Genomic DNA, 71,779 nt, shown 5'->3' with positions numbered 1-71,779 from the left:
AGAAGTTTTTAGTTTCTGTCTGTAGGCAGGGACCAGATGAACTAGACAGTGGTCCGAGAGATTGTTATGTTGATTAAGCAAAGCATGAAGTTATCGGAAAGAATGTTAGAAGCAAGGCTTGGAAATCTACTGGCCAAAATAATGGAGAGTGTGGCAGAGACAAAGATAGGACATGCAGATGGTTGGTGGTACAGAAAGATATGGAAACGATCGCTCTGCAGTCGCGGCCCCTAACAGGAGCAGCCGAAAGAAGTGGAAGATGAGAAAGAAAATGTGCAAGAGAAATACATAAACAAATAACGAAATACATACATACATACATATATAGTACATACATATAGACAGACAGACATCAAACGATTGCCCATTCGGTCACTCAGCCCTTCAGTCAGTCACTCAATGAATCACTCAATCAATCAATAAACCAACCAATCAATCAACCACTCACACACACACAGGTGTTAACTAATTTGTAATTGTATTGCAAGCAATTTAAACTCTAATGGAATATGATGATGTCCATATCTGTTTTATCAAATTCTAATCCTACTTTACCTTTGTATAAGGCACAGGTGTCAAACTCAAGGCCTGGGGGCCAGATGCAGCCCGACACATGATTTTATGCGGCCCGCGCAGACAAATTGTGCTTTTTATTCACGTGTCATTACTCGAATTGCAAATTGTCTTCACTTTTAATAATATTTGATTTTTAAATATTAGACCAGTTTTTATTTGTCTGATTTGAAAGCAAGTTACTTGCCAGTTTGTTTAGTAGCTTTTACTCTATATAATATGAGGTGCTCACACATTTATTTGGGTATGACAGTCATACCGGTCCTCCGAAAGAAGCTATGACTACACTGCGGCCCGTGAACAAATGAGTTTGACCCCCCTGGTACAAGGGATAGCCTTCTCATTGATCAATCACATATCTTAAATCATGCTTTTCCTCCTTTGAAGCGACTATGTACTTCAAACCCAAACGGCACCATTTTATAGGGAAAAAACTTGTCGAATCTATTTGTTTCCGACATAATACTTCCGCAATCATCTTAAATTTGTTCAGTTTATCAATCCCTTCCATTGTTTATCCTGCAAATGAATCACGTGAATGATGTGTTATTCAAACTTTAACGTTCATAATCCACCTGTTCCCAATTTGTTTGGAGTCTGTATGTTATTGTTGTAATTTTTTACATTTAATACTCTCCCACCTATTTGATCCTATCTTGTGAAGGTCTACAGTTTATTATAAACTATTTTGAAACTCTTCACACTTGTTACCAGGCTTTGGCTCCATCTCATGATGTTGTCTCCCATTCACTTCATTTCTGCCGAGCTGCTTCTTCTCCTCTGTCCAGCATGTTGAAGACTTAAAAACCATCAAATCTGAAAACACTTAAAATCTCACAATTCCCCCCTTTGTTTTATTTATTTTTTTTTTTTCTACCTCCCCCTTTTGACACATTCTAAAAAATGTGTCACAATGGTTATAAAGTAAAAATAACAATGTCCATGGTGACATACCCATCGCCAGCTGGACTTCGGTGTACCTCCAGATGCCATCCTAGCCTGGAATCACCAATTCTCAGTCCCTGAAACTCGACTGGCAGCATCTCACATGGCTGTATGAACAAAAGCCACCACCCACCTGTAGCTGTGCATGCAGCTCTCCGTACAATAAACATCCATAATACCAAAAAATAAAATTCATAATGATAAAAATAATAATCCACACACGGGCGCATGTCAAACGCATGAAATAGAAAATTGGAGCCTGCCGAGCCTGTCATGAAACCGATCACATTTACAGACTCATTATGAAAAGTAAGGGGTTAGTTGTTAATGCATGTTCACAGACATGACACAAAATTCTCCAAGACTGCAGTTGACAACCTGCAAAGTAAACGCAAGTTTAACAAATAAAACACAATCTGCTCCCTGGGTTGCTGTTAGAGGCTGCAATACAATTAGGTAAAACATCAAAACAAAGCAAGTCATCACAAATTCCGTCACATACATTTCGTCACATTGTCAGGTAAGTCCAGAGTTGTTGTCATACACTGTCTTGGCTCAGAGTCTTGACTGTCAATGCTGGTATAGTCACGTCTGGTCATAATCTTGAAATGGGCCTTCTCCATTGAAGTCTTTTGTTGTCAATGGTGCCCCAGAGTAATCCTAAACCCATATTTAGTCCAAAATTAGCCCTGATCAATCTTGCTTTTTCAAATCTCTAGTATCTTTATATTTTTCAGGTGAGAGGAATGTTATCCTCTGCTGTGATCACATCACCCCAACCTTGAATCATGTTAACCATTCACAATACACAAACCCAATCCCAAGTACAGACTTGACATTCATACAGCATTACAGACAAACTGTCATCCCACAACACACACATAAAACATACAATATCAAATTGTAAAAAAAAAAACCCTCCCTACGCAAAATTTTCTCCTCAATTAAAATTTCCCTTTTTTATTTTAAATCCAAAATTAATATCTAATTGTCTGGTCTCCTGTCCTCACATCGTTTGCCAATATGCATAATACTGGAACATGATTTAACTCCCCATTTAGTTTGCTCACATCTCACACTTAGACTATTTGACACTTTGTGTTGAGCTGTATCTTCAATATTTCCACCTTCCCATATTTCTTCCACTAAACAGTTCCATTTTGCTTTCAGTTTAAATTCATCCCTCCAAATAACTACCTCTGGCAAAGAACCAAACATTTTTAGAGCACTCCCTTTTACTGTTACCTTGTTCCTTCATTCATCTTCTCACAAGCATTACTGACCCTCCTAAGAAATAATGATACTGAAAATAATGTTTAAAAAAATATACACAGCTTCCTCCTGCCACTTACACTATAACCTTGGATTATCGTTCTCATTTTTTGTTGATGCCAATTCTTAGAATTAAAAAGAAATACTTACTCTTGATAATTGAGTCACGCTATATCACAAATTTTGAAAACCTTCCATGTTCCCCCTTTGTACCTATCAAAACCAATTAGAAATATTTTTGCTGTCATGATCATCATTGTGGCCCTCACACTTGTTCTTGTATTTTAAATTGGCAATTTTTGTACATTTGGAGCCCTTTGAGACTTGCTTGTGGGCTATATAAATAAATTTGAATTGCCTTGACTTTATTATTATTCAACTTCTTCTGCATTCTTCTTCCTTTTATTTTATTTTTATCTTAACTACTTCCACATAATTCATCTGATTTATTCCATTACACTTTTAACCTCCTAGATTCAAATTCAAATTTCACATCCTCACTTCCAACATTGCGGTAAAATTTTGCAAAATTTCTTTTTTTCCCTTAGTTTTCCTTTTTTCTTTTCTTTTTTTTTTTTTTCACTGACTCAACCCATTTCAATTTTTCAACGGTTCATCCTATTCCAAAACTTCTCACTTGTGGAACATTTCAAATTTTCAACTTTAAAATTCACGCCCAATTTTACAAAATTCTTTTTATATTTTTATCAATTTTCTAGCCAATTCAACACCTTCGAAATTTAAACAATCTTGTAGCTTTCCCCGAATTTTTATTCAGCCTCTTCGCTTTCACACCCAATTTTCTACAGAAATGAATAATTCTAGTTATTATTGTTAATCATCCGTGGCCCTCGTAAGGACAAGCTGCACCAGTAATGGATGGATGGATGGATTGTTAATCCTAACCCCAAGTGCCTATCATAAATTGCCATTTAAATCAATTGTCACAAGGGTCATGTCATTGTATTGGTTATTTAAAGCCCTACTGTATTACTATTTTGCTGACTATCCAGAATTCCAACTTTCTTATGGCCCCTCACCCCTTCAAGCTGAAATATGCATCCTATAAATCAGTCGCAGTGGATGTGTAATTAAATTCTGTTGTTTTGATAAAGGTCAATTAAGTTTAGCAATTCAGCCTTCTGTTGCCCGAATCCAAATTTTCACTGGTCCAATTATAAAATTTCATTATTTCAGTTAGATTAATTATGTCTTCGAAATGCTAAGTTACATATAAAAATTTATGATTCAAATGATTTAATTTCTATTGATCAATGTCCACTTTACAAAGTTTCTGATCACGCTGTCGTATAATTTGTCAGTGCATCTTCACTTTCCATATCTATGTATTTTGTTTTTTATCCCCGTTTCAGTGTCAATAAGCAGCCTTATTATTCCCTCTTTTATCAAAACTCCTCAGTTATGTCTGCCCCAGCACCCAAACACACTTCCATCCCTTTTGTCCCACACTCCACCAACTTTGTAATGCTTCAGCAGTCTTTAGCAATGTGTCCAGTTTGACTTCATGTGACTCGTGCAAGTCTTTAGCAGCCTCTCCTCTTAGATTCTCATGATGATGATTCAGGGCTGGACCGTCCGCCATTCTCAAATGCGTCCATCTTGTCTTTGTTCTTTCAGTCCATTTTCTTTTTGATCTGCAACTGTGTGTATTCCACCAACTATATGGTTCTTGTCCTGTGAAGAGCTGTGCTTGCCCCCTTCAAGCATGATAATAGTTCCTGTTGTTCTCCCAAAGGTCAAAGGTGTCTCATGACCAGGGACAGTCCTCTGTTGATTTTGAGGCAGCCAGTAGAGTACAAGGACTCAGTTCAGGACTTGTGCCATGCGCTAGGGCAGAACACACTGGGACACAAATTTCACAAAACTATCTTCATGTTATCAGTCTTCATGTGTAGTATTTGTTCCTTACACCCCAAATCTTCCTATTAACATTTTGTATCCTATCAGTTGTGCACACTCATCATCTTACTATCAAGCCGCCCTTATCAAATGCTTTTTTTTTTTTTTTTTCCGAGTAATCCATCCACCCTACCCATTAACACGGCTAAAATTCTTGTTCCAGTGTTTATCATCAAATAAAGTTCCGAAATCCTTTGTAATAAACTGTAATGTAATTTAACAATCTACCAACATGGTTGTATATGCGGTGAATGTTATTGTTCAATCTATAGGTCATACAGCGCCGGTGTTCCAAATATGACACTCCTCCTTGATTTAACATCTCATAAGTTATTATTGTCAGCAGCGCTAAAGGATAGTGCTTGGAAGTGAATGTCTTATCGCCCAATTTAAAACACATGCCACATTTGAGCTAGTATTCATTCCTTTATTTATTTCCCATCCTCATGTTAGCTGGCATGTGTCAGAATTAAAATGGAATTTTGCTTTTAATTTTAAGTCTTTCAAAATTGCTATATCCTTACTGCACCGAGATAAACTGTTAAATATATCTTTAAAAACAAACAAAAACAATCTATGCTCCTGCACAGACTCTTAAAAGTGTTACAAATCCAACCTCCTCCTTCACTCTCACATTTTTGATAAAACAGTCTACTTATCTAGACACTGTCATCACATACGAAATAATGGCCTGCAAATTAAATACAATGTTGTTGCTGTGGTCCCTCAAAACATGTGACTAGAATTTGGACAATTATTAACCCCCATCAATTGATCAATTATCTCCTCACTAAATTCCTAGCCTGTTAACCTATCTGCATAAAGAAGACATTTACAATGCAGGGGATAAGAGAATAACAAGGAACACCTTAACAATAAACAAAATAAACTCAAACCACAATCAAAACCAAATCAACTAAAACCATGACATATGTGAATCCACACAGTACTCCAAATATTTCCTCATTAAAATGTTAGCCTTTTTGTGTAGAGCACCATTGAATTCTAATCATTAACCTAATTTTATCCTTAATTTAATCCCAATCACAAATGCCCACTACTTAATACTTTACTTGGTATTCTTTTGATAAAAAGTGCCCCCCTTGCAATGTCGTTTTTATTTGTTGTTTTTAACTCTAAGTGATTCAAATCTTTGACTTATCCTTACATGTGTCCTTGTATAGTCTTATGTCATAACCAATCAATAATTCCTCCTAAATTTAAAATCTGCAATCATAATTTAATTTTATCCAATTCTACAATGTATGTTCTCTCTTACTCTCACATTTTTATGAGGGCTGGGCACTCTCCTCGTTGGACGAGTTTCTGACCACAACCCTCAGATTATTCTATCATTTCTAATTTTTACATTTAACAATGCAAATCTGATAAACCATTGTCTAGCACACCGTTTCCGTGCACCAATTTAACGCAATTCCATCCTTTACAACGAACTGATACACAAAGACAAACATACACATAAACAAACACACGGGCCCACAACATAGACATGACAATCTTCCCAGCTGATAACAAGGGTGGGGGGGGGAGGCAACTGAAGTGCGGAGAGCCTCGCCACCAATGTAACCCCCCACTTCTGTCCAAAATATGCATTTGTGCCCACCTGACCGTTTGGCCCAAACTTTAGAGCCGCACCCTTTTGAAAACAAAAATGGTTACAGTTTAACCCCACACAATGGGATATAACCTTCATGCTAATTAAATATACATTCTTTATCAAATTCTTGTTAAGCCATTTTTCTGACTCCAACTCTCATGCAAAATCAAAATAAAATCAACAATTTTATACAAATAAACTTATTGTTCTTCATGAACCACAAATCATCACTTCCATCCCATGAACAGCACCACAACTAATCACTCACTTCTTCAGCTGCGCCGCTGTCCCATCTGACAGCCAAGCCTGCTTTCCACACAATATCATCATAGACACACTTCAACAATTATGTAGCGACCTGGTTAACCCAGTTACCCTTCACCCTAGACAACAATATAAGTCTCTAAGGTCGCACTATTGAGGTCGCCAGGCATCCGTCCTGCTATATCAGCGATGCCTTCACCATTTTTATTTTTATTTTTTATTTTTCACGAGTCCCCGACTCGTATTGGTGGCCTGGCCGTTCCAATCGACCCCGACCTTAGGCAACAGTATAAGTTCCTAAGTGTCTACTACTGAGGCCACTCAGGTGCCCATATGCTAGTCACTGGCATCCCACAAGTTCCAGCGGTGTGAGCGCCCTTTGCTGATCAGACAAAGTCCTCACCACCTTTCTCTTAATTCACCACAACTCGGACATCCCAGATGTCCCTCGCCTTAGACAGCCCTATAATGTTCTAAGGTCACACTATTGGAGTCGCTCGGCATCCGTACTGCTATATCAGCGACGCCTTCACCTGTTTTTGTATTTTTAATTTTTTCCACAAATCACTTTTACCAAGTTCCACACAAACACACACTTCTATACAACCACCATTCCTGAACACAGAGCTGAAATTATTAATTTTTGTATTCCGCTTTCACTCCACAATATTGCTGAACTGGGAGAGAGAAAAAAAGTTTCCCCCTTACCTTTTGTGCCGATCGGACTGCAATACTGTTGAGCAAGAGCGGAGAACGAAGAATCCTTTGTGGAGCATGCACTTTCCCTTCTGAAGAAATCACGTCGGATGGTCACCATTTGTTGGATTCTGTCCACAATTTAGGGAGCGCGTTATCTGTGCCTCACGGCAAAAGCCTTTGCCAATCACCTGTTATCCAATTTACTCACTGCGTGCTCGTTTGATTTCTTCAGATTTAGGAAAATGCAAAGACACTGAAGCAGAAATTAGACTTAGACAGATTGGTTGAGTTCAATCACAATTCTTGTTCAAAAAGCTCTGTTTTCAGGAAAGTACAATACAGCGCTGGGCCCTTCAAGAGCGGAAAGTCTCCATTCAGAAAAGGCAAAGTCCAAGGTTGTTAGATCAGTTTTATATTCAGTAGCACATTGTGGGCTGGGATTGATGGGCGATGAGTCTTCGGGGTGGGGCAAGTTCGAAGGAGAGTCTGCTTCCATGGGAGTGGTGCTGGTTATGGGCGATTCGGTGTGTTGGTGGGGGGCTGTTGGTGTGTGTGTGTGTGTGTGTGTGTGTGTGTGTGTGTGTGTGTGTGTGTGTGTGTGTGTGTGTGTGTGTGTGTGTGTGTGTGTGTGTGTGTGTGTGTGTGTGTGTGTGTGTGTGTGTGTGTGTGTGTGTGTGTGTGTGTGTGTGTGTGTGTGTGTGTGTGTGTGTGTGTGTGTGTGTGTGTGGAGGGGGCTGTTGTCTTCCATCCCGTCTCTCGGCCTTGGCGATCATCTTTGGCCGAGTTCTCGGGTGGCTCCTTCTGGCACCCACTGGTTTTATCTCCACGTGACCTTCCTGTGAACATTCTTCTCCAATCTTGGACATACACTGTCGTACCGCATTCAACCGTATCTTTTCTTTGTTAGGCAAACTATTTCCCTCTGTGCAGAGCGTTCAGTAGTAATCAAAAACTGGCGTCTAACATTAGTCAAAACATAAGATACAATCAAGTACTGAACGGTCAAGACGACTCTGGCCGTGTCCATGATTCAAAGAAAAAACATCAGGCATGCATTCCACAGTTCCTTAAGGGTCATTAAGCTATTTAGGCAATATATCAAAAGTCATTTGTTATTTCAAAGTCCTCAGAAATATATATATCAGATCATAAAGTTATAAAAACCTTTCTCATCACTACTTATCAAAAATGTCTAGTTATGTCTTCTTTATTGATTTGGTGTGTAGGTATAATTATATGCTTCAAATGTTTCTTTTATTTATTTAATATGTGAATATACTTGTCTGCTTATGTACTTTATTCAATGAGGTTTGAGCATATCTGTTTTTGTAGCGAGGCAGGACTTTTTGTATTTCGACCTCATTCCTTCAATATATATATATATATATATATATATATATATATATATATATATACACACACACACACACACACACACACACACACACACACACACTATGTACCGTAATTGCCGGACTATAAGCCGCACCGCATTATAAACCGCACGTGCACACGCGTTTTTTACAAAGAAAGACAGTACATAGAAACCTTTTTAACGTTTTAATAACATACTTGAACATGTCTTTCTAAACATTGCCTGTGATGCAGCAGTAGTACCGCAGCAACACGGAAGTGTGCACGCGAGTTATTAGCAAAGAAAGACTGGACGCAGAAAGTTTTTCTAAAGCTTTAATAACATACCGTAACATTTCTTTCCAAACACTGCCTGTGACGCGGCAGTAATACCGCAGCAACACGGAAGTAACACAGCACTAATAGGGTTTGATTAAATAAAACATACCGGTAAAAGTTACTGAGACGCGGTGGTAACAGAGCAGCAACACGGTAACACAGCACTGACAGGGCTGGTTAAAAAAAAACATACCGTAAAAGTAAAAAAAGAGCCGTCTTCATCTTCCTCCCGTGCACTGAAACCATCGAAGTCTTCCTCCTTAGTGTCCGATTAGAATAGCATTAGATATCCTTCGCCTCACACTTTCTCAGTCTCTCTTTCGTCGTCGCTTTTATGCATTTCTTCGAGTGTGATGAGGGTCTGTTCATGCTAATCTTATTCATGCACGAAGCGCTAAATTACATTAAACTAGTGAGCGACACGTATAGCTTAAAAGTGGCATCATATGCATTTCTTTTGTCCCCCATAATGACGGTTTGTATATAAAAGCTTCCTTTCAGTAATGTCCGTCTTGATCTCGTTCTGTCTCTTTGTGTGAGTGCGGGCGTGTACGTGATGCGCGAGACGATCAAAACACAAACTAGCACGTCTTCTTCGGCGCATTATCTCTTCTTCGTCTGTCTCGCTCTTGCTTCCTGCTAGAGCGCCCCCTGGAGACCGGAGGCCGTTAAAATCCATAAGTACGCTCCAGAGTAGACATAACATAATGTCATCAACATCGACTGCCTTTGGCTTAAAAGCGGCATCATATGCATTTCTTTTGTCCCCCATGATGACGGTTTGTGTATAAAGGCTTCCTTTCAGTAATGTCCGTTCCGTCTTGATCGCGTTCTGCGTGATGCGCGAAATGTAAACAAACTAGCACGTCTTCTTCGGCGCATTATTTCTTCTTCGCCTGTCTCGCTCTTGCTTCCTGCTAGAGCGCCCCCTGGAGGCCGGAGGCCGTAAAAATCCATAAGTACGCCGCGCCGCCGTTTAAGGTTCAAAGTAACCTTCTGAATAAAATGCATTAAAAGTTCACATTCATTGCAACTTGTTTTTGGTGAGCAAAATGTCAGAAGAATTGAATTTAAATGCTGATTGATTGTGTTTTAATACAATGCAGATGGTCCAAACAGCGCCACTGCTTTGTGTAATCTCTGAGTCACATGGCAGAGTAAGAGAAAGGGTTTAGAGCACAGGTGTCAAACTCGAGGCCCGGAGGCCAGATACGGCCCGCCACATCATTCTATGTGGCCCACGAAGACAAATTGTGCATCAAATTCGTGTGTCATTACTAGAATTGCAAATTGTCTTCACTTTTAATAATATCTTTTTTTTAAATATTTGACCAGTTTTTACTCGTCTGATTTGAAAACGAGTTATTTGTCAGTTTGTTTTGTAGCTTTTACTGTATATAAGTGTGTTAAGAGTAAAAGTGATCAAGTCATCACAAAAATCACGAAAAAAATATTATATAAGCCCCACCTGACTGTAAGCCGCAGGGTCCAAAATTTTGGAAAAAAGTCACGGTTTATAGTCCGGAAATTACGGTATATATATATATATATATATATATATATATATATATACACTATGTGTATATGTGTATATATATATATATATACACTATGTGTATATGTGTGTATATATATATATATATATATATATATATATATATATATATATATATATATATATATACATACATACACACCGGAATTGCTGGACTATAAAATTCACGGGATTATAAACCGCACCAGCTAAAATTCAGGGATATTTCAGTTTGTTTCTTACATGAGCCACACCAAACTATAAGCCGCACGTGCACACGAGTTTTTTACAAAGAAAGACAGTACATAGAAAGCCTTTTTAACGTTTTAATAACATATTTGAACATGTCTTTCTAAACATTGCCTGTGACGCAGCAGTAGTACCGCAGCAACGCGGAAGTGTGCACGCGAGTTATTAGCAAAGAAAGACTGGACACAGAAAGTTTTTCTACAGCTTTAATATTATACCTTAACATTTCTTTCCAAACACTGCCTGTGACGCGGCAGTAATACCGCAGCAACACGGAAGTAACACAGCAAAGTCACTGAGACGCGGCGGTAACACAGCAGCAACACGGTAGCACAGCACTAACAGGGCTGGTTTAAAAAAAAACATACCAGTAAAAGTAAAAATAGAGCCGTCTTCATCTTCCACCTGTGCACTGAAACCATCGAAGTCTTCCTCGTTAGTGTCCGATTAAAATAGCGTTAGATATCCTTCGCCTCACACTTTCTCAGTCTCTCTTTCGTCGTCGGTTTTATGCATTTCTTCGAGTGTGAAGAGGGTCTGTTCATGCTAATCTTATTCATGCACGAAGCGCTAAATTACATTAAACTAGCGAGCGACACGTACAGCTTAAAAGCGGCATCGTATGCATTTCTTTTGTCCCCCATAATGACTGTCTGTGTATAAAAGCTTCCTGTCTTTGTGTGAATGCGGGTGTGTGCGTGATGCGCGAGACAATCACGTCTTCTTCGGCGCATTATCTCTTCTTCGTCTGTCTCGCTCTTGCTTTCTGCTAGAGTGCCCCCTGGAGACCGGAGGCCGTAAAAATCCATAAGTACGCTCCAGACTAGACACAAGATAATGTCATCAACATCGACTGCCTTTGGCTTAAAAGCGGCATCATATGCATTTCTTTTGTCCCCCATGATGACGGTTTGTGTATAAAGGCTTCCTTTCAGTAATGTCCGTCTTGATCGTGTTCTGCGTGATGCGCGAAATGTAGACACAAACTAGCACGTCTTCTTCAGCGCATTATCTCGTCTTCGCCTGTCTCGCTCTTGCTTCCTCCTAGAGCGGCCCCTGGAGGCCGGAGGCCGTAAAAATCCATAAGTACGCCGCGCCGCCGTTTAAGGTTCAAAGTAACCTTCTGAATAAAATGCATTAAAAGTTCACATTCATTACAACTTGTTTTTGGTGAGCAAAATGTCAGAAGAATTAAATTTAAATGCTGATTGATTGGGTTTTAATACAATGCAGATGGTCCACTGCTTTGTGTAATCTCTGAGTGATATGGCAGAGTAAGAGAAAGGGTTTAGAGCACAGGTGTCAAACTCAAGGCCCGGGGGCCAGATACGGCCCGCCACATCATTCTATGTGGCCTGCGAAGACAAATTGTGCATCAAATTCGTGTGTCATTAGTAGAATTGCAAATTGTCTTCACTTTTAATGTTTTTTTTTAATATTTGACCAGTTTTTACTCGTCTGATTTGAAAACGAGTTATTTGTCAGTTTGTTTTGTAGCTTTTACTGTATTTAATAGTGTTAAGAGTAAAAGTGATCAAGTCATCACAAAAATCACGAAAAAAAATCTTATATAACCCGCACCTGACTATAAACCGCAGGGTCCAAAATTATGGAAAAAAGTCACGGCTTATAGTCCGAAAATTACGGTGTGTGTGTGTGTGTGTGTGTGTGTGTGTGTGTGTGTGTGTGTGTGTGTGTGTGTGTGTGTGTGTGTGTGTGTGTGTGTGTGTGTGTGTGAGTGTAAGTCGCACCAGCCATAAAATGCACAATACAGTGAAAAAAAACATATAAGTCGCACCGGAGTATAAGTCGCACTTTTGGGGCGAATTTATTTGTCAAAATCCAACACCAAGAACAGACATGAACCAGCAACAACAGGCTAAACGATACGGTATGCTAATGTGACATATACACAAACAAGGAGCTGAGAACGAGCCTGAGTAACATTCAGAGTTATTCAAATAAGTATTACATAAATAACACGTTCATCAAACCATCTGTTTCACTCCAAATTAGTAAATCCATCGATCGTCCTTTATGTAAACAATGCCGCGTATGCGCCGCTGACGTCGGACTCTTAAGTTGCATTTCTAATTATTCCACAGACCCGTATAACGATATATAAAGTATATTTCAAATAACTATCATATAACAACTATATCATCAAACCATCTGTGTCACTCCTAATCATTAAATCCATCGATCAAATTCCTCGTCCTTTATGTCAACGACGCGGCGCGCCGCACAGATCTAGTATAAAACTATATTGTAGCGTTAACAAAGTACCAGGAAAGACGTGGGTTTGGTAAACAGCTCTTTATTTAACAAAACAAGAGTTCAACGAGCCAACAACTACTGAACTGTAACGATAAAAACATAGACAAGTTGCTACATCAAATAAAATATATCAAATAACTATAACATAAATGCGTTTTTCAAACCTTGTGTCACTCCAAATCATTAAATCCTTCAAACGTGGGACCCTTTGTCATCCCGTGATAGAATCCTTTGTCTTTATGTAAACAACCGCCGCGCTGCTGACGTCACTTGCAGGTCAAATGACAGTACCGTAATTTCCGGACTATAAGCCGCGACTTTTTTCCAAAATTTTGGACCCTGTCAGGTGCGGCTTATATAAGATTTTTTTTCGTGATTTTTGTGATGACTTGATCACTTTTACTCTTAACACTATTATATACAGTAAAAGCTACAAAACAAACTGACAAATAACTCGTTTTCAAATCAGACGAGTAAAAACTGGTCAAATATTTAAAAAAAAAGATATTATTAAAAGTGAAGACAATTTGCAATTCTAGTAATGACACACGAATTTGATGCACAATTTGTCTTCGTGGGCCACATAGAATGATGTGGCGGGCCGTATCTGGCCTCCGGGCCTTGAGTTTGACACCTGTGCTCTAAACCCTTTCTCTTACTCTGCCATGTCACTCAGAGATTACACAAAGCAGTGGCGCTGTTTGGACCATCTGCATTGTATTAAAACACAATCAATCAGCATTTAAATTCAATTCTTCTGACATTTTGCTCACCAAAAACAAGTTGCAATGAATGTGAACTTTTAATGCATTTTATTCAGAAGGTTACTTTGAACCTTAAACGGCGGCGCGGCGTACTTATGGATTTTTACGGCCTCCGGCCTCCAGGGGGCGCTCTAGCAGGAAGCAAGAGCGAGACAGGCGAAGAAGAGATAATGCGCCGAAGAAGACGTGCTAGTTTGTGTCTACATTTCGCGCATCACGCAGAACGCGATCAACACGGACATTACTGAAAGGAAGCCTTTATACACAAACCGTCATCATGGCCGGACAAAAGAAATGCATATGATGCCGCTTTTAAGCCAAAGGCAGTCGATGTTGATGACATTATCTTGTGTCTAGTCTGGAGCGTACTTATGGATTTTTACGGCCTCCGGTCTCCAGGGGGCGCTCTAGCAGGAAGCAAGAGTGAGACAGACGAAGAAAAGATAATGCGCCGAAGAAGACGTGCTAGTTTGTGTTTACATTTCGCGCATCACGCACACACCCGCATTCACACAAAGACAGGAAGCTTTTATACACAGTCATTATGGGGGACAAAAGAATTGCATATGATGCCGCTTTTAAGCTGTACGTGTCGCTCGCTAGTTTAATGTAATTTAGCGCTTCGTGCATGAATAAGATTAACATGAACAGACCCTTTTCACACTCGAAGAAATGCATAAAACCGACGACGAAAGAGAGACTGAGAAAGTGTGAGGCGAAGGATATCTAACGCTATTCCAATCGGACACTAAGGAGGAAGACTTCGATGGTTTCAGTGCACAGGAGGAAGATGAAGACGGCTCTTTTTTTTACTGGTATGTTTTTTTTAACCAGCCCTGTTAGTGCTGTGCTACCGTATTGCTGCTGTGTTACCGCCGCATCTCAGTGACTTTGCTGTGTTATTTCCGTGTTGCTGCGGTATTACTGCCGCGTCACAGGCAGTGTTTGGAAAGAAATGTTAAGGTATGTTATTAAAGCTGTGTCCAGTCTTTCTTTGCTAATAACTCGCGTGCACACTTCCGCGTTGCTGCGGTACTACTGCTGCGTCACAGGCAATGTTTAGAAAGACATGTTCAAGTATGTTATTAAAACGTTAAAAAGGCTTTCTATGTACTGTCTTTCTTTGTAAAAAAAAACTCGTGTGCACGTGCGGCTTATAGACTGGTGCGGCTTATGTAAGAAAAAAACTGAAATATCCCTGAATTTTAGCTGGTGCGGTTTATAATCCAGTGCGGTTTATAGTCCGGCAATTACGGTAATCCCTTGCTACATCGCGGTTCGTTTATCGCGGTTTCACTACATCGCGGATTTTTGAATTTTGAAAATTTGCGAAAAAATTCACATATAAGTCGCTCCTGAGTATAAGTCGCCCCCACCCAAACTATGGGGGAAAAAACGCGACTTATAGTCCGAAAATTACGGTATACATACTATATACACAAGTACAGTATCTCACAGAAGTGACATACATATACAGACACGCACACACGCACAGGAGAGGAAATACTGAAGAGATGACAATTCTATCCACCACACAATGAAAATGTCGGGGCTCGAAGGCGAGCGTCTGGTGGCCGGGCCTTCGCCCATGGGGCCCGGCCGGGCATAGCCCGAAATGGAAACGTGGGTCCCCCTTCCCATGGGCTCACCACCTGTGGGAGGGGCCGAAGGGGTCGGGTGCAATGTGAGCTGGGCGGCAGCCAAAGGCGGGGACCTTGGCGGTCTGATCCCCGGCTGCAGAAGCTGGCTCTTGGGACATGGAATGTCACCTCTCTGGCTGGAAAGGAGCCCGAGCTGGTGTGCGAGGCAGAAAGATTCCGACTAGATATAGTCGGACTAGCCTCCACACACAGTTTGGGCTCCGGTACAAGCCCTCTCGAGAGGGGCTGGACTCTCTTCCACTCTGGAGTTGCCCACGGTGAGAGGCGTCGAGCAGGTGTGGGTATACTTATTGCCCCCCGGCTGGGCGCCTGCACATTGGGGTTCACCCCGGTGAACGAGAGGGTAGCCTCCCTCCGCCTTCGGGTGGGGGGACGGGTCCTGACTGTTGTTTGTGTCTATGCACCAAACAGCAGCTCAGAGTACCCACCCTTCTTGGGGTCCCTGGAGGAAGTGCTGGAGAGCGCTCCTTCTGGGGACTCTATCGTTCTACTGGGTGACTTCAATGCTCACGTGGGCAATGACAGTGATACCTGGAAGGGCGTGATTGGGAGGAACGGCCCCCCTGATCTGACCCCGAGCGGTGTTCTATTGTTGGACTTCTGTGCTCGACACGGATTTTCAATAATGAACACCATGTTCAAACATAAGGGTGTCCATGTGTGCACTTGGCACCAGGACACCCTAGGCCGCAGTTCGATGATCGACTTTGTAGTCGTGTCATCGGATTTGCGGCCGCATGTTTTGGACACTCGGGTGAAGAGAGGGGCGGAGCTGTCAACTGATCACCACCTGGTGGTGGGTTGGCTCCGATGGTGGGGGAAGATGCCGGTCCGACCTGGCAGACCCAAACGCTCTGTGAGGGTCTGCTGGGAACGTCTGGCAGAATCTCCTGTCAGGAAGAGCTTCAACTCCCACCTCCGGCAGAGCTTTTCCCACGTCCCGGGGGAGGCGGGGGACATTGAGTCTGAGTGGACCATGTTCCGCGCCTCCATTGTTGAGGCGGCCGACCGGAGCTGTGGCCGTAAGGTCGTTGGTGCCTGTCGTGGCGGCAACCCCCGAACCCGCTGGTGGACACCGGCGGTAAGGGATGCCGTCAAGCTGAAGAAGGAGTCCTATCGGGCCGTTTTGGCCTGCGGGACTCCGGAGGCAGCTGACAGGTACCGGATGGCCAAGCGGAACGCGGCTTCGGCGGTTGCTGAGGCAAAAACCCGGGCGTGGGAGGAGTTCGGTGAGGCCATGGAGAATGACTTTCGGACGGCTTCGAGGAAATTCTGGTCCACCATCCGGCGTCTCAGGAGGGGGAAGCAGTGCAACGTCAACACTGTTTACAGTGGGGATGGCGTGCTGCTGACCTCGACTCGGGACGTCGTGAGTCGGTGGGGAGAATACTTCGAAGACCTCCTCAATTCCACCTACACGCCTTCCATTGAGGAAGCAGGGCCTAGAGACTCTGAGGCGGATTCTCCAATCTCTGGGGTCGAAGTCACTGAGGTAGTTAAAAAACTCCTCGGTGGCAAGGCCCCGGGGGTGGATGAGATCCGCCCAGAGTTCTTAAAGGCTCTGGATGTTGTGGGGCTGTCATGGCTGACACGCCTCTACAACGTTGCGTGGACATCGGGGACAGTGCCTCTGGATTGGCAGACTGGGGTGGTGGTTCCCCTCTTTAAGAAGGGGGACCGGAGGGTGTGTTCCAATTACAGGGGAATCACACTCCTCAGCCTCCCTGGTAAGGTCTATTCAGGGGTGCTGGAGAGGAGGGTCCGTCGGGAGGTCGAACCTCGGATTCAGGAGGAGCAGTGTGGCTTTCGTCCTGGCCGTGGAACAGTGGACCAGCTCTACACCCTCGGCAGGATCCTCGAGGGTGCATGGGAGTTTGCCCAACCAGTCCACATGTGTTTTGTGGACTTGGAGAAGGCGTTCGACCGTGTCCCTCGGGAGGTTCTGTGGAGGGTGCTTCGGGAGTACGGGGTGCCGAGCCAACTGATAAGGGCGGTTCGGTCCCTGTATCACCGATGCCAGAGTCTGGTCCGCATTTCCGGCAGTAAGTCGGATTCGTTCCCAGTGAGGGTTGGACTCCGCCAAGGCTGCCCTTTGTCACCGATTCTGTTCATAATTTTTATGGACAGAATTTCTAGGCGCAGCCGAGGCGTTGAGGGGGTCCGGTTTGGGGACCTCAGCATCGCGTCTCTGCTTTTTGCAGATGACGTGGTGCTGTTGGCTTCTTCAGGCCGTGATCTCCAGCTCTCGCTGGAACGGTTCGCAGCCGAGTGTGAAGCGGTCGGGATGAGGGTCAGCACCTCCAAATCCGAGTCCATGGTCCTCGATCGGAAAAGGGTGGAATGCCCTCTCCGGATCGGGGATGAGATCCTGCCCCAAGTGGAGGAGTTCAAGTATCTTGGAGTCTTGTTCACGAGTGAGGGGAGGATGGAGCGTGAGATCGACAGGCGGATCGGTGCAGCGTCGGCAGTAATGCGGACCCTGTACCGGTCCGTTGTGGTGAGGAGAGAGCTGAGCCAAAAGGCAAAGCTCTCAATTTACCGGTCGATTTACGCTCCTACCCTCACCTATGGTCACGAGCTATGGGTCGTGACCGAAAGAACGAGATCTCGGATACAAGCGGCCGAAATGAGTTTTCTCCGCAGGATGTCCGGGCTCTCCCTTAGAGATAGGGTGAGAAGCTCGGTCATCCGGGAGAGACTCGGAGTAGAGTCGCTACTCCTCCACGTTGAGAGGAGCCAGATGAGGTGGCTCGGGCATCTTATCAGGATGCCTCCTGGACGCCTCCCTGGGGAGGTGTTCCGGGCATGTCCCACCGGTAGGAGACCCCGGGGACGACCCAGGACGCGCTGGAGAGACTATGTCTCTCAGCTGGCCTGGGAACGCCTTGGGATCCCCCGGGATGAGCTGGATGAAGTGGCTGGGGAGAGGGAAGTCTGGGAGTCCCTCCTGAAGCTGTTGCCCCCGCGACCCGACCCCGGATAAGCGGAAGAAGATGGATGGATGGATGGACACAATGAAAATGTTCAATTATCCATTTTATATTTCATATTTTTATATTTTATATATATACACATACCTGTCTGCTGTTATTGTCCTATAGTTGTTTATATTTGTAAAAGCGTTGTCACATTTTTGCCACGTTAGCACACTGCAGGTTGCTGAAATGGACCTTTCCAGCTCAATCATCACCACGCCCATCCTTGAGAGCATCATCTGTAGCTGTAATCTGATAGAGTGTCTTAGTCTGGAAGGCCTGCAGCTCTCTGACAACATTATCAGGTTAGTTCTCGCCTCACTGCACTCTTCTGTGGTTGCAGGTAACAATAGCTTAAAGTTTAAGGGATACTGTAACCATAAAATGGATGGAAGTAAAATTTGCTCAAGGTGGTTATTTCAAGTGACCTATATCATGCTGCTTATATCAGGTGAATACCAAAAACAACCCACAATGTGTACACATCCCAAACTTTTGGAATCAACAAAAGGCCTTATTATTGTGAGATCTTGCAATAATTATTGCATTGAATTGTAAAGTATTGCATTATATTGCAATCTTAAATAGTCTTGTGATGTCCCCTGGCTAGCCAGATGAATCCAGCCCTCTTCTAAATGTGGATAAAAAGCCGATATAGTTGATATCTGCCAATGTGCGTTGTTTCATGTGTTCAAGTCAATGTCTGAAGTTAAATAAAATCCTCAATAAGTTTTCTAGAGCAAAAAAAATTAATAATTCCCTGACATTAACCCACTTTTAAATTGATCCCTTATTGTCTTTCAAATTAAATAAGGGGGGGGATCAGATGCCAATGCTCATCAAAACTCGACAGCAATGATCGGTCCGACTGATAATTGAACGTTCCCTAAAAAGCATATGTGACACTTGAAATGTCTATGTAGGTCAATAGTCATTCATATGCTGGTAATATATTCACATTAACACTTGCATTCCTCTTGCAGTAGTCTGGCCCAGAATTGGCGTCTACGGCAGCTCAACCTCAGCGGCTGCTCCGACTTGTCTGCTGAGCCCCTCGGCCACATGCTACAATCCTGCACCAGGTCCACTCTTGTGACTTTTTTTTTTCACTCACACTCCTTACAATGGACCGTCTTCATTTCCATTTGTCGACTCCTTTTGACAGAATAGAACAGTTGAACATATCGTGGTGCCACTTCAATAGCAATCATGTGAAGAGCGTGGTAAATCATGTCAGCTCCAACGTTACACACCTGAACCTCAGCGGATACAGAGATGGCCTCACACTAGATGGTAAGTGGGGGAGATCTTTAAACTTTAAACTGTTATGTAATTTGGTATTTTATGCATTTTGTCACTTTTACAAGGGAGATATAATATTAAAACATATATATAAACAATTAATTGAATTTAAAACTTAGATTTACCAAGACTCAGAACTACCAACACTTTATCTTGAACATTCTGTTCTTTTTATCAAGTACAAAATGACCTTGTAAATAAAATTCAAGCCTCTTGCTTTTTATTCTGCGGCATTTACCTGAACCTTTACAGAATTTTATCTTTGTATGCGTTCAAACTGAGAATAATCATCTTTACATCCTTATTGAATTTCATTTCTTATTTTTATTTTCACAAGAGTTGGGACCTCTAAGGCCAGGATTAGGCCACTCTGGTCTTAGAGAACAACTTGCCCTGTCTGTTTTAAAGGTTTTCCTCCGCAAAAAAAATACTGTCTCTTCTTGTGCACGCTTTGGCCTGGTGGGAGCAGTGTGGTGCTGTACAAGCATTTAATGCTCACAATGAGAAATTTGCACTTGAACTCTACTAATACAGTATTACAGCAGGTAGGTGATGCTTAGCTTTTACTGAAATTACTGTTTTCTCTCTTTCTAGATGTGAAGGCCTTGGTTACAAGATGTCCTGATATTCATACACTAGATTTGAGGTATGTTTGTGTTCATGTCTTCACACCAAATATTTGCAGTATTCCTCTATGTTCACTTATCAAGAACAACAAACAGTCAAGTGTGGTCTGTTCTTAACAATAATTGCAAAATAATAATTTTCTATTTTCATTTGGGACCTTTCATATGAGACTTGAAATGCAGTCCCCTCCAAAAATACTTGGCAATAAAAGTATATGACAGGAAGTTAACATTTCAGCTTTTGTTGTCGCAACTTTCATCTTGTCCTTGGGAAAGTATATTTGGTGGCGGTGTAGCATAGCCCCTTAAATTGTAGAGGTACAGGATTTGTTCTTCATGTGTTGCCTCATGTTTCTTTCCAGTGACAGCACTCAGCTGATGGCTGACTGTTTCCCTGTGCTGTCTGAGCTCAAACATCTGCACCATCTGTCCTTGAGCCGCTGCTACCACATTCACATTGCCTCCCTCACGTGTGTTCCAGCCGCCGTACACAAAGCTCTGGTTTTAAGCAGGCAGTCCAAATAACTTGAGTTGTGTTTGCAGTGACCTCAGGAAGACGTTCCCCAAACTGCACTATCTGGAGGTTTTTGGCCTCGTAAATGACAGCCACTTGTCCTCATTGAGGAAGGAAAACCCTGCCATTTATATTAACTCACTGCCTTTCTCTGCTGTCGCCCGACCCACGCCTGCCACCGTCCTGGGTACCGTTGGAGGCTACAGCATGTGGAACAGGAAAAATCGACTCAGGTTTAAGTTATAGGGGTTTTTCTATTTGACCCCAAAACACACATGGAGGAAATGATAGTTTTTTGGTATCCATGGTCCAAGTCAATATGTTCTAAACACAAATTAAACATTTGTAGATTGTTCAAAAAAATTATGCATGTTTCTGTTGCTAGAAAACTTTTAATGGCACCAAACTGTTCAAAAGGTTAATAATCAGGAAAATATGAGGCCAAATGCAATCTTTGCAGCATGTCTTTCAATATTTATAGCAGTTTGTCTCTGACCTTTTATACTCAGCGTCATTGGTGTTAAGATTATATTTTTCTAAGTGGATTTTCAGTCTAAGTGGTGAACTACACCTAACTTTCAGAAAGTGTTTCAGATGTTCATAGTTGAGCCACGTCTCTACATTAGGTACTTTCCACAAGGCCATCAGGTTAGACCTTATTGTACTTTTCTATGTACATTTCCTGTTTGGAGTATTAAAGTTGACTTGAAGCAAACATGTCTTCTATATGTTGATTAAAAAAATAGTGTCAAAAATTTTAAATTGCTCTTCATTATAAACAAGTCTGCCGCTGGCGAGTGCTTGTTTTTCTGTATATGCACTAAGCAGAAAGATTGTCCAGCAGTTTAAGATTAAGCACCAATCTTACCTTTATTGTATCAGATATAATATAGCAGAATGCTGTTCGTTGAATGAAACAGGGCCCGTGTTACAGAAAAGGTTTTGACACTGAAGAACATGGCACATTGCATATCACAATATAATGACTTAATACTTCCATACAAGCCCTCTCATATTTAATATGCATCTTCAATATATCAACACTCAATCTTGGAATCAATTCACATTTTGTTGCGCTTTCTACTTAGCAGTTGACCTAAGACAAGGAGCAAAAGGCCCCTCTTGGTTTTAAATTCTCCCTTTCGTGCAATGTTTGCTTTTAAATCTTATTTGATACTAATACAACTACAAAAATATCTTTTCAAACAAATCTGTTTTGCCTCTCCCAATAAAAACTTGAATAGAGAAAATAGGAACATCACAGGCACAAACACAATAGGCCACTTGCAGATCTCTGGCTCTTCAGCAACCAACTTTGAATGGAGTCAATGGAAAAAGCTGATATTTTAAATAAAACATGAAAAATATGGTTCAAATACTGACAGTAAATTATTTCTGTGAGATTGATCGCATTGGGTTTCACTCCCTGTTACCTTGCTTGCCATATTGCCTGTCTCTTCCTAATCAGTTTCAAGATATTGATAAAGAAAATATGGTCAAAAGAATTGCCATTTTGGTCCATCTTTTTTATCTGTTTGCTTGATTAATTGATTGAACAGAGGTTACCAATTTTTTTGAAAAGATTCTTTTTACACCAATGCTCAAGCACGGGACAGAGTGCAGTTGTTATTTAAGGCTTTTGTTTTTTTCTTCAACACCTGCATGCTTTGTACTATCATTCAAAGCCATTTGTTTGGTAGCCTCCTTTTATACACTTGATTCTCACACATGCGTAGATGTGACCTGCAAGTGGCTGAATGTCACGTTCGCTTTTATTATTTTGGTGTTGATTCAGTCAAGTATTGCATCACCTAATTATAAATTGGATAAAGACAAAAATTAATAGGACAAGAGGTGGAAATTACCCCCCCACCCCCCTTTTTTTTTAATGCCTGTAAAAACAAAAAAAATCCCTTCACCATCTACCAGCCACATGGTTCTGTAATGCTTTACACATCTTAGGAGAAGCCAGTCTTATCTGCTTTAGACTTCCTTCAGTTATCCAGAACAACTGTGCGGAGTTGATCGTCCTCACTCATGCTGATTGTTGCAATGGCGCCGTCATTGAACTCAAATGAGCTACCACCGTCCACCACCATGCAGGCGTCCCAGCACCGAGAGCGAACGCACACCCTAAGGGAAGAGCAAAGTTCAGAGAGGGAGCACTTGGACTAAGGAAGCAGACGAGTGTCAGGGACAGACTTGCTGGCGAAGCCTCTCTGCCGGCTGCTTGAAAACACTCTGTTTACGATTGGCTCTCGGATGCTGAAAAACAAGCGTCTGTCCTCTGGACTGAACACCAATGACTCATTGTACCTGTCAGTAACTGAACACAAATATAACTGTTAAAAAAAAAAAAAAGGAAATGATGGTGTTTTATGAACTTACCTCTATCAATAAATTCAGGGTTTAGTGGAATAGCAAGGCCCGTTTGACATTTTCCTAAAAAAAAGAGATGTTACTAATCAGCTAAGATGCTGGTGGTTTACTGAAAGGGGAAGGCAACTCAAATATACTCTTGACAATAACAGGCAAAGATCACACTGCAGCAAATCAAAATCAGATCAGATTATTTTGCCCGTATGCAACGCACATCAGATTTTTTTTAAGACGGTCTGAACAACTCATTTGCAGTTTTCTCAACTCTGACCTAGGTCGCTTACTTATGTGGTCCTAGATCAGATATATATCAATATTGTACAGAAAATGTTTGAGTTCACTTCCCTTAAAGTGATAAGGTACCTATTGTTAGGATCTCATTCACCGCTTGTTCAGCAAGTTTGTTGATGTTATATGACCTGTAGACAGCAATGGGAGAAAAATAAATCTTCAAAAAGGAATAAAAACTACAATTCTGCAAGCTGAACTGTTGATTGTGAACCTTGTCAAATTATATTTTACAGAATGCCTGGACAGGTATTAGATTTCACAGCACATTCAAACTTAAGACCTGTGACCTGTGCCTACATGCAGTGTTATTTTGGTTGTCACATAACGAACACCATGTTGAAACAAATGGTGTCCATATGCGCATGCAGTTTGACGATGGATATTGTGGTTGTGTCATCAGACTTGCTGCCACAAATTCTCGGGCACAGGACAAGTTTGGCAAGGCCATGGAAAACAACTTCTGGTTTGTTTTTTTAACGCAAAAAAAACATACACACACACACGAGTGTGTGATTTACCAAGCTTTGGATCCTGTTCCTGTGCAAATGCTGAGCCCTGAACTCTTCTGCTTTTCCCATGGACCATCATCGACTGAGATCTCATAGTATGACGCCCTGAAGAACCAGCAAGTAATTCAAAGATCATGCAGGTAGCCAAGATTATCAATGCAGCAGAAGCGCAAGTGGGTCGCATTTCAATTACAGCAGTACCTGGACGACAGAGATTCTCCGATGAAGATTTCATTCAGGCTCCGGACGGGAAGAAGACTCGGCTTGGAGACGCTTTCATTCAGTACTCCGGTCTCTGTGAGCCAACCCAAATTGACAAGGGAACACATTTATTCCAAGACCAGTTAGTTAGTTTGGGGAACAGAATGCAGACAAAGACCTACTCTGCTGGTGGTCCATGGTGGTGATGCGATGGGCCTGGCTGTGTTGCTCCAGGCTCAGCTGCTGTTCATGCAGGTCTAGTGGAGTGGGATTTATTCCAGTGCCCTCAAGGTGAAGTCGAATCCTTTGTCGCCACTGCCACCTGAAAGTGGTACAGAGAAGGTGAGCACACATTTCCTCCCTTGTATAAATATCTATTCAATTTTTAATGAAGCATTTTAGGGCTCTTTCCATGGGCTCACCACCTGTGGGAGGGGCCAAAGGGGTCGGGTGCATCACCTCTGTTAGAGTGGTGCTCACAATAACTTATTTTAGCAAGAACCACACGGGAGACAGTTTGCCCTTTTTAAGCACTTGCAAGTGGAGAGTCATTCGTCGCTGTGCGTACAGCGATGATCGAATGAGGTCTGACTTTGGATTCTTGCAAGAGAGTATTTATTGAGAGAAAGCAGGGTGGGGGTGACATTGGACAGGTTTGGTGGTCACCTCAGCAACTGATTAATCAGTGCGGAGTGTCCCAGCTCATTGTTTTACAAGGTCGTGGAAACAGAAACTAGTGGAGCATTTTAGATGACTAAGCAAGAATGTTTCCACACCATTTGGAAAGTTTCAACAACTGAATGGTTAGACTTTTCAGAGTCAAGGAAAGGTAAAAGGTTTAAACAAAGTTAATAATTCTAGTCTACATTCCAACATAATCATACGCTCAAAATAATCTATAAACCCTAACAACCTCTCTGGCTGGAAAGGAGCCCGAACTGGTGTGCGAGGCAGAAAAGTTCCGACTAGATATAGTCGGACTTGCCTCCACACACAGTTTGGGTTCAGGTACTAGCCCTCTCGAGAGGGGCTGGACTCTCTTCCACTCTAGAGTTGCCCACGATGAGAGGCGTCGAGCAGGTGTGGGTATACTTATTACTCCCCAGCTGGGCGCCTGCACATTGGGGTTCACCCCGGTGAACGAGAGGGTAGCCTCCCTCCGCCTTTGGGTGGGGTGGATGGGTCCTGACTGTTGTTTGTGTCTATGCACCAAACAGCAGCTCAGAGTCTTCTTGGGGTCCCTGGAGAAGTGCTGGAGAGCGATCCTTCTGGGGACTCCATTGTTCTACTGGGTGACTTCAATGCTCACGTGGGCAATGACAGTGAGACCTGGAAGGGCGTGATTGGGAGGAACGCTCCCCCCCCCCCCCCCCTCCCTACGACTACTACTAATACTAATAGGCGGCACAGTGGCGCACTGGTTCGCACGTCGGGCTCACAGTTTAAAGGGTGGGGGTTTGATTCCACCTCCGGCCCTCCCTGTGTGGAGTTTGCATGTTATCCCCGTGCCTGCGCGAGTTTTCTCCAGGTCCTCTGGTTTCCTCCCACATCCCAAAAACATGATTGAGCACTCCAAATTGAACCTAGGTGTGAGTGCAAGTGCGGATGGTTGTTCGTCTCTGTGTGCCCTGCGATCGGCTGGCAACTGGTTCAGGGGTAGACTCCAGCATGCCCGCGCCCCCGCGTGGGGACAAGCGGTACATATAATGGATGGATGAATAAAACATAATAGAATAAAAAAGAAAAAGAAAAGGGAAAAAAAGAGAATTTTGACGAAAAGTCAGCCATTACTCTACAATAGGCTGCCGCAAACATCTTCAAAATAAAAGTGTACCAAGGGATTAATGTATACAGGGGTCCTCGGTTTACGACGTCCTCGATTTACTCTGTTTTGTGTTTACGACACAAGTCTCATATATTACTTTTTATATTATTTTTCGTATTTCATCTCATATATTTAAAGTCTTTTTTCGACCTAAGCGGTTTTGCGTCGTAAAGGCATCCCAAGATTCGCAACACTCGCAGGAACTAGTTTGTGCGCGCAGCGGAAGAATACACCGCGAGAGAGGCTGTGGACCGAGGAATGGTATACGGTAGTGATGGGAAAATTAAGCTTCATGAACCAGTTGTTGTATTCTTTGGCTCCTCTCTATGGCAATGTTGGTTTAAAGTGAGGATTTTAAGAAATGGCAAGTCGATGGGCTTTCAGCTCTTCGGTGAACAAAGAGTGCCATCTAGAGGTCTAAGTAAACACAACAACAGGTTCATGAATCAACTTGTAGCTTCATTTGCCCATCATTAGTACAGTATACTTGGACTGTTGCGTCGTCTCTCTCTCTTGTAACGCCCCTTCCAGTGTGCAAGCCAACCACGGGAATAGAGGTAAGGAACTGTTTTCTTTTTTTATTACTATACTGTTTCATTCCGACTTACACCAAAATTCGGTTTACATCGCTCCGTATGAACCGATCAACGTAGTAAACAGAGAGTTGGTATATTATTTGGTAAGGTAAAGTTCATTTTGAAGTTGGCCTTCTCCTTGTGTTGGTGGCTCTGTTATTGTCATGGATAGGATGAACAATAGTTGCTGTGGTTGGCTTGTCTTTTTCTTGAAACTGCAGACAAAATACTCAAGGCAGGAAAAAAAAAACCTTTAGCATTTTTCTTTAACTGAGGCACTCTGAACTACTGGAGAACTCGTTTCACCCCGGTGTTCGACCACCACCCCTAAACCTTTTAAAAAATAGAGCTATTGCTAGTAATTTTGTTGCCGTTTATCTTTTTTCAAATAATTGAACAGTTTTTACAATTCTCGGCTTTCAAAACTAGTTATTCATCAATTTGTTGTGTAGTCTATATTGTATAAGAAGTGTTTATGGATTATTTGGGTTCATAGTCATATTGGCCCTCCACAGGCAAACTTATGACTACAACGCGGCTGTGACAAGAAATGTAGTGTTAAAATTCAAACTGAACAACAATTTGAAATGACTAGAGCCTTTCTACACACACCGTAGAAGATAATTCAAAGGATCAACTGTAATACTAGTTGTGAAAACATTGCATCTTACAATAAATTATGCACAAAGCCTCTGAATATACGCGAGTAAATACGCACCTGAACTCACCACGGCAGAGTTTCCCCAGTGCCTCTGGGAATTTGCGAGTGTACTTTACAGGCAAGCACAGATGACCCTCTGACCTTTATTAAAGAACAAAATACAGAGAATTTATATTTTTTTTATGGAGCCAGGGGTAAAGCAACATCAGAGATGATCAAGATGAGACATTATTTTATTGAGACATTAATTGTCTCTGACTTTGTCAGTAGGTGTTGAAAAGTGAAAGTAAAACACTGCTGTGTTGTGATGAGCTGTATTGTACCTCTCAGGGTCTGTGTTTACTCCAACAACTGGTTTGTCCTTGCTCAACACCTTACTGGCAACAAGCAGCATTGTCCCATCACCTAATAAAACAAACTGCAGTTACATAACATGTATTATAGTTAATAGTCGATTGAAACCTTAGTATATTTGACTGTTTACTCGACCACAATAACATAAGGGAAAGTTTAAATTAGGGTTGAACAATTTTGAAAAATAGTCTAATTGCGATATTTCACCCTCATGTTAGGGTTTTCCAGGTTATCTTTATCGTAGGATTATGTTGGAATGTAACCTGTAATAATTACCCTCGCCTGTCCTGTCTTAACAAAAGTAGTAGAACAAAGATCTTTTGAACTGATTGACTAGCTGCAGAGGAAGCAATCAAAGTTGTTTTGTTTACACAACATCGTGAAAGACCCCCTGCTGTGCTTTGATCAGCAGGCCGGGGCCTTCGGCCCCATCCTGTCTGCTCTCACGCCCACTCTCAACCCCCACTCTGTTTCTCTCAATAAAAATGCTCCTGCAAGACCTCCATTCGATCATCGCTGCACGCACAGCGACGAATGGACTCTCCACCTGCAGGTGTCCAAAAGGACTTACTTGTCTCCCGTGTGGTTCTTGCAAAATAAGTTGGAGTGAGCAAATCTCTAACACCTCACACCCTCAATGTAATTATTTTTTTCAAGGTATTCTTGTGCATGTATATTTAACAAACACAACCAATATATGAATCTGTATTACAATAAACAACCAAAGTTGTTACACATTACATTTTTAATTCTTTAGGTTAGTCTTACACTAAAATAAAAGTAAATGAAATAAATTTCACCAATCTGAGACTACTGTATATCTACTATTCCACCCCTATACATAGTTTAAAAAAAAAAAGCTCACAACCAAACCAAATTAAGCAATTTTTTTCTCCCAAAATTGCAGCCTTTGCCAAGTGAAGATTGCTTTCTACTACATTGTGATGTCAATTTGAATTTGATAAATTGCTCAGCCTTGTTTAAGCAATATTTCTGTCGATTACCAACATCTACACCTACAACCAAACCATTCTTACCTCCAGCAGATATGATGGCATCTGCCCATTGCACTACTTCGGAATCATATCCCCCCCTTTTCACTACTTTAACTTCAATTCCTTCTTTCCTAGAAACACATGTTCAAATACATCTCACAAATTTACTGTAGCAGCACAAAGCAAAAATAACATCTAGATCAGGGGTGTCAAACTCATTTGTGTCACATAACGGTTTTCTTCAGAGGGCTGTTATGACTGTGAACCAAAATAATATTACATGTGCACAAAAAATGTTTCAAAACCAGAGGCCGGTAAAAAACTCAAATATTAATGCAATGACTTTAATGGTGGGTAACAGTTGCAATATGGCAACGTTAATCAAAGTGAAATGCAATTTTGTTATTTCCACAAGAAACAGCCATCCATCATTAAATCGATAAACATAATTCACAGGCCACTTAAAAGGATCTGGTGCGCCAGATCTGAACCCCGGGCCTTGAGTTTGACACCTGTGATTTTGGGAGACGAGTGTAGGATAGCTGTGGGTATCTCTGTGTAGCAAGCATCTTACTGTAGACTTTTCACAATATGTTCCACGTTGTTTGTGTGGATGTTGTGTCTTTCCAGCAGGCCACTGTAGCTGGAACCCTTCATAGCAAGCTGCAATACACATTTAAAGTCATGTAAAAATTCCAAATCGAAATCGTTCAGTGGCTTTTAGCCTCACGGAAGAAAGTCTCACCAGATGCTTCAGATCCTCCTCGGAGAGTCCTGCATACCGATAACGTTGCTGTTCGAACTCATATCGGGTCGTCTTGGTAACCACCGCTACTTTTTTAGGTTTGAATCCATATTTTGGTTCGGTTGAAGAGTTGCATGTTGAAGTGTGAATTTGGCGAAGTGGGCTTACGCGTAAGGCTAGACTCGCCACGTGATTTCCAAGACACATCAAGTTCTTCACAGAACGGCAAGGCATATTTCAGAAGTGCAAAAACACAAAACTACAAGTTCCGCAAGATGTGCCGAATGAAGCTCCCGTTCGGTGTTACTTCCAACAGAACATGTCATATCAAGCTATTAATCCGTTAGCAGTGGCGAGTATCCATTCAAGAAGTGAGAGTAGACAGAAAGTCTGGAAGGTCACCATCGAGTCTACAGATTTAGATCATTTGTAAAACAACAACAACAACAACAACAACTATTTTTAATAGTGCTCGAGTCTCTTTGCTAACATGTATGTAACAGTGGCATTCAGTTCAATTTAATAAACAAGGTGGTTCTCGTACCCACCTGAACGTTACTGTGTACAAGCTAACCTTAACGTGAACAAAGCTTAGCACGTTGCCTAAATATCGTAAACAAGAAGTCCCATGATTACCAACGATTCAATCCGCACCAGTCCCCCACACACACTCCAACAGGCAATTAACACACGACGGAAAAGGTTAAATTCCCAAACAAGTGGAGACCTGACCACTTGATACAATCATGGGGCTTCCTTCCAGTCCATTACAACCAAGCACGTATTTATCGTACGTAATAGCGTCAAGGCACTCCTATTGGCTACTGAGAAGGTGAGGTCAGATTGGTGGGCGTGTTCTGCCAGTAAAGTTGTTGAACTTGTGGTGCATTCATGTAAAATAGGATAATTTGAAGTCCCAAATTGCTGTCGGTCATTACTGTTCAGCTTGTCTTTTTGATTTTCAAATAATTCATGAAAACCTCTGTAGTTTACTTATAAAATCTATTTTGGATTAATTTTTTCAGCGTGTCACTTGTATTTTTACAGGTGACAATGCCCATCAAAATGAAGAGTTTGCAAAATACGAGATACATTAAAGCTATCATGACACCAGTGCATAACGTATGAAAGTCACTCATGCCATAAGTGATCTATGCGGGTCTAATTTCTTGAATCCTTAAGAGGAGACATCGCATATTATTTAATCGTCATGGTTAAAAATAACTCTATCATCACCACCATGTCATATCCCTTACAAACTATTTTGAATTCAATGTTTGTGGTTTGTGGTGATTGTATATTTATGTATCGTATATATGTATGTCTTTTAAGAAAAATATGAAACAACAGGATTGTTGTATTTTTACTTTCAATAAAAGGTGAATTTACTGGCAAGTCCATCCATCCATCCATCCATCCATCCATCCATCCATCCATCCATCCATCCATCCATCCATCCATCCATCCATCCATCCATCCATCCATCCATCTTCTTCCGCTTATCCGGGGTCGGGTCGCGGGGGCAGCAGCTTTAGGAGGGACTCCCAGACTTGCCTCTCCCCAGCCACTTCATCCAGCTCATCCCGGGGGATCCCAAGGCGTTCCCAGGCCAGCTGAGAGACATAGTCTCTCCAGCTCATCCTGGGTCGTCCCCGGGGTCTCCTACCGGTGGGACATGCCCGGAACACCTCCCCAGGGAGGCGTCCAGGAGGCATCCTGATAAGATGTCCGAGCCACCTCATCTGGCTCCTCTCAACGTGGAGGAGTAGCGACTCTACTCCAAGTCTCTCCCGGATGACCGAGCTTCTCACCCTATCTCTAAGGGAGAGCCCGGACAACCTGCGGAGAAAACTCATTTCGGCCGCTTGTATCCGGGATCTCGTTCTTTCGGTCATGACCCATAGCTCGTGACCATAGGTGAGGGTAGGAGCGTAAATCGACCGGTAAATTGAGAGCTTTGCCTTTTGGCTCAGCTCTCTCTTCACCACAACGGACCGGTACAGGGTCCGCATTACTGCCGACGCTGCACCGATCCGCCTGTCGATCTTGCGCTCCATCCTCCCCTCACTCGTGAACAAGACTCCAAGATACTTAAACTCCTCCACTTGGGGCAGGATCTCATCCCCGATCCGGAGAGGGCATTCCACCCTTTTCCGATCGAGGACCATGGACTCGGATTTGGAGGTGCTGACCCTCATCCCGACCGCTTCACACTCGGCTGCGAACCGTTCCAGAGAGAGCTGGAGATCACGGCCTGAAGAAGCCAACAGCACCACGTCATCTGCAAAAAGCAGAGACGCGATGCTGAGGTCCCCAAACCGGACTCCCTCAACACCTTGGCTGTGCCTAGAAATTCTGTCCATAAAAATTATGAACAGAATCGGTGACAAAGGGCAGCCTTGGTGGAGTCCAACCCTCACTGGGAACGAATCCAACTTACTGCCGGAAATGCGGACCAGACTCTGGCATCGAACCGCCCTTATCAGTTGGCTCGGCACCCCGTACTCCCGAAGCACCCTCCACAGAACCTCCCGAGGGACACGGTCGAACGCCTTCTCCAAATCCACAAAACACATGTGGACTGGTTGGGCGAACTCCCATGCACCCTCGAGGATCCTGCCGAGGGTGTAGAGCTGGTCCACTGTTCCACAGCCAGGACGAAAGCCACACTGCTCCTCCTGAATCCGAGGTTCGACCTCCCGACGGACCCTCCTCTCCAGCACCCCTGAATAGACCTTACCAGGGAGGCTGAGGAGTGTGATTCCCCTGTAATTGGAACACACCCTCCGGTCCCCCTTCTTAAAGAGGGGAACCACCACTCCAGTCTGCCAATCCAGAGGCACTGTCCCCGATGTCCACGCAACGTTGTAGAGGCGTGTCAGCCATGACAGCCCCACAACATCCAGAGCCTTTAAGAACTGCGGGCGGATCTCATCCACCCCCGGGGCCTTGCCACCGAGGAGTTTTTTAACTACCTCAGTGACTTCGACCTCAGAGATTGGAGAATCCGCCTCAGAGTCTCCAGGCCCTGCTTCCTCAATGGAAGGCGGGTAGGTGGAATTGAGGAGGTCTTCGAAGTATTCTCCCCACCGACTCACGACGTCTCGAGTCGAGGTCAGCAGCACGCCATCCCCACTGTAAACAGTGTTGACGTTGCACTGCTTCCCCCTCCTGAGACGCCGGATGGTGGACCAGAATTTCCTCGAAGCCGTCCGAAAGTCATTCTCCATGGCCTCACCGAACTCCTCCCACGCCCGGGTTTTTGCCTCAGCAACCGCCAAAGCCGCGTTCCGCTTGGCCATCCGGTACCTGTCAGCTGCCTCCGGAGTCCCGCAGGCCAAAACGGCCCGATAGGACTCCTTCTTCAGCTTGACGGCATCCCTTACCGCCGGTGTCCACCAGCGGGTTCGGGGATTGCCGCCACGACAGGCACCAACGACCTTACGGCCACCGCTCCGGTCGGCCGCCTCAACAATGGAGGCGCGGAACATGGTCCACTCAGACTCAATGTCCCCCGCCTCCCCCGGGACGTGGGAAAAGCTCTGCCGGAGGTGGGAGTTGAAGCTCTTCCTGACAGGAGATTCTGCCAGACGTTCCCAGCAGACCCTCACAGAGCGTTTGGGTCTGCCAGGTCGGACCGGCATCTTCCCCCACCATCGGAGCCAACCCACCACCAGGTGGTGATCAGTTGACAGCTCCGCCCCTCTCTTCACCCGAGTGACCAAAACATGCGGCCGCAAATCCGATGACACGACTACAAAGTCGATCATCGAACTGCGGCCTAGGGTGTCCTGGTGCCAAGTACACACATGGACACCCTTATGTTTGAACATGGTGTTCATTATTGAAAATCCGTGTCGAGCACAGAAGTCCAACAATAGAACATCGCTCGGGTTCAGATCGGGGGGGCCGTTCCTCCCAATCACGCCCTTCCAGGTCTCACTGTCATTGCCCACGTGAGCATTGAAGTCACCCAGTAGAACGATGGAGTCTCCAGAAGGAGCGCTCTCCAGCACTTCCTCCAGGGACCCCAAGAAGGGTGGGTACTCTGAGCTGCCGTTTGGTGCATAGACACAAACAACAGTCAGGACCCGACCCCCCACCCGAAGGCGGAGGGAGGCTACCCTCTCGTTCACCGGGGTGAACCCCAATGTGCAGGCGCCCAGCCGGGGGCCAATAAGTATACCCACACCTGCTCGACGCCTCTCACCGTGGGCAACTCCAGAGTGGAAGAGAGTCCAGCCCCTCTCGAGAGGGCTTGTACCGGAACCCAAACTGTGCGTGGAGGCTAGTCCGACTATATCTAGTCGGAATCTTTCTGCCTCGCACACCAGCTCGGGCTCCTTTCCAGCCAGACAGGTGACATTCCATGTCCCAAGAACCAGCTTCTGCAGGCGGGGATCAGACCGCCAAGGTCCCTGCCTTTGGCTGCCGCCCAGCTCACATTGCACCAGACCCCTTCGGCCCCTCCCACAGGTGGTGAGCCCATGGGAAGGGGGACCCACGTTTCCATTTCGGGCTATGCCCGGCCGGGCCCCATGGGCGAAGGCCCGGCCACCAGACGCTCGCCTTCGAGCCCCGCTTCCAGGCCTGGCTCCAGAGGGAGGCCCCGGTGACCCGCGTCCGGGCGAGGGAAAACAAAGTCCATTTGTGTTTTTCGTCATAAGGGGCTTGGGTGAGCCGTGCTTTGTCTGACCCCTCACCTAGGACCCGTTTGCCATAGGTGACCCTACCAGGGGCATGAAGCCCCCGACAACATGGCTCCTAGGATCATAGGGGCACGCAAACCCCTCCACCACGATAAGGTGACGACTCACGGAGGGGTTACTGGCAAGTCATCAAGTTTATTTATAAAGCCCTAAATCACAAGCAAGTCTTGATAATTTTTTTACATTCTCAAACATGGCCTGATCTTAAACTCCCTGGAGGGCAAGGAAAAACTAAAAAAAAAAAAAAAAACTACTGGAGAAAATGAGAAACCTTGAGAAGAGACCACAGATGGGAGGATCCCCCTTCCAGGATGACCAGGGCACATAGAACACATAATATAAAATAATCCAAAGAAAAAGTGGATGTCCAATTCAAAGTGAAGAGCTGCAACAGGTTCCCTCATTTGTCCTGGCAGTGTCTTCGAGGGTGGTAAACCGCCGCAGTTCCCTCATCCCGATTGGCTGACAAGAAATCCAGACAGCCGTTATCAGTTTGGGTGTCACCTAACCCCCTCCCCAGCCGAAGAGAGGGGGGGGGGGGGCAAAACACAAACCCCAGCCGAATTGGCCACCACAGGTTAATTAAAGGCCATGGCACAAAAATGTGTCTTTAATCGTGTTTTAAATGTTTCTTCTGAGTTAACAGTTCTGATATAAATCGGTAGGGCATCCCAAAGCTCTGGAGCCCGAATAGAAAATGTTCTTGACCCTAGACTTCTTTTTGGCCCTCGGGGTCACTAAAAGACTAGCATTTTGCAAGCGGAGGTTACGGGATGGAATGAAAGGAACAACTAGGTCGACGAGATACGAAGGCGCTAAGCCATGGAGTGATTTATAGGTTAATAGAAGAACTTTGAAGTCACATCTTAAATGGACCGGGAGCCAATGTAAGTTGGCTAATATTGGGGTAATGTGATCAAATTTTCTCGTCCGTGTAAGCAGTCTCGCCGCAGCATTTTGTATTAACTGTAGACTTTTAATACTAGACTTAGCTACAAGGACATGCAACATGCAAGCTCACAAAATTTGGAGGCGAGGCCTCATTAAGCGGCAGCAATTCATTAGGTTTTAACCCAAAATGTTTATATTATAGTCTGTGATGAGGTCATTAACGAGTAGCGCTTTTGTGTGAAGTGATCTAATCATAAAACCGAGCTTGAGTCTAATCGGTTGATCAGAGTCCGTATCTATCGGGGGAGTTTTGGACGAAATACAAGTAAGTTTGTGTTGTCTAGGCCCGGCCTTACCTTTAAAAAGTTTATTTGTGCGACGACCATAGAAATTTGATAGTTTATATTTGGCAGACACATACTGTTATTAGGAGCAGGCACCGTGCCATCAGTGAGACCGGTCAGGGCGGAGTAATTGGACTTGTCTGCTACCTCAGTAGAAAGTGTGTCAATGTATGCTGTAGCACTATTCAAACTGTGATGCTCTAGTCTACAAAAGGAGCTGTGTGAATGATGGGAGTCCAGCCTCGCGCAAGTTAATTTTATTTTAACAGACCCGCCCTGCTCTAAAGTGGCCTATCATGAACGGCTCAAACAACAATCCATGCCGCTAGAAAGAGTGATGGCGCCTTCACGGTTAGGATGAAGGCCGTCCTTCCTCAGCAGGTCGGGGCGGCCCCAGAAGGAGGACCAGTTATCTATAAACTGAAGTCCCTGATTCTTGCAGAAACCAGCCATCCACCGATTAAGCGAGAATAATCTACTAACCCTCTCACCATTACCTCTCGCAGGCAAGGGGCCAGAGACAATTACTCGATGCCGACTCATCTTTCTGGCGAGATCACAAGTCCCCGCTATGTTTTTCTTTGTGATCTCTGATTGTCTCATCCTAGAATCATTGGAGCCGACGTGTATTACTACATCCAAGTCACTAGTGGTAAGAGTAAGTGCCCCACACATCAGGGAAATTAACATGTTCATATGTTTAGTATCGGTTGAGGGAGAAGGAAAAATATTTTGTCTTGTTATAGTTTTCCAGTTCTTTCTTTAATGCTCGCTATGCTAATAGGAATCATCAGAAGGCTGCCTTCTCAGTTTAACTATTTAATGTATGCCAGAAAGATCGAGAAAGGAATTTGTGTGTGAGCTTTCAATCTCAACTGAAGGGAAAAGCCAGTGAAAGCAAGAGAAGGGTCACAGCAAGATAACAGCAAAGCTCAAGCTACCTAGCTAAACATGTGTGCCAAAGAGGCTTATTCTAACAACAATTCTATTCTAACAATCTCAGCAAATAGACAAATTTCAATGTCTGCACTAGGTTGAGACACCGATGCAAATCAGTGTAGTTTTGGCCTTTAGTATCTGTAAAATAGTTGTGTCTTCAAATAACTGAAAACAACTGGGCTTTTACCTGCATTCACTCACCCTAAAATAGGCACAGTAATCCTTTAGGGGAGGACATATTAAAAAGCAGAAAAAAAGACCAATTTCTTTCTAAAATAGCTCACATATGATAAATATACCTCCCATTATATATGGTACTTTGAAAAACTAACCTGAATTTAGGGGTATTCTTCTCTAATTATTCTTTACTTCATTAATCAGGGACTATTTTTCCATACAGTGCGGTCATGATAGCATAAGCTGTAGGCTTTTTTTTTCAGCTAATTGTGGAGTGGCATGTTCTCTGTGGAAATGGCTCAAATTAAAACAGTGAGGCAATGTGTATCTTTTAACACAGATCTATTTTCCATTTGTAGGAATGGCTACATCAAAGCAGCTTGCAGATGGTGGTAAACACAAAAGGAGGAAAAGACTGAAGTGGATGATGAGTTGACGTAACTGTGAGTTTGCCTAAAAATGTGTCACTATTATAAGCAACCAATAGAGGATCATTTTCTAATTTGTCCTCGTTGGTCACCCGCCTTCTCTTTTGCTCTCTCTCTCCTCTCAGTTATACTATTAGTAGGAAAGCACCATCTCTCCTCATATTCTGTGTTCTGCAGTTCATCACTCTGTCCTGAATCCCTAAAAGAACGCAAACTGCTTCTCTCATCACACCTGCAAGGTAACCATCAGCAGAGAAGAAACAAACAGCAAATTTTCTGAGGTATGTGACTCAAATGACGAGCTTGCATGTTATGGATTTATGAATTGCATCAGGTGCTTTAGAATCGTATTGTAGTCACTAGTTAGGTAGGTAGGTAGGTAGGTAGGTAGGTAGGTAGGTAGTCATCATGTTATTGTTGCACAGTTGGGCATATGGCCAGGAAGCTTCACAGGCATAGTTTCTGGGTAATGTACTCCAGTTTCTTTCTACATTGCAAAAATGTTAGTTAAATTCCTGAACCCAAATTGTCCATGGTTGTGAATTGGAGTGTGAGTCCAATTAGTTTTCGTGGGACTAAGCGCCTATTAGTCCATGATGTATGCCGGTTCTCGCCCATAGTCCACTCCCCAACTCACTCGTGACCCTGAACATCCAAAGAATCTTTCATACTCACATTAACCATTAACCTAACATGTACGTTTTTAGAATGTGGGTGTAAGCCAGAGGCTCCAGAGAAAAACCCACAATTGCAAAGAAGGAAAATGAAAACTGCTAAACTGTAAACAGTGCCTGTAATTGCTCACACAACTTTCCGTAAGGCAGGCATTATGCATTGTGGTGCACACAATTTCATTTTAATCAGCATGATGTCATGGCTTTGGCCAATCAAAATTATTTTAAGTTGCCACAGAAGTGAATCGGTGAATGCCAGCGCTTAGCAGTTAGTGTGTGTCCTGTTCGTTGGTACGTATATGTCAGTAGGGGTACCGCCATTGAGCTGCTGTGTTCACATCGATGCTGCAAATTTGAAATATTTTCTCAGGCTCTTTTTAGTCATTTGCCTATCGAATCTTCATCACTTCCCACCTCTCACTCACAGCAGCTATGCATGTCAGCTACCATCATCATTTTGCGAAATTATACTGTACCTTGGTAAATCTACTAGAATGTGCCAATCAAATCAAAATTATTTAAAAAATAAATAATCAATTAATACACTATCCACATTCAAATGCCAGCATAACCGACTGTTTAACTGCAGCAGGATGCAGCGTTTCAGAGAAGGCATTCACATACGCACCATGAAGGCCAAGAGGAAAGTGGAAGAGATCTCCAAAGAGGACATCCAAACTTTCCTAAAAAAGAACGCCTTTGTTCTGTTTACGGTTGGTGCAGTTATTGTAGGTATGTGTGCCTTGTACAAAGCTAGCACAATGAAGCATTTAACCAACAGGCTAACCGTCCTACATCTTCATTGTCTTTATAGGAATTATTCTGGGATTTGCTTTGCGTCCTTACAAGATGTCCTATCGAGAGGTGAAGTACTTTTCATTCCCTGGAGAACTACTGATGAGAATGCTGCAGATGCTTGTTTTACCCTTACTGGTCTCCAGTTTAATAACAGGTACAAAAATCACAGTCTTGGACATAAATCTGTTCATAAAAAACAAATAAACTGTTTACTGTGACGATAAACAACTGTGTGCCCAGGTGTGTCACCAACCACATTGTGTAGTTTACAAACAACACAATAGTGGTGGGCCTCATTGGGGATGTTTAATGACCTGAAGTACAAAGAGGAGGTGGAGCAGCTGGTGGACTCGGAAGCCCGATTCGGAATGTGGAAAAAGCTAAAGAAGATAATTGTCAATTTGAGATTGAACCAGCCCAGATAGTTTTGTAATCTTGGGGCTGCAGGAAAATTGTGAGAGTCGTAAGGACAGTGGAAAAGACGATTGGGACTTCTTCTCTTTCCATCTCGAACATGGCACAGAAACAGTTCTCACTTTACAGTTCATTATTACCTCCTTGGAAATGACACAATATTTGATCACACATTCACAGCGTCCGAAGCCGAGAATTTTAGCATTGACTCCTCACACCTTTCAGTATTGTCTGTTCTCCTTGCTGGCCTCTGGAAAGAGGTTCCACAGCGTTTGGTGGAGGACTAGCAGGCCCCAAAATAGCTTTGTCCTTCAGGCCATCACAGCTAAATTGCAAATAAGGACATTAGAACCCTCACTGAGTTGCACCACTGTTATATTTTGCACATTATGCTTTAGGCTACCTGACTACGGTTCTCCAAATTTTTTAAATATTTTTAAATAACAGCTGCATTCATCCAGGCCAGTAGAGTACAGTGCAGTGAGCAACGTTTCGGGCTTCCTGCAGTCATACCTACCTCTAATTCTTTTGCTACAGGTTTCATTTTAAAGTGGGGCCGAGGTTAGAGGTTACAACGAGCGTATTATTGTTCACCAGCAGATTCCTGAAGTTAGGTTAGGTTTACGAATAAATAGATGTACCTGGAGGGTTTAATTGAATCTGTGACAGCTTGAGCCTTTGTTTCTGTGAAACGTTTGGTGACTATATTCTCCTAGTGTTTGTAAGGATTATGTGGAGCTTTCATTCTCCATTTCTCTCAATCTTGTGTTGTTTCTCCACCCTTGTGTGCATTAGGAATGGCAGCATTGGACAGCAAAGCCTCGGGCAAGATGGGCATGAGAGCTGTGGTTTACTACATGACTACTACCTTTATTGCAGTCTTCATTGGCATCCTCATTGTCCTGATCATCCACCCAGGAAAAGGATCTAAAGATGAATTTGGAAAGCAACAGCTGATAGAGCAAGTCAGTCCTGTAGATGCCTTTTTGGATCTGATCAGGTAGCTTGCGCTTTAAGTATGTCAGCATTCTTACTCTGTGCAACCATCTCTGACTGACTGCATTTTCAGAAATATGTTTCCGCCAAATTTGGTCCAAGCCTGCACACAACAGGTGAGCCATCAAATTACTAATCTCTCCCATTTAAGGAAGCAGTCTTCATTCAGTATGCTTTGGTGTATTTAAATCGTTTATAGCTGACAATGTTTTGAATTTGACAAGAAATCAGCTTTCAAACATTCACACTCACTGTTATGTACTCACCACAAGTAGCGCCATCACATCTAACAAATTAGATTGCAAAAAAACCAAGCTATTTAGGGATGGATGAGCTATTTCTCAGAAACAAAATATTTTTTAAATATTTCTATACATTTATACAATTGAACACAAATACAAAAGCATCCATCCATCCATTTTCTATACCCCTTGTCCCCATGGCGTGCTGGAGCCTATCTCAGCAGTCATCGGGTAGTAGGCGGGGGACACCCTGAACCGGTTGCCAGCCGATCACAGGACACACAGAAACGAACAACCATCCGCACTCGCACTCACACCTAGGGTCAATTTGGAGTGCTCAATTGGCCTACCAAGCATGTTTTTGGGATGTGGGAGAAAACCCACGCGGGGAGAACATGCAAACTCCACACAGGGAGGGTCGGAGGTGGAATCGAATTGGCACCCTCCTAACTGTGAGGTGGGCGTGCTAACCAGTGCGCTGCCGAGCCGCCAACACAAAAGCAATGATGTGAAATATGTGTCAACATCATTGTCTGGAGATTATATCCGGTGTGAAGATTCCAGATTCTGAATTTTTAGATTGGCATGATGTCATTCTTAGGTTGCAGTGAAGTAATAAAATGTGACAGCAAATACTAAAGAAATTATGAATCGAGGAAATGCTAAAGTAATACAGTAAATACAGTAAGTTAAAGTATTTGCCACTTTATGTAGTATGTATGTATGTATGAATGTGTCTATGTGCGAATGTGCACGTGTGCGTATGTGATTATGTGGGTTTGTACGTATATATGTATGTATGTACGTATGTATGTATATATGTATGTATGTATGTATGTATGTATGTATGTATGTATGTACCGTATTTGCCGGTGTATTGGTCGACCTTTTTCGATCCAAAATCGACCGAAAAAAATCGACCTCGACTTATACACCGAGTCATAAAATTTAACTTCGTATTCATCGCTTCAAATGTGATGGTAACCAAGGCCGTTTCTCATGCATCTCATTGTGCGTTGCACTTAGAAAATTTGAACCGGGCGGCGTGCGCGAGTGCGCGGCCAGCTGGAAGTCAAATGAGGCGCCGCGATCTCCTCCGCGGTGCTTATAAACAGCCGATCCGCTCGGCGGGGGCTATTTTCGGCCACTTGGCGCGTGCGCACGGCCTCCCGGATGTGCCGGGCGGGTGCGCGAGCTCGCCGGCCGCTGGAAGTCCAATGAGGCGCCGCGATCTCCTCCGCGGTGCTTATAAACAGCCGATCCGCTCGGCGGGGGCTATTTTCGGCCACTTGGCGCGTGCGCACGGCCTCCCGGATGTGCCGGGCGGGTGCGCGAGCTCGTCGGCCGCTGGAAGTCCAATGAGGCGTCGCGATCTCCTCCGCGGTGCTTATAAACAGCCGATCCGCTCGGCGGGGGCTATTTTCGGCCACTTGGCGCGTGCGCACGGCCTCCCTCATGTGCCGGGCGGGTGCGCGAGCTCGCCGGCCGCTGGAAGTCCAATGAGGCGCCGCGATCTCCTCCGCGGTGCTTATAAACAGCCGATCCGCTCGGCGGGGGCTATTTTCGGCCACTTGGCGCGTGCGCACGGCCTCCCGGATGTGCGAGCTCGCCGGCCGCTGGAAGTCCAATGAAGCGCCGCGATCTCCTCCGCGGTGCTTATAAACAGCCGATCCGCTCGGCGGGGACTATTTTCGGCCACTTGGCCACGTGAGCTCGCCGGCCGCTGGAAGTCCAATGAGGCGCCGCGATCTCCTCCGCGGTGCTTATAAAGTGCCGATCCGCTCGGCTTGGAGCTATTTCCGGCCTCCCGTTGGTGCCGGGCGGCGTGCGCGAGCTCGCCGGCCGCTGGAAGTCGAATGAGGCGCCGCGATCTCCTCCGCGGTGCTTATAAAGTGCCGATCCGCTCGGCTTGGAGCTATTTCCGGCCTCCCGTTGGTGCCGGGCGGCGTGCGCGAGCTCGCCGGCCGCGATCTCCTCCGCGGTGCTTATAAACAGCCGCATGCGCACGGCCTCCCGGAATTTGAACACATTTCGTCAATAAATTTTGCATATTGAATTTTGAAGTTTAATATAATGCAACAATTGAGCTCGACTTATACAAAGGATATATCATAAAATCGTAAATTTCCGTCGAATTTTAGGGGGTCGACTTATACACCGAGTCGACCTGTACACCGGCAAATACGGTATGTTTGTATGTATGTATGTATGTATGTATGTGTTATTTATTTTGAGGCCATATAGTATATCACATATTTCACACAGTTTCAGATCACCAAGCCAATGTAACATCTCACAACCCATGTAAGTATAATGTTCCAAACCTTATCTCCCGGAACCTAATAAACGGTTGTTCCACCCTTGGCAATAATAAATGAAAACAGGCATTTACGATAACTGGTGATCAGTCTTTTGCATTGCTGTAGAGAAACTTTGGCCCACTTGCCTTTACATAATTGTTTCAACTCATACTGGATTAGCCGATTTTAATAATTAAAAAAAAGATGCCCGTTTATACCACAGTATCTCAATTGCATTTAGTTACAGACTTTGACTTGACGACCACTGCCAAACCATCCAATACAACCCACGACTAGATTCCATAATTATTAGAAACAATGAGAAAATATCTGTCTAAAGAAAAGCCTCACTCATTTAAGGCTAAGAATGCCTTTAATTTTTTAAAGAATTTCTAAACAATGAACATCTAATAACAATGTTATGTCTAAATTTGATTTTTATTTAAGCGTTTGGCCATCAAGGTGACTGTCTGGTAAAATGTTGGCCCTCTGACAAATATTGTTGGTGACCCCAGGGTTAATGGATTGATTTGATCATGACAATGTAATGTGTGCAAATGTGGGGACTGTGGGGATCTAACAAAAGCCCTTCATCATTTCTTTGTCCAGTTCAAAACCAAATATGGAAAACGAGTCATTCATGTGACCATGACTGTGAACGACACCCTCTTTAATACAACCAATGGAACCCAGGACGTTATGGAGATCACTCGAGAGGAAGTGATACCAGTGCCTGGTCAGGTGAACGGAGTCAATGCACTAGGGTTGGTGGTCTTCTCCATGTGCTTCGGGCTGATCATTGGCAATATGAAGGAGCAAGGCCAACTCCTAAGGGATTTCTTTGACAGCCTCAACGAAGCAATCATGAAGCTGGTTGCTATCATCATGTGGTAGGACTTACCTTTTGACTTCCTGTTTAATTTGCATTTCACTCACATTTGTCTTAACCTTACATCCTCCTTCTGTCAGGTATGCTCCTATTGGTATCCTGTTCCTCATTGCGGGGAAAATAGTGGAGATGGATGACCTTACACAAATGGGTGGCCAGTTGGGCATGTATACGATCACAGTGATCATTGGTCTAATGATCCATGCCATTCTTATTCTTCCCACCCTGTATTTTGTTATCACTCGGCAGAACCCTTTCATTTTTATTGCTGGGCTTTTGCAAGCTTTGATCACTGCATTGGGCACCTCTTCCAGGTGCGGCCTGAATCTAACAGTTAGCATCAGATTTATTGTAACGATCTCTAATTTTCGGGTAAACTATGGTGCAAACGTGTCTTATTTTTGTGTTGTTATCTCCCAGCTCAGCCACCCTTCCTGTCACGTTTAAATGTCTGGAGGAGAACAACAAAATAGACAAGCGAATTACTCGCTTTGTATTGCCTGTGGGTGCTACCATCAACATGGACGGCACCGCACTCTATGAGGCACTAGCGGCCATTTTTATTGCCCAAGTCAACAACATGGAGATGAACTTTGGTCAGATCATTACCATTAGGTAAGAATGAACAAATAATGACTCGCGTAAAGAATAACAAACATATACAAATTAAAGGTGTGCCCTTTAATCAAGTATTACAGCAACTGCAGCTAGTATTGGAGCTGCCGGAATCCCACAAGCAGGCCTGGTCACTATGGTAATTGTATTGACTTCTGTTGGACTTCCTACTGATGACATCACGCTGATCATTGCAGTTGATTGGTTCCTGTGAGTATCCCGTATAAGCATGTGACACAATGAAGCGCAAAGACAGGATTCACATCTTTGCCATTTTAAAGGCCAATAGTATCCCCATCTCATCACCTAGTGACACACTTTTCGATTCTCCCTGAAGTCCTGCTCTACATCTTTTCCTTTGTGTTGAATATTTTCTGGAGTGAGTTTTAACATAGAAACATAATTAGGTTTCCTAAATTAATAATTCCAATTAGAAGACCCTTCTCAGAAATTACTCGGTTAACTAGGGCAATGTGGAAAAATCCCTGTCTCCTCAACTAGGATGATCCAAATATGAAAATCTGTGCTTTTTATTGAGCATAGCAGAACAAAAATGTGTCGAATATTATTGTTATGAAACAACATGGGGCAGTTTGTTTGTAAATTACATTTAAAACTGGGTGACTGGGTAAGAATGAATAAACCACATTACTACGGTATCACCACCAAAATGAAATAGTCACATTGTTTTATTTAGATTTTTAAAATTATATAAACAAGCTGAATTAGTGATATCTACAGTGACGTCCTCTTTTTTGTGCGATAGCGACCGCCTGCGAACCACCACCAATGTTTTGGGGGATTCAATCGGAGCAGGCATCATAGAGTTCCTCTCCCGGCATGAGCTTCGTAGCAAAGATGTGGAGATGGGAAACTCTGTGCTGGAGGAGAAAGAAAGGAAGAAACCTTACAAACTCATCTCACAGGATAGTGATTTGGAAAATGACAAACGTGGTCACAATGAATCAATCATGTAGTTCTTCATGTAGTATGCGTTTCATCTTTTGAATACATGCAACTGACGCTGTTTTGTTTTGAGCTGTTGCTCTCCTCTTTGAATTCAAACTAACATTTGGGTTTTATCTCGTTTAACAAGTGATGAACTTAATACATTCCTCTTCCATCCAAAATAACAAAGACAGTTTGCTTTAATTACATAGTCTATGATTTTTTTGTACCATATATTTACTTCATGAATCAATGCTCATTAATGTAATATCACATTATCTTCATACAAGGATTGTGTATGTGTGCAAGTGCTTTATGCGCAATTAGTTAATGGAAATGGAAGTGAAGTGCAGTGTTGTATTTTTTAAAAATAAAGCCAAAAACACTCAAAAAAGCATGCTGCGGGCTAAAACAATGTCTAACCATAATGATTATCATAATTATCTTATATTCACCAATTGTTATTATTGATTAAAAATATTGTTGGATATAATGTTCCTAAAGCCTGTTTATTAGGCCGCTATTGCCTACTATGTATTACTATCGCATGTGTGGACATTTTTATCAATTGGATTCCTTTAAGTTACCATGTCACAAATAAACATTATATGGGAGGCAAAACTAAACTAAACTATTAAAGTTTATCAGGAAAATAAAGTTGTTTGCATCGTATTCATTATCTGGCATGGTCCCTGTGTTATTAAGGCTTCTCTGCCAGGACAGTGCAATTCCTTTTAACTGCTCAGATACTTCACTGATGATTTGTGTATTTTGCGACAAGTTCAGCTCAAAAGCGCCCCATCAATGCAACTACTGCTTTCAGGAAGTCAGCGATTGTGACGTTCTCAAGCTCCAAGACTATTTTACTATTCCTACTGGAGTTGTCTGATCCCTTTGCTTAGTATGTTGTTTTTGTCTTGCTGAACTACAGTGTGGTGAGTCGGGAAGTAGAGGGCACAAGGCATAAAATGATTAAGTTCTTTGGTTAAAAAAAGACATGTGCTTCTTTTAGTTCCTTCTCCACTCTTGTTTTCCTGCTATCACAAATGAAAATTGCTTGTGGAGAGCTAATCTGTCTAGAAAGTTACTGGCCAGCTAGTTCAGTAAGAATCATCGATGAATTTCAAGTCTTTGGTTAGTCATCTTTTTTTAACGTGGTATAAAATAATAGCTTCACAGCCAATTGTGTTTGGTTACTGAGCCGCATACACAATCTTCGCGCTAATTGACACAATTACTTTGGTGGCTTGAGGATCTGTCGCCCCAGAAATGGTCATTTTAATTAATGCCGTCTTTGTGCGAAACGACAAAAAATCTGCCTCTTGCGCGCGGTCCACTCAAAGTACATCCGGACGCCTGAAACTTTGACCTGGCGGCGGGCACCGAAGGCCCTCGCCTGGATAGGCTCCAGAGCATCCGTGGACCCCACCTGAGTGAGCCCTGTGGCCGTGGAGGCCGTCACCAGTCGTGCGCAACGGCCACTTCAATGCCACACATTTGCTCCTGGTTGAAATTGCACAAAGTGCAAAGGCCCATTCATTTACAAACCAGATTCGGTTGAAGTTGGGAAATTATGTAAAATGTAAATAAAAACAAAATACAACGATTTGAAAATCCTTCTCAACCCATATTCAATTAAATACACTTCAAAGACAACATATTTAATGTTAAAACTGATCAACTAAATTGTTTTTTGCCAATTAAAAATTAATTTAGAATTTCATGGCTGCAACACGTCCAGTAGAAGTTGGGAAAGGTGGCAAAAAATACTGAGAAAGCTGAGAAAAGCTTATCAAACATCTATTTGGAACATCCCATGTCATGCTGTCATGTGTCGTCCGGTGCATTTCCTGTTTTATTGTGTGATTTCCTCTCGTTCCAGTCAGTGTGTCCTTCCCCTGTGCGTCCGGTCACGTGATCCCCTGATTCCAAGTGTGTGCACCTGCGTCAATGACCAACTGTCTTCACCTGTGTTCCCCTCCTGTGTCCATATAACCCGCGTCTTTCCCCGTATCCAGTGCCAGTGCGTCTTGCCTTGTCAGAACACTAGCGATCACGAAACCCTCGAGTCCCACGTAGAAGCCTTGTTAGAGCCACCTTGATCACCGATGTTAACTTGGTTACATCGCTACCTTGTTTTTGTATTTCCCTCGGTTCGAGGCGCTTTGATTTCCCCTTTTTCTCCCTCGGTTCGAGGCGCCTTTGTTTTCCCTTTTTTCCCTCCTAGTGAGGCGTTTTTTGTTCGACTGTCTGTGGCGACAATAAAAGCCTGTTTGGACATTGAACTCTCTGCATTCGAGTCCTCTCCCTGCTCTGCGCCTGACATTAGGCCAGTGCGTAATGTATAAGAACAACATTTCTCAAAGCAAAATTGCAAGGAATTTAGGGATTTCAACATCTACAGTCCATAATACCAAAAGGTTCAGAGGATCTGGTGAAATCACTGCACGTAAGCGCCACGGCTGGAAACCAAGACTGAATGACCGTGACGTTCGATCCCACAGACGGCACTGCCTTAAAAACCGACATGAGTGTGTAAAGGATATCACCAAATGGGCTCAGGAAAATTTCAGAAAATCACTGTCAGTAAATACAGTTCGTCACTACATCAGTAAGTGCGGGTTAAAACTACCATGCAAAACAAAAGCCGTTTATGAATAACATCCAGAAACGCCGCCGGGTTCTCTGGGCCTAAGCTCATGTAAAATGGACTGATGCACAATGGAAAAGTGTTTTGTGGTCTGATGAGTCCACTTTTCAAATTGTTATTGGAAACACTGGACGTCGTGTCCTCCGGACCAAAGAGGAAGCGGACCATCCGGTCTGTTATCACCGTCCGTGGACAGCCCCCCTCGCTGCAGCCGCTGAAACCCCCCCCTTAATTGCCTCCTCATTTAAAATGCACGTAGTCCAACGGATGAAGCTGAAAAAAGCTAATGCGTGGAGGTGCACTCGGGCATCGTTGGTGAGCGTCAGGGGCACTGGAAGTCCCCCGGACCTCAATCTGTAGGTCTGGAAGTGTGTGGCGCTGCCTCGATAATGTGTCCGGCGCGCTGCGGTTCCCCGGTTGGACAAAAAGATGAAAAATCAGCCTCTCCAGCCTGGAGGTCAACTCAAATTTTTGAATATTTTCTATGTCAGCGGCCCTGTGACAATAATGTGTCGGCGCACTGTGGTTGTGCGATCGGACCTAAATGATGAAAAATCAGCCTCCTGCGCACGGAGGTCCACTCAATTTTTGGGAAGTACATCCGGGCGCCTGAAATTTTGAGCGGGCGACGGCCACCGGAGGCCATCGCCTGGATAGGCTCCAGAGCATCTGAGGACCCCCCTGAGTGAGCCCCGTGGTCGTGGATGTCTGATAAAGGTGCTTTAGACATCGAAACCTTTGTGGTTTGTGACGTTATATCGCCAGTGCCCAACCAGTAATCAATTCTTACAGCTTCCATTCGGTTGAAACCATGAAAATTCTCTCTCTCCGAGTTATTTTCTCTAGATATATCCCTGAGATTATTATTCATCATAAATTTATTAATTATCGAATTATATTGGGATTTCCCAGTTCTCTCGGGCCACCTATGTAGCCATTTGCCCGGGGTGATGTTCCAGTCTTCCCCGCATATGACTTTATCAGTTGGATAACGACTTTTAAGTTCACCTTTGATAAACTGCTCATCATTTCCTTATTTTGAGAGTGTTGGGTCTAAATACGATTAGACATTAAATCACTTGCTGGAATGAAGAGGAGAAGACAACCAGAACAGGTTTACTCGCGAGGAGAACGATAGAGAAAGCAATCTCAGTTACAACCTCCATCAGTTCTGAGTCCTTACTCCACGTGCCCCTCTTTTTAATGTTATGGTTGCCCTGGTTACAGAGGCGTTGCTACACTAAAGGGAGGGGGGATTGTGTCTGTAGCAACGCTGATAAGTTAAAGAATGTAGTGTGGTGTGAATTAGCACTTCGTTGTTGGCTCGTGACCCCCCGCAGAGGCCGTCCCCAGCTGTCCTCCCTCAGTTGGCTGACTCTTCCTCGACCGGGGTCAAATACCCTGAAGCACGTTGATTGCCGCTTTGCTGTGGAACAAATGCAACTAGACCTTTGCTAACTTTATCTCCTTGGTAATTAACACATAATAATAATAAGTAACTTGTCCTAAACATTTCAACACACATTAAACAAATGTGAGGTAACCGGTATGCAGTTCCTTAAACAAACATTGAGTAAATATGGGATAACTTTTATGCAACTACTTCTAACTGTATGTAACCCTTAGCAAAGAAGAATAGGTCTGATAAACTACAATCTATGAACCAAACTTACATCTAAATATAAAAGGAATGAAGTTCCTGTGAATCAAACAAAGAACATGTCACCTATGCAAATAAGCCCTGCTCATTGTTAGTGAAGGACTCTTACGGGAACCAAAACACACAGACAACATAAGGACAGGAAGGATACAAATGGCTGACAGGGATCAAAAGACATCCCTATCACTAAAAAGGAAGAACCTAGATAAAAGGAAAGATAAACTCGTAAAGGCGAGGCCCCCAGGTCTAGCAGGCCAAAGCTTCACTTAAAATTATTCCAACAGTGTCCGATGTGATGGTCCCCAGCCTCACACGCTGTCTCCTGTTCGTCAGGAAGCTGGTGATCCACTGACAGATGGAGGCAGGCACCACGATCTGGATGAGCTTCTGGTGGAGGATGTCAGGAGCGATGGTATTGAACGCCAAGCTGAAGTCCACAAACAAGATCCTGGCGTACGTCGCCGGGGTGTCCTGGTGGTGCAGAATGTAGTGCAGTCCCATGTTGACCGCATCGTCCACCGACCTTTCCCTGCCACTGAAGCCCTCATCCATGCCTTCATCTCATCCCGGCTTGACTACTGCAACTCCCTTCTCACTGGCATCAATGTGCACACTCTTCATAGACTTCAAATAGTCCACAACTCTACTGCCCACCTACTTACCCAAACCCAGTCCTGCAAATACATCACTCCCATTCTCCATTCTTTTCACTTGGTCCCCATCAAGCAGCATATCATCTTCAAGATACTCCTCCTCACCTTCAAAGCCCTTCACCACCTGGCTGCCCCTTACCTATCCGAGTTCCTTATCCCCTACGGCCCCACCCGGCCCCTCCGATCCTCCTCTACTACACGTCTGACAGTCCCAAAATCCAAACGCAAATCCCTTGGCGACGGAGCCTTCTCCTGCACAGCACCCCGACTCTGAAACTCTCTCCCTCAATCTGTCTGCGACTCACCCTCTCTCCCCATATTTAAGTCCATTCTAAAAACGTACCTCTTTTCTCAAGCTTACGAACTCCCCTACCTACTTCATCCTATTGTATCGAACCCCCCCCCTGTACGTCCTCACCTTGTTTCCCTGTAAGCGTCTTTGGGTCTTTGAAAAGCGCTATAAAAATTTAATGAATTATCATTATTGTTATTATTATTATATTTAATCGACCGGCTTCCCATCAAAGGGTTAAATAAGCCAGGGGTGAAGAGACTCGACGAGTTGCTAACCACCTTTATTAAATCAATTCTGAAGTAATGAATCTAACCTTTTTATGACGCCAATCCCTTTAAAGTCAAGCGTGTAAGATAACTAAGGTCGAGACACGGCGTCAGAATGACCGCGCCCTACTGGTGGCTCTATTCTGTCTGATTTTGGGCTTTTGTTATGTCTCGGATATATTTAGATGTCTTTGTTAACACCTCAGGGATTCGTTATTTACACGAGCACGCATTCGCCCTAGCTGACCTTACGATTTGACAAAGTCCAATTTGAAGCTAAAAATTTGACAAAGTCCAATTTGAAGACTCTGGAAATTCATATTAGTAGATTTTGGCCCAATCTCAAAAAGAATGAAAAATCCATCTTCTTCTAAAAGGCGTTCTTCCCTCCGGGCATTAAAACTACCTAAATAATTTGTCTGTGATAAAAGAACCAATCAACTAATTTATAAGTGAAGACAAAATGAACTTAGTACAACTATTACGAGATAGTTACGGCGAGAAATGCGTCGAGTTTCGCCTCCTGGAAAAGCTGACAAGGAAACGGGCTCGCTACAGGAACCACCTGAGATTCAACCTGCGCTGCCAGGATGAAGTTAAGAACCCGATTCCAACCAGGAATGCCGAGCGGATTGTGGATAACTCTGGTCTAAGAACGAATCTAAGACGTTCTAAGATGGCGGCGCGTGCACACGCAGCGGCCACTCTCTGTCCCGTTCGGTGTTTTGTGAGTGTTTACTGAGTGTTTGTCCGGCAGTTTTGTGTATGTTCGTCTCGTGTGATACGTCGTGCTACTAGTGCGGCGGGCATGTTCTGCTCAACATCGGCGGAAGTGGGTTTTATGGCGTTCTGGACTTTGGTGCGGAGAGATTAAGGGCGCTCGGACTGCTTCGTCATGGAGCGACGCCGGACTGGCCTGCTCTTCCTCCCCCGGTTGGACTGCGTCGTGAGCTCGGACTCCTCCGTCCTGGAGCATTGTTGGGATGGGTCGGGAGCGGGTCTGCAAGGCAGCAGAAGAGGGGCCAGCGCGGAGACGTCGGGCCAGGCTTGCGGCCACCCCACCTCGCCCAGCCGTGCCTTCCATTCTACTGGCGTATGTTCGTTCGCGGGACGACAAGATGGGTTGCGTTCGCTTGATAGGATCCACGAACCGGACAGTGCGTGCCTGCTGTGTGCTCGTGTTCACAGTGGCCTGGTTGACTGTCATCTTTCCGGACTCTGCTGTGGATCGGGAGCGGCTAGCGTGCTATCACTCTTATTGTTCATCTTCTTGTTTTATTTTTCCTGTGTTGCTTACTTGTATGTGCGTTGTGAACTCTGTCTTGTTACCCTGGGATAGTGAGAAACGTAATTTCGATCGCTTTGTGTGTCTTGACATGCGGAGGAATTGACAATAAAGGAGACTTTGACTTTTTTTTTGACTTTGAATGCGATGCACCACCAATAAACTCAACAACATCAACAGCAAACCACAGCGGCTGACGGAGCAGTTCAAACACCGGTTTCCCCTGGACAAAAATACGGTAACAACACTACACGGACGCTTGGAGAGCATACGCAAACAGGAATTCACCACCACAAAAAGCCAACACATCTGTAAATTAGACAGACTTATGTCACGTCACAAGCTCACACAGGCAGAGCGCAGCATACTGGCGAAAGGAATCAACTACGCTATCAAACCCAAAAACATACCGCACGAAGATTTAATTTTAGCCATGGAGTTGGCATGTTAAAAAAAACACAATCTAGGACAGAAAGCAGCACTAAGCAATGAAATTGCAGGTATATTTAAAACGGGCAACCCACCACCCAGCAATATTACCAAACAGGAAGCAAGAGCTATGAATATACTAGCAAAAAAATGAAGACAGCACAATCCTCCCAGGAGACAAAGGCAGAACAGTAATCATGGACACAGACACATACAAAGAGCAGATGCAGCAGTTACTGCATGACGACGCCTATGAAGTGTTAAAAAAAGACCCAATAGAAGACAAGAAAAATAAACTCAGAGCATTACTTAAACCAGGGGTGTCAAACTCATTTTTTTCGCGGGCCGCATTGTAGTCATAGCTTATTTCGGAGGGCCATTATGACTGTCAACCCAAATCACTGTATGAGCATCTCATATTATATACAGTAAAAGCTACAAAACAAACTGACAAATAACTCGTTTTCAAATCAGATGAGTAAAAACTGGTCAAATTTAAAAAAAAGAATAGATATTAATAAAAGTGAAGACAATTTGCAATTTTAGTAATGACACACGAATTTGATGCACAATTTGTCTTCGGGTGCCACACAAAATGAATTGGCAGGCCGTATCTGGCCCCTGGGCCTTGAGTTTGACACCTGTGATTTAAACCCCAACTCTAGTATAAAACCCTGCTTTGAAACCCTAACTCTAATATGAACCCTAGTTTAAAACCCTAGCCCAAGCTTTAAACCCTACTTTGAAACTCTAACCCTAGTTTTAAACCCTACTTTGAAACCGTAACCCTAGCTTTAAACCCTATTTTGAAACCCTAACCCTAGTATGAAACCCTACTTTGAAACCCTAACCCTAGATTTAAACCAGTTGTGGCAAACTCTTTTATTTCGCAGGCCGCATTGTAGTCATAGCTTCTTTCGGAGGGTTATTATGACTGTTAACCCAAATAAATGTATGAGCACCTCAAATTATATACAGTAAAAGCTCAAAACAAATTAACAAATACCTCGTTTTCAAATCAGACGAGTAAAAACTGGTCAAATATTAAAAACAAAACAAAGATATTATTAAAAGACTGACTTAAACCATTACTCACTGAAAATAAAATACAAAAACAATCATACAATCACTTAGTACCCACAGCAAATATCATTCCCAGGATCTACGGTATGCCTAAATTCCATAAACAAGGTACACCTCTCCGCCCCATTGTAGACAGCATAGGATCATACAAACTTTCAAAATCACTCACAGAAATAATAAAACCATTACTGGGACTCAGATCATCATTGCAAAAAGTCAAAACATCCCACCACAGAACTCATCCACATAAAAGTACAAAAAGATGAAATGTTCATATCAAATGAGGTTATTTCACGCTCCACAAAAACATCCACACAGGCCACCATACACATAGTGCATGACAGATTATTAGCAGACAGGACACTCAAAAAGCGCACAAATCTAACAGTACAGAACATTATTCAAACAGTACAGGGCATAATTCAGGTACTCCATTTCATTGCCACTTCCACATACTTCCAATTCAGAAACACAATTTACAGAAAGAAAGAACAGTCTGCCACCATGTGCAGTTTTTTCATGGAGGACCTGCAACAGAAAGCACTCTCAACAGACCCGGATGAATACAGACCCACATTATGGGAACGCTACGTAGACGGCAATCTGGAAACAGTGGAAACAGGACATACACAACACCTCACATACCATCTCAACAACATAGACACCACTGGCAGGATAAAATTCACTAACGAAGAGGAAACGGATCAATCCATAGCCTTTCCGGACATAAACATACACCACACATACAATGGAGATATAAATATAAAAATACACAGAAAACCCACACACACCGACCAATACCTGCCCTGGACATCTTAACACCCCACTATCCACAAACTATCAGTATTCAGAGCATTACACAAACGTACAACAATAATCACGGACCAGGATGACAGAACACAGGAAGAAAAGCACGTACAAAAGGTGTCATTATCCACAGTGGCAATAACTAAAAGTGAAGGACATGTCAAAAACAACACAACACAGGTGGGAAAGAAAAAACAAACAAGTACCCTAGAACACAGAGGAATGGTGACGTTTCCGTACGTGAGGGGTTACGGAACGCATCCAAAGAGCCATGAGAAAACACAACATAAACACCTCGGTCAAACCACACACAAAACTCTGTCAGATACTGGTTCATCCAAAGGACAAAATACACCCGGAAAATAAATCCAACTACATATACGAGATCCCATGCAAATTATCCAATAAATCATACATCGGGGAGACCGGGAGGAACTTTACTACGAGAAAAAAAAAACACAAGAAGGAGAGAAGGAGACAGAAACAAGACAAACGAGGAAAAAAAAGAACAAGCATAACAGGAACACTACAAGTCAGCCATCACCGACCATTGCAAAAAAGATAATCACATAATGGCCTGGGAGAAGGCCAGAGTCATCCGTACCGAAGAAAACAAACAGAGTTGGATCAGGGAGGCCATCGAGATCCACAAGCAGGGCCCGAGGACCAACACGGACGAGGGAGCTTTCATGCTCTCTACCACCTGGAGCAGCATTCTGGAGGGGTGAACGGACAGGAGAGGGCGTGACTCACCTGTTAAATCTGACAGGTGAGCCACGCCTTCATTCATCAGGTGATAAAGACACCTACACCAGTAACACTCCGATGAAGGCGAAAATACACGCCGAAACATGTAAGGTAAGTAAAACTACCTAAACACCGAGTTGGCACTGGCCGAGAGGACTACGCGCCATGAGGGTGCTGCGCCATGAGGGCGCCGCCCCTTTGGGGCGCCCTCGCGGTGCCCTCACGGCACCCTTTGCAGCACCCTCGTGGCGCCGTTTCGGGGCAGCACGCGCGCACGCCCTCTCGGCGCCGAGAGGACCGAGTGCCAAGAGGGCCCTGCACCGAGAGGGCGCGCGCGCTGCGCCAAAAGGGACTGCGCACTCCGCCGAAAAGGCGCCGCGCCAACTCGGCGAGAGAGGACAACGAGGCAAGACGGCGCTGCGCCATGAGGGTGCCGCTCCTTTGGGGCACCCTCGCGGCGCCCTTTGCAGCGCCCTCGTGGTGCCATTGAAGCGCCCTGTCCGCCGTCTCAGCGCCGCGCCAACTCGGTGCAGCACAGTCTCAGCGCAGCACAATCCATTCCAGAAGGCGGTTCGAGAAGTGAATCGGTCGAATTTCGAATCTATTTTTCCCATTACAAATAATGGAAAAAAATGTAATCCATTGCAAGACAAAAAAAAACAACGCCTTTTTAAGCAGTTTTTAAGTTGTGCATTATTGTCCGAACGCGCAACTGCATCGCACCACCATGAGCGCAACCGTAGGGCGCCGCCGACCGCGCAACTGCACCGCGCTGGCCGCATTTTTGTGACAGAGCCGTCGCTGAAATTTAGAAAATATTTTTAAAGTCCTGATGTACTTTTCAAAATTTAAGTGGACCTCAGGGCGCAGGGAGCTTAATTTGGTCCGATCGCGCAACCGCAGCTCGCCGGGCGCTATCTGTTGCATTGCTTTAAGAGCGTCTTTGTGTTTTAGGATGGCTTTACTGCTCCAACTTGCTTTCTTTGGAGGCATGATTAGGGGTTAATACAATCCTCAAAGTAACGAAAATACAATAACAAACGGAATCAGTCGGCATCCGGGCCGTGCAGTCCGATTTTCTCGGGTCCTTTCGACTCATCTCGCGAGGTTCGACCTCCGAATTTTGTTCGACAACCGAAGCAAAAAAATCTCGAAATTTTCATTCGAATTCCCATTTGTTAGAGAACCGGGACATTCCAAAACCGAGGTTTGACTGTAACAGTAAATATATTGGAGCGAACCGGATGTGAGCGAACGCTGGCGCGACTTGCTGCCGCTGTTCTCCGGTCATTTTCTTTAAAGATTTGCTCGTATATTGTGCATATTCTGCAGCAGACCACAAAACCTTGATGGATGTGGTTCTGTTTGGCTTCATTCTGGGTTAACTCCCTGGCGGACCTGTCTGTCTGGAGCGTGTCTTTGACCGCCTAGATCAGGGGTCGGCAACCCAAAATGTTCAAAGAGCCATATTGAAAAAAAAAAAAAACACTGTCTGGAGCATCAAAAATCTAAATGCTTTTTATAAGCATATAATACATGAACTATTTTTGGCCCAGCCATCGCGGTAAGAGCTGGTGCAGACGGATAAAGACAGAGGACAAATATAACGCAGAGACATAAATTTGGTTTGGCCTGCATGTGATCACCTTTGTGAATGAGCTGCTGCCATTTATTGATTGCACACAGGTGTGTAACCATGCCCACACTCACTGGGTCACAGGGTCAATTAGGGACATGACATATCAACACCCCCACTTGTTCCTTAATTGACACAAAAACATACAGTATACGGTGCACATTTCAATTACCCAAGTCCATAGTTCAATTATCAAATAGAAAACATACAAATTTCTCCATCCTGACCTTAGCAACAGGCTTAGTAAAAACATTGGCCACCATATCATCCATAGGGCAATAAAGTAGAAGAAGTTTGCCTTCTGAAATAACAGAGCGAACAAAATGATATCTGATGTCAATATGTTTGCATCGCTGTCGACACACAGGGTTTTTGGAGAGAGCAATAGCACCCTGATTGTCCTCAAAAACAGTCACAGGTATACAGTTCAAAGTATTGTCCATTCCTTTCAATAGGTTCACCAGATATAAGCTTTCTTGAGTTGTTGCAGACAGAGCCATGTATTCGGCCTCACATGTAGATAAGGAGACTGTGGGCTGTTTCTTAGATTTCAAGGAAACAATAGCCCCAGCCTCAGACAAACTAAAGCTGTTGGAAATAATATACTTTTTATCATTGGATTCTATGTAACTACTTTTGTGTGCAAGATTCTCCGCAGTATGTGACCATCTGGCCTCGTGAAAATGACTTGGGGGCATATGGCCGGCTAATGACTGGAGTCATTAGCCGCGCTATACAATAAGCCCCACAGTTAGCTAGACATGATCAGATCATGAGATTGTCATGGGATGGCTGAAGCAGACACACTAAAGACTATGTCTTTGTTAAGCTAATGGTCATGAGACGTCCATACTGCTCCAACCATCATGTACACTTGCCCCTTTGTGGATATGAGATAATAATTATGTCCTTCCTGTTTGGAAACCTACTCGATCATGTACACTTGCCCCTTTGTTTCTCTCTCAATAAAAGGCACGGCTAAACTCGAGAAGAGCGCGGATCTCAGCCACACTTGCTGGGTGTGTCTGGGGTGCGTCCTTCTGCGCAGAAGAAAACGCTAAGCCAAAGAAGACCTACCGTCTCTGAGATTGATTTCAGATAAATGTTGTCAACCCAAGCAGTAACCAGTAACACTGCACCGGTTATTCTGGTCAGCTGCCCAGTCTGCATCACTATAGGCAACAAGCTTCAAGTTTACATTTTGCTTTTTATAGCACAATTCCTGGTCCACAGTGCATTTCAAACATCTCAGAACATGTTTACCTGCCACCCAGTGCTATTCTTTAAGTTCAGACAAGTATTGGGATAATTTAGCAACAACAAAACTTAGATCTGGTCGAGCAGATGAATCAAACTTCCAACCACTTCACGATATTTTACAGGATCAGTAGGTAGATCATCATTGTCAAATGTAAATTTCATTTCACATGGTGTTGACCTTGGCTTGCAGTGAGTCATGTCAAACCTGCCAAGAATTTTTGTGATATACCTCTTTTGATTCATTTTGACTTCCTCTTTTGTCTGGGTAAAATCATTGCCAAGGAAATGTCTTAGTTTTCAAAGATCTTTAATTTTGAATTTGTACCCTAACATTTCCTTCACTTCACTGAGCATTTCAATATTACTCGCTGCAAGAAGATCGTCAACCCAAATAATCAATAGGATTCTGTCATTTCCAACATTTTTATAGTAAACACAATAGTCAGCAATATTTTGAACAAAACCATTTTCAATAAGGAAATTGTGTAATGTCCTATTCCAGTTTCGTCCTGACTGTTTCAAACCATACAGTGACTTATTGAGCTTACGCACTAGTTTCTCGCCTATTTTAGATTTAACCTCAAACACTTCAGGCTGCTCCATGTATATCACACAGTCTATAGAGCATGGAGATATGCTGTTTTAACATTCATCCGATGTAGCACTAAATTGTACTGTACTGCGAGCTGCATCAAAATACGAACAGAAGTCATATGTATCAGCAGTTGGTGAGAAGGTTTCATTATAGTCTAATCCTGCCACTTGACTACAACCTTTTGCTACATATCTGGTAAAGTCGTCAAAGTATCATTCTCTAATAGAAAGACCATTTCCTCTTTCATAGCTTTGGCCCACTGCTTATAGTCTAATCCTGCCACTTTACTATAACATGTTCATCAAAGTAAAAGTATCGTTCTCTATTAGAGACTCCATTTCCTCTTTCATAGCTTTGGCCCACTGCTCTGATTTAGAAGAGCTCAAAGCTTCTTTTGGGTTCTGTGGGACATCACAAGTCATACGATAACAATAATCAATACTTGTGAATGCCTCATCACATTTTACCTCATAATCACAATCTGTATAATATTGAGGGGCTCTCCTCTCTCGCTTTGGATAACGACCACTCTGGCTGCTCTCACCATCACATTTTAAGTTTGAATCACAAACCACGATTTTTACCAGGGCTGTGGACTCGGACTCGGTCATTTTTGCCGGACTCGGTGCTGATTTTCCGACAATAAAAAAAATACGTTCAATTTTCGTTCAAGTGATCTACGTTATGAACTAGCACAACTCCGGTAGGGCAGGGGAAATGTTATCGATCCGACGTCCGATTGGAACGTCGCCTCACTTTTATGTCCGCGCTCTCAGCAAGGGATCCTATATAAGCCGAACCAGCCAGTGTGAGAGCAGTTGCGTTCGTTCTGCATATATAATTAGCTATTTTGTCCCTCGGATAATCATGGCATCCAGAAAGAGTCATGTGTTAGCCTTGAATAAAGACTAAGCAGTCACATGAATTAACAGAAAAAATGGACAGCCGGACTCGGACTCGAACTCGGACTCGGTGGTCAAGAGGCCGGACTCGGACTCGGTGCAAAACTCTGACCGAGTCCACAGCCCTGATTTTTACATCAGGTGGGATTGGTTGTGTCTCATCCAGTTTTGGTTGTAGGGTCTCCACCCTCTTTCTAGACTCAAAATGTTCATACAGGTCATCTGTCTGAGTGTCACATTCAATAGAAGTTTTTGGAACAAATTTCCCCAGTCTATTTTTGGTTACTTTCCCTCTGTCTGGATAGAAAATAAGATATGCTGGACTCTTTTTGTCATAGCCAACAAATTCATATGAATATCAAAACTTGTACCATTTTTATGGATGAGCTGATTCTGTCCCTCCTTGAAGATGACTGTCGCTCCTTGTGCTGTAGCCGCTTTAACAGAAAAGATGTCCTGGAAAAATGATGGCACATAGAGCGCCTCCATCAGGAACATATCCACAACGCAGCCTTTACCGTCTCTCAAGCGCAACTTGGCAGTGCCTTTCCTCTGCGCAATCCCGGTGACACGCTCTCCATCAGCAAACTCCAGAATATGGCTCGGAGCCTTGAAAGTTGGGTCAAACTGCACAAATCTCCCGATTTCAGTGATGATGTGCTTTGTCGCTCCTGAGTCGACCAGAAGACCCTTCGCCTTGACTCCGACCGAGGCGTCGTCCAGTTGGACCTTGAATGCAAACGTATGGTCCTCCTCATCCACCGCTTGCTTCACCTTGTCCCGCTTTCTGCGTCGACAGTGCGCGTCTTTGTGCGTGGCGCTTTTGCAGAAGCTGCACCACTGCCTCGGCTCTCTGCGCTCTCCAGCAGCTGACGCACAGTCCGCGGCTTTGTGGCACTTCTGACCACAGGTGTAACAGGTAAGCTTTACGCTTCAATTGTCTCTTCCTCTGACTTTCATCAAACTGTCCTCTCCAGAGCCAGACGCACCAAACTTCTCTGTGTTCTCATAGCTCCTCAGTTTGGTCTTAAACTCAGCAAATGTCATCTTCTCATCACTCTGCGTAACGTGTACAGAGAATGGTTTATAAGTATCAGGCATGCCTTTTAAGATCATTGCCGTTAACAAGCCGTCACTTAAAGTCTCTCCTGCATTACGCAGCGCTGTAATAGCAGTCTCTGCACGGATAATGTAGTCCGTGACACTTTCATTCACACCTTTTTGGAGAGATGTGAGCTCCGTGTACAAAGTTATTACGCCCGGCTTTCCTTTCCCTGTGTAATGGTCACAGAGGATCTGCAGCGCCTTCCTGCTGTCATCGGCAGCGTCTCTCATTACAAGGGACAAACTTTTATCATCCAACACCTGAATCAGAGCTGCGTACGCCTCTTCGTTCTTATCGGCGTCTTCCTTGGCACCTTTATCATCCGCATCGGGGGGTTCACTCAGTATGGTGCTTTTGAGGTCAAGCAGACGCAAGCATGCCAAAAACTTTCCCACAGCTCATAATTCTTTTCATCTGCGTCAAAACATAAACGGTTCCATCGTCTCCCAAACTCTGTACTGGGCCCATAACCTGTTGGCACAGCCATCGCGGTAAGAGCTGGTGCAGCCGGATAAAGACAGAGGACAAATATAACGCAGAGACATGAATTTGGTTTGGCCTGCATGTGATCACCTTTGTGAATGAGCTGCTGCCATTTATTGATTGCACACAGGTGTGTAGCCACGTCCACACTCACTGGGTCACAGGGTCAATTAGGGACATGACATATCAACAGCTATATGCCGCTTATTAAAATAATGAAGTAGGCTACAAATACAAAGCAACGCAAAACGTCGCCCCTGGATAGCCAGCGGACTTTGTTGTGCAGCAGGAGATCGGCGTATTCGTTAGGCCAGTGTTTCCCAACCGCTGTGCCGCGGCACACAAGTGTGCCGTGACGAATCATCAGGAGTGCCGCCCAGTTTCGTCTAATTGGTTCAAAGTGAGAAGCATGTAGTGATAGACAGGGCAATTAAATGCTCTTCCAATAGAGGGCAGTGTATCAGAACGATATGTCTACTCTAGCAGTAGGAAGTTCATAGTTATCCTCGAGTGTGACAGTGCAGGTAATAGCAATGGATAAATATTTGAAAAGAAAAAGTACTCAATCTGACCTGGGTCCTGAAGAAAATTCTGACCCAGATGAAGGCCCTAGCACATAGGTGGCCAAACTTTTTGACTTGCGGGCCGAATTGGGTTCTAAATTTTGACCGGGGGGCCGAACCAGGACCAGATGGATGTAGTGTTTGTGTGAAGTAATATTAACGACCTGTAAAGGTCATTGCATAAAAGGTTTTGGCCTTTAGTAGGTAGTAAAGCGTGGATATTCAAAAAAAAGTTTTTTGAAAACAAATGCATTTATTAACAGCATTAAAAAAAAAAAAAAAAAAAAACATCCTTAATAAACTGCTATCAGTGATTCTCATAAAATATGACACTGTTATTATGAATAACAGTCTCCATCACTTCAGTGCCTGCAGGTCAGATTAATGAAAGATGTATGTTTATCTTATGAGATCACATCAAACGGCAAACATTCTGACCAAATATATCATCTTGAAGAATCGGTGAAAGCATACATCCAAATAAAGTAATCAAAACGGCAACACGGTGAGGGGTATCTGAAAATCAGAGCAGAGTTGAGGAAACGGGAAACACTTCCTTAAAGTAAGCCTTAAGAACTTTACAGGTTAAGATTAGTCACAAACAGGTGGTGCATCAATGTCCTTGAGCATCCTGCATTGTTTGAAAATGAGAATGGTCGCTAGTTTCAATCCCTGCTATTTGTACAGCTCATATTCAAAATGCATTTTTTTACAACAAACTTGAAAGCCTCCCCTTCATTTTCATTGGGAACAGTGTTGTTGGTCTCCCTTTTTTTGCTAGTGTGTCATAGTCTGGAGTAAAATTTGTTGTGTCAATTCTTAGGAGAGATCCGAGGTGTTGGTCCGTTTACCTAGATCTGTGACGGGTTGATGTTGATGTTCATGTGGCTGAACGTCACGTCGCGTACGTCGAGCCAAATTGGCCACTCTTTTTAAACACTCGGCACTCAGTGTCCACCTTGCTTTTCCTTGGGTGACTCATTTTAATGGAAGGATTCCAGGGGATGGTTTGTGGGTGGCTTTAGCGTAAAACTGTATCCGAAAGCTCGGCGCGCAAATTACAAGAATGCTGTCGTCACAGCCCACGCTCTAAATTCGGCACTGACACAAATAGAGCGCGAGTGCGCCATTTCCGTACTACTGAGTACGTACACGCACTTGTGAGTGTGCACCGAGCTTTCTGACACGGCTTCCGGTAGTAAATGCGCAGGCGAGTGGTTCCCCATCTACTGGGGAGACGCAGTCATTGCAGGCAAAATTACCGAGAAAAAAAAAAGTTTAATAATACAATTTATTTAGGGTTGGCGGGCCGGATTAAACGGTCCCGTGGGCCGGATGTGGCCCGCGGGCCGTAGTTTGCCCATACCTGCACTAGCATGAGCACTGGTCAGAAGAAAGCAAAAAAGGTGAGCTTAAGACAATATAATGAAGGCTATCTTGCCTTTGGATTTACTTTTACCGGAGAAAAAAGTGCGGCACCTCCGCTATGCCTGGTGTGCGGGGAAAAGTTGTCCAACAGTGCCATGGTTCCCAGTAAACTCAAACGCCATTTAGATACAAAACACCCGTCACTACAAAACAAGAGTATGGACTATTTTGTTCAACTGCGTGAACGAACTGGGAAACAGGCAGAGCTACTGAGGAAAACCACCAAGACGGGTGAGAAAGCTCTTAGAGCTAGTTACCAAGTTGCTGAACTCATCGCCAAATCAAAACAGGCACACACCGTAGGAGAGACGTTAATAATGCCCGCCTGCAAAATTATCTTGAAAGCGATGCTCGGCCCTGGCGCTGTTAAAGAAATAGCCCAAGTCCCTCTATCAAATAATACAATTTCCAGATGTATTCAAGACATGTCTGCAGACATTGAGAAGACAGTTTTGGAAAAGTTGCACATTAGTGGGAAATTCGCTTTGCAAATTGATGAATCTACGGATATCAGTGGACACGCGCAGCTTCTGGCAAATGTGCGCTTTGTAGAGGGAGACACCATCAATGAAAACTTTCTGTTTTGCAAGGAATTGCCAGAAAGAACAACAGGAGAAGAGATTTTTCGAGTTGTATCAGAGTACATTGAACAAGGAGGACTAAAGTGGCAAGACTGCGTAAGTGTTTGCACCAATGGAGCAGCTGCCATGCTCGGGCGCACCAAAGGATTTGTAAACAGAGTGAAAGAGCAAAATCCAAAAGTCATCGCGACGCATTGTTTTCTGCACCGGGAAGCACTTGTTGCCAAAACATTACCAGCAAACCTAGCTCCTGTAATGGAAGATGTTGTGCGCATGATAAACTTTGTGAAGACGAGACCAGTAAAAAGCCGCATGTTTACATCATTGTGTGAGGAAATGGGGCAGGAGCATAAAGTGTTATTGCTCCACACGCAGGTCCGGTGGCTTTCCCGTGGCAAAGTTTTAAGTTGTGTTTATGAGCTAAGGGAGGAACTCAAAGTGTTTTTGACAAATGAGAAGCATGATGACGCTAACTTGCTCTCAAATGATGAGTGGTGTGCAAGACTGGCATATCTGGCAGATATATTTAAACATCTGAATGACTTGAACATGCGAATGCAAGGTCGAAATGAAAACCTGCTCACAAGTACAGATAAAATACAAGGGTTTCATTCAAAGGTGCTGCTCTGGGAACAACACGTGGAAAGTGCCAACCTAGAAATGTTCCCAAACACCCAGATATGGCAGAGTGTCAACAGAGCTGCACTGTGTGAGACAATAGGTAAACATCTGCAAAGTTTGGAACAGAAGTTGTCATGTTATTTCCCTTCACTTTCCACTGATTTCCTTGACTGGGTGAGGAACCCATATAGCTCAACTGCAGTTGGAAGGGACACGACTTTGCAGGAGCAGGAAGAAATAACTGAACTGAGACAAGATCGTGGTCTTAAGCTGCGCTTTTCGGATGTACCTTTGGACAGTTTTTGGCTGACTGCTGCCAAGGAGTTCCCTATTCTGGGAAACAAAGCAATTTCAGCTCTTCTCCCTTTCTCCACAACCTATCTATGTGAGCTGGGCTTTTCAAGCATGACTACTTTAAAGACTAAGAAAAGAGAGAGATGACATACCAGCAAATCAGTGTGACTTCTGCTGTTGCCTTTGCAAGACCAGCAGAATATTGCATACCAGCTCTGCCGAACCCCTGAAGCCGACTCACCGAACCCCTAGGGTTCGATCAAACCCAGGTTAAGAACCACAGTAGTAGAGTTTGGAGATGCAATCCACTTCTTGAAACTGTTTTTTCGTTCCTCAAATTGCACCTTTCCTCTCAGTTCCAACTGGGTGATCGGCAGCAAATTTAGCATGCGTTAGCTGAAAATGTCGCTCCAAATTGCTCTTCTTGTTATATTTGACAACTTCTCATTGCAAATCGAACATTCAGGCAATCCTTCATCATTGGCAATGACAGCAAATAGTTGAGACCATATTTTCCTAAACCCTCAGTTCTCATCAGAAATCGTTCTCTTTTTGCCTTTTGAATTCATGGCCCGTCACTCACACACCTGTTTACAACTTGCCTGTGCTGTGTTGTTTGCCATGACGCAATTTTGCGCCATTCTGAAATTCTGTATTTTTAATATATTTATAACTACATACATTTTCTACAGCATAAGAATGTTTCTGTCATGAATACAATCTAAAAAATCATATTTAAAAAGACAAAAAAAAAAAAAAAAAACATGTTTCCATTTTCACGCATTTTTGCAAGATTGCATTATTTATTTTTGTTTTGCAGGTTACAATTTTTTTTATATATTGTGCTCCTGAGTTAATGTTGCTGATTACTTTGAATTGAATATTATTTATTGATGTTATTTAATTTAACATTATGTATGTTCATTATTATATTATTGTATTGTTTTCAGCATAAAATGGCAGTTGGTCGAGAATGTTCATAGTTTGAATAATTATAATTATTTTAATTATAATTAATTACACGGTAATTATCTACATTTTACCGTGGCACCATTGAGAGCGTCCTCACCAGTTGCATCGCTGTCTGGGGTGGTAACTGCACTGAACAGAACTTGAAGGCCCTGCAGCGCATAGTGAATACGGCTGGTAAGGTTATTGGTGCTTCGCTACCCTCCCTGAAGGGCATTTACACCTCCCATGTCGCCCGCAAGGCAACCTCGATTGCCAGAGATGTGAGTCACCCGGCTCACTCTTTGTTTGACCTTCTGCCCTCTGGGAAGAGGTACAGGAGCCTGCGCTCCCGCACCACCAGACTCGCCAACAGCTTCTTTCTCCAGGCTGTTAGGGCCCTGAACTCGCTACCCCCTTCTGTGTAGCGTGCGGCACTGTTGCGCTATTTTCGGGAATGTCTGCTGTACGCGCACTTGCTCCTTTTTTTTCTGCTCCTCCTATTTATTTATTTATTTATTTATTTATTTATTTATTTATTTATTGTTGTGTTATTTATTCATTATTTATTCAGCACGCTTTTGTTATACTTGTTTACTTGTTTGTCTGTTGTGAGCCATGTCTTGTCACCGTGGGATAGGGGGGAACGAAATTTCGGTTTCTTTGTGTGTCTTTGGCATGTGGAGAAATTGACAATAAAGCTGACTTTGACTTTGACTTTGATAATTATTTTTTTAATTTCAGGGAAAGTGATGCACTTTGAATCTGTTCTGCAACAGACTAAAAAACAATGTTATTAATAAAGTAATTGTTAATTAGGGGCTCGGGTTCCCTCGGAGGAGCACCGTCGACGCCTCTTGCTGGGCTTGTGTTTTTACTGTGGGGAGGGGGGCCATCGGGTGGCGGGGTGCCCGTTAAAAGGCCGGAGCTCACGCGGCGTCGGGGGATCCGCGTGAGCTCGACCAGCACCGGCTCTCCCAGTCCCAGCACGCTCACGCTACAGGCACGTGTCCAGCTTGCGGCGGGCGACCAGAACGTGGCGGCCTTGGTGGATTCCGGCGCGGAGGGGAACATCATGGACATTAGCCTGGCGCGTCAGTGGGGTGTCGGCTTCCTCCCGCTGAGCCCGTCCATTCCCGCGCGTGCCATTGATGGCCGTCTGATTGGCGAGGTGGCTTTCGTGACGGAACCGGTTAAGGTAATGCTCTCCGGCAATCACCACGAGACCATCCAGTTTTTTCTTCTTTCCCTCCCAGGACAGCAGCTCATCCTGGGGCACCCTTGGTTGCGGCAGCACAACCCGGTGCTGGACTGGGAGGTGGGGGTTGTACGGCAGTGGAGCGAACGCTGCCATCGAGTGTGCCTGAAGGCGGCCACCAGCCCACTCGGCAGAGCCCCGCCCAGGTACAGTCCCGACATCTCCAATGTCCCAGCAGTTTATCACGAACTCAAGGAGGTTTTTAGTAAAGCCAGGGCCGCTTCTCTTCCTCCACACCGGTCCTACGATTGCGCCATCGACCTGTTGCCCGGCACCTTCCCTCCCAAGGGACGCGTCTACTCCCTGTCCGCTCCTGAGCGCCGGGCTATGGAGGAATACATCCGGGAGTCCCTGGCAGCCGGTATCATACGGCCGTCCTCTTCACCTGCGGGAGCGGGGTTTTTCTTCGTGAAGAAGAAGGAGGGCACGCTCCGCCCGTGTATCGACTACCGGGGAATAAACGAGATCACCGTAAAGAACCGATACCCTCTGCCTCTTCTTTCTTCCGCCTTTGAGAGCCTTCAGGGTGCCACCATCTTCACAAAGCTGGATCTTCGCAACGCCTACCACCTGATCCGCATCCGGGAGGGAGACGAGTGGAAGACGGCTTTCAACACCCCGAGCGGACACTACGAGTACTTGGTGGTTCCGTTTGGGCTCACCAACGCCCCAGCAGTTTTCCAGTCCCTGATAAACGACGTGTTACGAGACATGCTGGACAAATTTGTGTTCGTTTATTTGGACGATATCCTCATCTTCTCCCGCTCGCTTCCTGAGCACATCAAGCATGTTCGGGCGGTGCTGCGACGCCTCCTAGAGAATTCGCTCTACGTGAAGGCAGAGAAGCGCGAGTTCCATGCCTCCTCTGTCAAATTCCTCGGCTACGTGGTGCGTGAGAGATCCATCGAAATGGACCCTGGGAAGGTGGAGGCGGTCACGTCATGGCCTGTTCCCGAGACACGCAAGCGGCTGCAACAATTCTTAGGTTTCGCGAACTTTTATCGCCGTTTTATCCGTGGATACAGCACGGTGGCCGCGCCACTCACCGCCCTTACCAGCCCCGCCTCCCCATACAAATGGACAGAACGGGCGGAACAGGCATTTCAGGAGCTTAAGAGGAGGTTCACATCCGCTCCCATCCTCAGAGTTCCCGATCCCGACAGACAGTTCGTGGTCGAAGTGGACGCCTCGGACGTGGGTGTCGGGGCGGTGTTGTCTCAACGTAGCCGCCAAGACGATCGTCTCCACCCGTGCGCCTTCTTTTCTCGCCGTTTGTCAGCCTCAGAACGGAACTATGACATCGGTAATCGGGAGCTCCTCGCCGTCAAGTTGGCTTTGGAGGAGTGGCGACATTGGCTGGAGGGCGCCACCACTCCGTTCATTGTCTGGACCGACCACCGCAACTTGGAGTATCTGAGATCGGCCAAGAGACTGAACGCGAGACAAGCACGGTGGGCTCTGTTCTTTGACCGGTTTGAGTTCTCTCTTTCCTACAGACCGGGTTCCCGTAACGCGAAGGCGGACGCCCTGTCGCGTTTGTTTCCTGGTGGGGAGGAGGGACAGGGTCCGCCTCCCACTATCCTCCCGAGCTCGGTTCGGGTGGCGGCTCTCACATGGGAGATCGAACGCCAAGTGGAAGCCGCATCACGCGATCAACCCGGCCCCAGCAACTGCCCGGAGGGTCGCCTGTTCGTCCCTGAAGGCCTGCGATCGGCCGTGCTGCAATGGGCGCACGACTCACGCCTGGCCTGTCATCCCGGCGCTGCACGCACGAGGTACGTGGTGGCACAGCGTTTCTGGTGGCCCACCTGGCAAGTGGACACCAGCGATTACGTCAGAGCCTGCTCAATCTGTAACCGCTACAAGACGTCTACTCGTCCTCCGGCCGGGCTGCTTCAACCCTTGCCGGTTCCCCAGCGTCCCTGGTCTCACCTGTCAATTGACTTCGTTACAGGCCTCCCCCCCTCAGAGGGAAACACGGTGGTCCTCACGGTGGTAGACCGTTTTAGCAAAATGACGCATTTCATCCCTCTGCCTAAGCTCCCATCTGCGAAGCAGACGGCGTCCATCATGGTGCGGGAGGTGTTTCGTCACCACGGTCTTCCACAAGACATCGTGTCAGACCGAGGACCTCAATTCGCTTCCACTCCTCGGCGCCACGGCCAGCCTCTCCTTGGGGTTTCACCCTCAGTCCAACGGTCAAGCGGAGCGCCTGAACCAGGAACTGGGCAGGGCTCTCCGATGCATGGCCGCCGGGGACCAGCGCGGATGGGTTCAACAGCTTCCCTGGGTAGAGTATGCTCACAATTCCCTTCCCAGCTCGGCCACGGGACTTTCGCCTTTCCACTGCGTCTTCGGGTACCAGCCACCCTTGTTCGCCCACCAGGAGCGTGGTGCGGCGTGCCCGTCGGCCCAGGCTTGTGTCCGCCGTTGTCATCGTGCCTGGGCGAGGGGCCGGGTCACTCTTCTCCGCTCTGTTTCAGGCTACCCCCGCCAGGCGAACAAGCACCGGACGCCGGCTCCGGAGTACAGAGTGGGGCAGCGTGTGTGGCTCTCGACGCGGGATTTGCCGCTGTGAGCGGGATCCCGCAAACTGGCGCCCCACTTTGTTGGACCGTTCCCTATCCAGAAGGTGATTGGCCCGGCCGCAGTCCGTCTGCTCCTTCCAGACTCCATGAAGGTTCATCCCACGTTCCACGTGTCCCGTGTGCGGCCCATCCATGAGAGCGCGTTGGCGCCGGAGCCCGTTCCGCCGCCGCCGCCCCAGCTCGTCGATGGGGGCCCGGCTTACGCTGTCCGCTCCCTGCTCCGATCGCGGCGGCGTGGTCGGGGCCTACAATATCTCGTGGACTGGGAGGGTTATGACGACGCGCACCGCTCCTGGGTTCCGAGTCGCTGGATACTCGACCGTTCGCTCATCACGGAGTTCCATCGCTGTCATACGGACCAACCGGGTCCTCGGCGCGGGCGCCCGAGGAGGGACGAGGGGACCAGGGGTGAGGGTCCGGGGAGGTCTTGCCCACCGGTACCGGGGTCTTCTGCCCCCGCGCCCGTCAAGCCTGCGTCTGGCGAGGTGTCGGGCGTTTCAGCGGTGTGCTGACCCCTCCACCTGGCCGCCCGGGGTATTGCCTTCCTTTTTTTTTTTCTTTTTTTTTTTTTTTTGTTTTGTTGTTTTCGGTTCCTGGGGACGTCGGGAGCCGTCCCTTGTGGGGGGGGTTCTGTCACGTGCTGGTGCCACCTGCGACGGGACCACGCCCCCCCTGTCAGTGGAATCACCGTCACCTGCCACGGGTTCATGGACAGCGCTATATCAGCGCCGCAAGCGCAGAACCGAGTGCCAGTCTGTCCCTTGATGCTGCTTCGCTCATCAGTCCCGGAGAAACTTGACTCGCTTGACTATTCGAAACCCCCGCAGAACCGTTTGTCCTCTCCAGCCCGATCGCCGCTCCAGCGCCGGCTGTTCCCATCATCCCCTTCCCAATAAAGTCCGTCGTCACGCACTTGGCTGTACGGTCCGATCCTTAACAGGACTCTAAAAATCTAAAAATCCCCTCCGCGAGTTGTCACCTTATCGTGGTGGAGGGGTTTGCGTGCCCCTATGATCCTAGGAGCCATGTTGTCGGGGGCTTCATGCCCCTGGTAGGGTCACCCATGGCAAACGGGTCCTAGGTGAGGGGTCAGACAAAGCACGGCTCACCCAAGCCCCTTATGATGAAAAACATAAATGGACTTTGTTTTCCCTCGCCCGGACGCGGGTCACCGGGGCCTCCCTCTGGAGCCAGGCCTGGAGGCGGGGCTCGAAGGCGAGCGTCTGGTGGCCGGGCCTTCGCCCATGGAGCCCGGCCGGGCATAGCCCGAAATGGAAACGTGGGTCCCCCTTCCCATGGGCTCACCACCTGTGGGGGGGGGGGCCGAAGGGGTCGGGTGCAATGTGAGCTGGGCGGCAGCCAAAGGCAGGGACCTTGGCGGTCTGATCCCCGGCTGCAGAAGCTGGCTCTTGGGACATGGAATGTCACCTCTCTGGCTGGAAAGGAGCCCGAGCTGGTGTGCGAGGCAGAAAGATTCCGACTAGATATAGTCGGACTAGCCTCCACGCACAGTTTGGGTTCCGGTACAAGCCCTCTCGAGAGGGGCTGGACTCTCTTCCACTCTGGAGTTGCCCACGGTGAGAGGCGTCGAGCAGGTGTGGGTATACTTATTGCCCCCCGGCTGGGCGCCTGCACATTGGGGTTCACCCCGGTGAACGAGAGGGTAGCCTCCCTCCGCCTTCGGGTGGGGGGACGGGTCCTGACTGTTGTTTGTGTCTATGCACCAAACGGCAGCTCAGAGTACCCACCCTTCTTGGGGTCCCTGGAGGAAGTGCTGGAGAGCGCTCCTTCTGGGGACTCCATCGTTCTACTGGGTGACTTCAGTGCTCACGTGGGCAATGACAGTGAGACCTGGAAGGGCGTGATTGGGAGGAACGGCCCCCCCGATCTGAACCCGAGCGGTGTTCTATTGTTGGACTTCTGTGCTCGACACGGATTTTCAATAATGAACACCATGTTCAAACATAAGGGTGTCCATGTGTGCACTTGGCACCAGGACACCCTAGGTCGCAGTTCGATGATCGACTTTGTAGTCGTGTCATCGGATTTGCGGCCGCATGTTTTGGACACTCGGGTGACGAGAGGGGCGGAGCTGTCAACTGATCACCACCTGGTGGTGGGTTGGCTCCGATGGTGGGGGAAGATGCCGGTCCGACCTGGCAGACCCAAACGCTCTGTGAGGGTCTGCTGGGAACGTCTGGCAGAATCTCCTGTCAGGAAGAGCTTCAACTCCCACCTCCGGCAGAGCTTTTCCCACGTCCCGGGGAGGCGGGGGACATTGAGTCTGAGTGGACCATGTTTCGCGCCTCCATTGTTGAGGCGGCCGACCGGAGCTGTGGCCGTAAGGTCGTTGGTGCCTGTCGTGGCGGCAATCCCCGAACCCGCCGGTGGACACCGGCGGTAAGGGATGCCGTCAAGCTGAAGAAGGAGTCCTATCGGGCCGTCTTGGCCTGCGGGACTCCGGAGGCAGCTGACAGGTACCAGATGGCCAAGCGGAACGCGGCTTCGGCGGTTGCTGAGGCAAAAACCCGGGCGTGGGAGGAGTTCGGTGAGGCCATGGAGAATGGCTTCCGGACGGCTTCGAGGAAATTCTGGTCCACCATCCGGCGTCTCAGGAGGGGGAAGCAGTGCAACGTCAACACTGTTTACAGTGGGGATGGCGTGCTGCTGACCTCGACTCGGGACGTCGTGAGTCGGTGGGGAGAATACTTCGAAGACCTCCTCAATTCCACCTACACGCCTTCCATTGAGGAAGCAGGGCCTGGAGACTCTGAGGCGGATTCTCCAATCTCTGGGGTCGAAGTCACTGAGGTAGTTAAAAAACTCCTAGGTGGCAGGGCCCCGGGGGTGGATGAGAT

The 71,779-nt window shown here is 45.1% G+C and overlaps 3 protein-coding genes across 7 annotated transcripts in view; 2 read left to right on the top strand and 1 right to left on the bottom strand.

Moving 5' to 3' along the window:
- Positions 1–21,600, top strand: part of skp2 (S-phase kinase-associated protein 2, E3 ubiquitin protein ligase) — a 46,008-nt gene extending 24,408 nt beyond the window's left edge. For all 4 annotated transcript variants that reach the window (XM_068652684.1, XM_068652685.1, XM_068652683.1 and 1 more), the window contains 6 exons: positions 18,614–18,748; positions 19,427–19,525; positions 19,609–19,736; positions 20,340–20,391; positions 20,734–20,841; positions 20,915–21,600. In XM_068652684.1, the coding sequence (XP_068508785.1) occupies positions 18,614–18,748; positions 19,427–19,525; positions 19,609–19,736; positions 20,340–20,391; positions 20,734–20,841; positions 20,915–21,131 (739 nt within the window). In that variant the 3' untranslated portion in view covers positions 21,132–21,600. The remainder of the gene's footprint in view (positions 1–18,613; positions 18,749–19,426; positions 19,526–19,608; positions 19,737–20,339; positions 20,392–20,733; positions 20,842–20,914) is intronic.
- Positions 21,601–21,729: 129 nt separating this feature from the next.
- nadk2 (NAD kinase 2, mitochondrial) lies at positions 21,730–30,217 on the bottom strand. 2 transcript variants are annotated; one of them, XM_049738532.1, is made up of 12 exons: positions 29,421–30,217; positions 29,250–29,338; positions 28,718–28,806; positions 27,650–27,731; positions 27,384–27,467; positions 24,448–24,587; positions 24,266–24,359; positions 24,074–24,169; positions 23,628–23,683; positions 23,274–23,327; positions 23,088–23,211; positions 21,730–23,018 (listed from the first exon to the last, which is right to left on the bottom strand). In XM_049738532.1, the coding sequence occupies exons 1-12, from the start codon at positions 29,652–29,654 to the stop codon at positions 22,880–22,882; spliced, it is 1,281 nt and encodes a 426-aa protein (XP_049594489.1). In that variant the 5' UTR covers positions 29,655–30,217; the 3' UTR covers positions 21,730–22,879. The 2 variants fall into 2 exon arrangements, with proteins under 2 accessions (XP_049594489.1, XP_049594490.1); XM_049738533.2 differs by lacking the exon at positions 28,718–28,806 and having other exon boundaries at positions 29,421–29,440.
- Positions 30,218–37,051: 6,834 nt separating this feature from the next.
- On the top strand, positions 37,052–45,456 carry LOC125979816 (excitatory amino acid transporter 1). Its single transcript, XM_049738494.2, has 10 exons — positions 37,052–37,189; positions 38,172–38,314; positions 38,397–38,534; positions 39,590–39,794; positions 39,864–39,906; positions 42,942–43,222; positions 43,302–43,535; positions 43,642–43,836; positions 43,912–44,046; positions 44,603–45,456. The coding sequence occupies exons 2-10, from the start codon at positions 38,176–38,178 to the stop codon at positions 44,811–44,813; spliced, it is 1,581 nt and encodes a 526-aa protein (XP_049594451.1). The 5' UTR covers positions 37,052–37,189; positions 38,172–38,175; the 3' UTR covers positions 44,814–45,456.
- Positions 45,457–71,779: the final 26,323 nt, after the last annotated feature.

This window comes from Syngnathus scovelli, chromosome 13, assembly GCF_024217435.2.
Source record: "Syngnathus scovelli strain Florida chromosome 13, RoL_Ssco_1.2, whole genome shotgun sequence".
Lineage (NCBI taxonomy): Eukaryota > Metazoa > Chordata > Actinopteri > Syngnathiformes > Syngnathidae > Syngnathus > Syngnathus scovelli.
Note: the sequence above shows the minus strand (reverse complement) of the source record. Positions and strands in the feature narration are given on the sequence as shown.

Bases quoted from the DNA above. Each gene is read 5' to 3' on its own strand.
- nadk2 (XM_049738532.1), bottom strand. From the start codon at position 29,654: ATGCCTTGCCGTTCTGTGAAGAACTTGATGTGTCTTGGAAATCACGTG. The intron at 27,468-27,649 runs GTACAATACAGC...TCTTTAATAAAG, and splicing joins GTAAACACAGACCCTGAGAG to GTCAGAGGGTCATCTGTGCT. The intron at 24,588-27,383 runs GTGCGTATTTAC...TACCACTTTCAG, and splicing joins CTCTGCCGTGGTGAGTTCAG to GTGGCAGTGGCGACAAAGGA.
- LOC125979816 (XM_049738494.2), top strand. From the start codon at position 38,176: ATGCAGCGTTTCAGAGAAGGCATTCACATACGCACCATGAAGGCCAAG. The intron at 43,223-43,301 runs GTAGGACTTACC...TCCTTCTGTCAG, and splicing joins CTGGTTGCTATCATCATGTG to GTATGCTCCTATTGGTATCC. The intron at 44,047-44,602 runs GTGAGTATCCCG...TTTGTGCGATAG, and splicing joins ATTGCAGTTGATTGGTTCCT to CGACCGCCTGCGAACCACCA.